We start from the raw sequence: 72,089 nt of genomic DNA, 5'->3' as shown, positions 1-72,089 counted from the left end.
ACCTTTATCTTTCAGTATAAAGATCTTTTACCTCCTTGGTTAAAGTTGTGCCTTAGAAATTTATTACTTTAATGCTATTTTAAATGAGATTGTTTTCTGCTTTTTTAAATCAGGTAGTTTGATGTTAGTGTATGAAACCATAACTGATATTTGTATGTTAATTTTATATTTTACTAACATATGGAGTGCATTTATTAGCTTAGACAGATTTTGGCTTACTGTTTATAGTTTTCTGTATATAGCATCATGTCATCTACAAACAGCAACATTTTTTCTTGTCTTCAACTTGAATAACTTTTAAAACAATTTTACTTGAGAAATTTTGTCGTGTACTTTCAGTGCTGTGTTAAAATAAAAGCATTGACAGTGGGTACAATATAGCCTTGCATTGGTGCCTGTGAATCTGAAGAAGTAAACACCTTTTCAAGTTTTTATAATCTGGTTCCAAGAGGTAAAGATCTTCTCTTGTTGGTTCCCCCAGGGGATGGGATGCCCTCAGGGTTTGTAGTGAATAGGGGTTGTAGCTGGGTCACAAGGCTGCTGGGTCTGCCTTCAGTTGTCTTGTTACCAGGGTCTTGGGTGATTGTGATCCCTGTCTTATTCCTGGGCAGACTGGATTTCCTTCAGAACTTGGGTCTGTAGGGCAGAAACAAGAACAGATGTCTGCAGTTAAGTCTATATATGGTGGGTCTTATTATCACGGTGTGGATGAGTGTGTGGCTCCCACTGAGCACCTGGGCAGGTTTTCCCAGGTCACTGTGTGGCTTGCTAAATGGACAGGACCAGCCATGAGCTGTGACAAAGGAAGCTAGAACTGAGTCACTGAACTCTTTCAGGGACCACAGTAAAGTCCAAGGTCTGCAGTCCTTGGGTGTCTCCTCTAAGGTCTCTGGACAGACAGGACTACTCTCAGACTGTGCCTGAGTTTCAAATGGTTATAGAGTCTGTTCAGTATTCTCAGTGGGATCGAGTTGGGTAGACCATTTCTTGCTGTGTAGCCAAAACCAGGAGTCCTGTAGTTTGCCACCTGAATGAGGGCCTGCCTTCTAAAATGGCTGCTTCTCAATCTTGAGCTTTAGCAGGGTTTCACAACTTCCCCCCGGATCCCAAAGCTTTCTTAAAGGTACGCTTTTTGTTTGACATGGGGCCTTGCTATATTTCCAGGCTGATCTGGAACTTCTGGCCTGAAACAACCTTCCTGTATCATTTAGCTGTGATTACAGGTGTGAGCCATGCTCACTCTCTCATAAAGACACTTTTATCAGGGATAACCTACACTTTTTTTGTGGCTATGGGATCCTATACAAGCCAGGCACCATCTATTCCAATAGTGTACTGATGTCAGTTTCCTGTATGCTTTGTTTCTGTTTTATATTTCAGAGTTGTAATTTTATATTCAGACATTCAGAACAATATACCAGAATTTACATGTGATGTCTAAAGTAAATCAGATAATCAGTAGGCACCTGTATTTACCAAACAGTCACTTGTAAATTTTTTACTGCAGGCAAAAAGGAATCATAGGATTTCCACTCACTTTCTTCAGTCTACATCTAAATGATAATATGATTTATTTCCAAATACTTATTTTATATATCAGTGACTCTCACTTTATTTTACAAAACATACATAGTTTTTTTCTATTTAGAAATGTAACACTATTATATGCTTCTAAAGGTTAAATTACAACTATTATTTTGTGTAAGAATAGCATCAATATATTAAAACATACTAAAAATTACCTTTCATGCCTTTTAAATGCTTACTCATTAAAATATTTTTATTAGAACCTTTTATTTATGGTATAGTGCAGTTTCTATGAAAATTTACTGCCATACACTCCATATCAATGATTTAAAATACCTGCTTTCCATGAGTGCACATGGTTGATAGTTTTAGTTATTTGGACAAATACTTTTTTTTTTTGAGACGGAGTCTGGCTCTGTCACCTGGGCTGGAGTGCAGTGGCCGGATCTCAGCTCACTGCAAGCTCCGCCTCCCGGGTTTACGCCATTCTCCTGCCTCAGCCTCCCGAGTAGCTGGGACTACAGGCGCCCGCCACCTCGCCCGGCTAGTTTTTTGTATTTTTAGTAGAGACGGGGTTTCACCGTGTTAGCCAAGATGGTCTCGATCTCCTGACCTCATGATCCGCCTGACTCGGCCTCCCAAAGTGCTGGGATTACAGGCTTGAGCCACCGCGCCCGGCCCAAATACTTTTTAAGTGGTACATCAATGTTGCATTCCGATTTTATGCGTAAATATTTATCTTATTAAAATTGGGAAGTTTCATTTTTTTGTATAGAATTCTGACATCAGTTTATTGTGTTTTTTGTTTTATGTGTTATAATTTTAGACAATGTGCAACTTTGAATGTACATTTTGTCAGTATGAGTTTTAATTAAAAGATGAATCAGCCATATGTCTATCATAGTTAAGTTATATGTATGTGATTTTAACTATAAATATGACTTTAATTTTATTATGGCTTATCTCCGATATTTGTTTTCTTGGTTGACTTATCCTGTCCAGGTGACTGGTAGTCATTTAAGCTATTTTTCACTTATTTTCACCATGTGTTTAATGAATATATATTTTTTAGTACGTGAGAAACACTTTTATGATTTGAAGGTAATTTTTGGAAAGATTTATTTCTGTATGGCTTTTTAGTTATCCTTTGAAAAAAGTTTAATTGTCTTGAAAATACAAAACATAAAATTTACCCTTTTAATTGTGCTTAAGTGTACACTTTATGGCCAGGTATAGTGGCTCATGACTGTAATCCTAGTACTTTGGGAGGGTGAGGCAGGAGCATTGCCTGAACCCAGGAGTTTGAGACCAGCCTGAGCAACATATGGAGACCCGATATCTACAACAAATTAGAAAACTTAGCTGGGTATGGTAGCATGTGCCTCTAATTTCAGATACCTGGGAGGCTGAGGTGGGAGGATCACTTGAGCCTGAGATTGGAGATGGCAGTAAGCTGTGGTCACATCACTCATCACTGCACTCTATCCCGGGCAACAGATTGAGACCCAGTCTTAAAAAAGTGTAAATTTCAGTCATGATAAGTATATTGTTACGCAAAAGGCCTCTAGAACTTTTACATCTTACAAAACTAAAACTCAGTACATGTTAAGTAACAACTGCCCATTTTACCCTCTCTCCAGCCCTGGACAAACACCCTTCCACTTTCTATTTCTGAGTTTGACTACTAAAGATATCTCATATAAGTGAAATCAGATAGTATGAATGACTTTGTTACTGGCTTATTTCAGTTGATAGAATATTTTCAAAGTTTATTTTGAAATGTGACAAGATATCCTTTAATAATATTCCATTGTGTGTATATGGCAATTTTAAAAATGTGTTTGTCCAGTGACATAAAGATTGTTTCTGCCTTTGGTTTTTGTGAATAATGATACAACAAACATGGATGTTCAAATGTTTTCCAGGTCAGGTGTTGAATATTTTGTCTTTTTTTTTTTTTTTTAACTTTTTGTGGAGAACGGGGTCTCACTGTATTACCCAGGCAGGTCTCGAACTCCTGGGCTCAAGCTATCCTCCCGCCTCTGCCTCCCTGAGAGCTGGGATTACAGGCGTGAGCCACCGCGCCCGGCGGTGTTGAATATTTTGGATATAGATTCATAAGTGGGATTGCTGGATTATATGATGCTTTCCTTTTAAATATTTTGAAGAGCATTCATAATATTTTTAGCTACATTATTTTTCACGTGGGTTTTAATTTCTTCACATCCTCAACAAACTTGATATTTATTTTTAAATTTGTAATGGCCAGTCTAATGTTTGTGAGGTGATTTTGTTTTGCATTTATCTATAAATTAGTAATTTTAAGCATCCTTTCAAATACTTTTTGCCATTTTATGTATTTTTTGGAGAAATGTCAGTTCAGTCTTTTGTCTATTTTTAAATCAAGTTATTCAACTTTTGTTGATTTTTAAGAATGATTTATGCTAGTATTAACTCCCATCACATGTGGTTTGCAAATATTTTCACCCATTTCTTAAGTGACATTGTTACTCCACCAAATGTTTTCTTTGATGTGCAGAAATTTTGAAATTTAATGTAATTCAGTTTTTCTGTTCTGCGTTGCTCATGAATTTGATGTCATATCCAAGAAATCAGTACCAAGACCAATGTTATATCTTACCCCTATTTTTCTTCTAAGAGTTACGTTTTTTATATATTTTAAGTTTAGCTATTTTGTTAAAAACTTATTTTGTATATGGTACAAGGAAAGAATCCAACTTAAGTTTTTCAGTGTAGATATTGTTTTCAGCATCATTTATCTATCTTTGTTTCAGTAGCACATTGCTTTTCTTCTTGTAGCTTCATTCTTGTAGTTTCATTCCATTTTGGTCAGAAGACATACATTGTATGATTTTGATCTTCTTAAGTTTAATAAGACTTGTTCTGTGCCTTACCAGAATGCACCAAGTTGCAATGAAGAATATGGTGTATTCTGTTGCTTTTGACTGGAGAGTTCTGTACTTGTCTGTTATGTCTAATTGGTTTGTGGTAGGGTTGGATGTTTGTCCTCTCCACATCTTGGTTGAAATGTGATCCCCAGTGTTAGAGGTGGGGTCTGGTGTGAGGTGTTTGTGTCATGGGAGAGAATCCCTCATGAATGAACTGGCACCATCCCCTTGGTGATGAGTGAGTTCTCACTCTTTTAGTTCCCTTGAGAGCTAGTTGTTTAAGGGCATTTGGCACATCTGCCTTGCACATGCTCCCTCTTTCACCATGTGAAATGTTTGGTCCTCCTTTGCCTTTTGTCATGATTCTAAGGTTACTGAGACCCTCACCAAAAGCAGATGCTGTCACCATGCTTCTTTTATAGTCTGCAGAACTGTGAGTCTAATAAACCTCTTTATAAATTACTCCATCTCAGGTATTCATTCATAGTAATGCAAAATGGACTAATAGAATCTATAATGTTATCCAGGTTTTCTTTTGTTTATCTTCTACCTGATCAGCATTTCTCTCCTTTAGTTATATTTTCTGATCAAATTTAAAATAAATTTCTACAAAACAATGTAACATTGGGATTTTGATAGAGATTATTTTAAATTTGTTCACCACTGTGGGTTATACTGACATGCTAACAAAATTAAATTATTGGACCCTTGAGCAAGAATATGTTGTAGAGTGTGTTTAGTTTTATACTTTCTATTCTGGTTTTTCTATTCATTACTGAAAATGGGATCTTGGTGTCTGCAGTTACTATGTTGTTGTACATTTCTTTCTTCCTATCTGTCAATATTTGCTTCATATATTTGGGAGCCTGATTTTATAGTTACATATACATATAGATAGTTGTAACAGTTACAAATTCCTAGTAAGTAGACTCACTTTACCATTATATAATATCAGTCTTTGCCTCTTGTTCTGGTTTTTGACTTAAAGTGTGTTTTCTCTAATATAATTAGGATCACATGACCCATTCGTGGTTACTATTTGCGTGGATTTTTAAAATTCTGCTTCCAGCCTGTTTGACTGTTTAAAGTGAGTCTCTTGTAGATTGTGTATTTTATAATAGTGTTTGTTTAGCCATTGTATTTCTTTAAGTAGCTTAAACTGTTTTTATTGAAACAATTTCTTAAAGAAATGAATGTACTACTACTATTTTGGTTCTTACTGTTTTCTTTTTTTCTTGTAGATAGGTTTTCCCTCATCTCCTGTTTGACTGCCTTCATTTTTGTTCTGTTGTTTTTTAGTGACATGTTTTGATTATTTTCTCATTTTATTTTGCATACTTTCTATGAATATTTTCTTTGTGAGCACCTTAAATAATGGAGATTACATAAAACATCTTAATGTTATAACAATATATTTTGATCTCATAACAACTTCAATCAAATATGAAAACTGTAGCTCTTTACATCCTTTAGTTTGTTATTAAATTCACAAGTTATTTTTATTGTATATCTAGTAACAGATTTATACAAATTTATATATTTTTTCAAATTCTATAGCAGAATTTTAGTTGTATGCACCATCATTACAATAGTAAACAATTCTATATCTGTTTATATATTTACATTTAATGAAGAGCTCTATATTTTGAATATGGTTTTATGATATTGTGCGGCATCATTTTGATTTTCAACATAGTGGATTATTTCTAGCATTTTTTAAGGGCAAGGTCTCATTATGTTGCCCAGACTGGTCACAAACTCCTGGCCTCAAGCAATCCTCCTGTATTGTCCTTCCAAATTTCTGGGATTATAGTCATGAGCTGCTAGGCGTGGCACAGTTTTGCATTTCTTGTGGGAGTGTACTAGCCGTGATGAACACCCTTACTTTTTGTTTATTTTGGAAAGTTTATTTTTCTCTTATTTTTGAAGTAACTTTCTAGATAAGGTATTCTTGGTTGATAGTGTTTTTATTTTCATCACATTCAAATATGAGAAATTCTTGGCCCCTTTCTTCTTCAAATAACCTTTGTACTATTTTTTCTTTCCTATGTTACCCTTCTAGGAGTTCTTTCATGAATATATTTTTCTACTTGCTGGTATCTGATAAGTTTCAAATTTCATGTTTTAATTTTGTTTTGAAATTTTGTATTTCTGTGTTTTGTGTGTTACAGTATGCTTCTTGACATCAGGTAATTCTTTTAGTTTTTATTTTGTAATTTTTTTTGAGATGGAGTCTCACTCTGTCACCCAGGCTGCAGTGCTGTGATGTGATCTCAGCTCAATGCAAAATATGCCTCCTGGGTTCAAGTGATTCTCCTGAGGAGCTGGGATTTCAGGTGTGCACCACTGTGCCTGGCTAATTTTTTTTTTTTCTTTTTGAAAGGGAGTTTCGATCTTGTTGCCCAGGCTAGCATGCAATGGTGTGATCTTGGCTCACCACAACCTCTGCCTCCCAGATTTAAGTGATTCTCCTGCCTCAGCCTCCTGAGTAGCTGGGATTACAGGCACCTGCCACCACACCTGGCTAATTTTGTATTTTTAGTAGAGACAGGTTGGTCTCGAACACCTGACCTCAAATGATCAGCCTGCCTTGGTCTCCCAAAGTGCTAGGATTACAGACGTGAGTCACGATGCCTGGCCAGTTTTTATATTTTTAGTAGAGATGGCATTTCACCGCTTTGGCCAGGCTGGTCTTGAACTCCTGACCTCAGGGGATCCTCCCATCTAGGCTTCCCAAAGTTCTGGGATTATAGGCATGAGCCATCGTGCCTGGCCATTTTATATTATCATTTTGTAAGGCAATATTCAGCTCTACACACTTAAGACAGTGTGGGGCAAAAGTCAGATATGAGTCAGCCATATGTCTGTTCCCAATATAATTATCTCTGTGTTTATTTGCTTGTATAAATATTCCTCCTGTATTGTTTATGACTTTTATATTCTGTTGTTTGGTTGTCAGTGGTTGTTTTATGCTGCTCAGATGAGTAGTCATAGAAATTATCTTCATTTCAATATCTATTGGTCAACTTACATTATTTTTGTGTAGGGGAAACACTTGTGATTTGAAGATAATTTTTTAAAAGCATCATAGCTCTGTATCTCCTTTAGGTATCATTATTTATTTTTAATTATCAAAAACACATAACTTGAAATTTACAATCTGAAACATTTTTAAACATTCAGTTAATCATGCCAAGTATATTCATATTGTTATGAAACATATCTCTAGAATGTTTTCATCTTGCAAAACTAAATCTCAATACACGGTAAAGTACTACCAGTTTCCCTCACTGCCTGGTCCTCTGCAGATACTACTGCTTTTTCTGTGTCTAAGTCCTTTAGATATCTCATATAAATGGATTAATACAGTCTCCGTCTTTTTGTGGCTGTCTTATTTCCTTTTGCATAATGCTATCAAGATGTATCTTTGTTTTAGCTGTTAGAATATTTTCTACTTTTTAAAAACTGAGTAATATCCCATTATTTTTATATTCCATATTATATTTATCCATTCATTTGCTGAGGGAACTTTGGGTTGCTCTCATTTATTGGCATTCATTAATAAATAACACTTCACGTGACTGTATATGTGACAGTTTATATTTGTGCTGTATTATATTTTATTGGTCTAGTTATTCATTCACCTTTATGCCCATACTAAACTGTTTTAATTACTATAGCTTTATAATGTCTTTTGAAATCAAGAACTGTGATACCTGCAACACAGTTCCTGCTTTAAAAGATGGTTGGTCACTTCAGTGTGCCTTGAAATACTTTATGACTTTTTGGTTGCTGTCTCTATTTCTGCAAAAATGAAATTAGAATTTTAGAAGGAATTGCATTGAACCTGTAGATCACATTGGGCAGTGTGGGCATTTTCACAATATTAATTATACCAACTTTTGAAGAAGAGAATGCTTAAATGAGTGTTTCCATGTATTTGTGAATTTTTCACTTTTCTTCTAGTTATTGGTTTACACTTTCAGTCCACTTTGGTTATACATCTGTAAATTTTCAATTAAAAAAATTTTTGACTTCTTTTGTGGCCTAACAAGTTCTCTGTTCAAGACAATTTTTTTGAGTTGTTGAGAAGGGCATGTAACCCGATGTCATTGAGGTATGATTTCTATACTCCATAAGGCATAATTTTCTTAAACTGCTCTAGAGTCCTCTGCCCTCCTATCAATTTTTATTCATATTTTATTATTTATTACTGAAAGTGAGATATTGAAATATTCTTTTACCTATCTATTGCTTCAATTCTGTTAATATTTGCTTTATATGTAACCATAATGTGAGAAAGACACACACCCACCACCCCACACAAATATATGCATACACACGTTTGTCATAGGTTCCCAGTGAATGAACCCCTGTCTTATTGCCTAATGTCCTTTTTTGTCTCTTGTGACTTTTAACCTAAAGTATATTTTATAAAATATGATAATTTTTGACTTAAGGTATACTTCATGTAATATAATCTTGACCTCTCCTTTTTTTTTTTTTTTTTTTGAGGTGGAGTCTCGCTCTGTCGCCCGGACTGGAGTGCAGTGGCCAGATCTCAGCTCACTGCAAGCTCCGCCTCCCGGGTTTACGCCATTCTCCTGCCTCAGCCTCCCGAGTAGCTGGGACTACAGGCGCCTGCCACCTCGCCCAGCTAGTTTTTGTATTTTTAGTAGAGACGGGGTTTCACCGTGTTAGCCAGGATGGTCTCGATCTCCTGACCTCGTGATCCGCCCGTCTCGGCCTCCCAAAGTGCTGGGATTACAGGCTTGAGCCACCGCACCCGGCCTGACCTCTCCTGATCTCATTTGGTCAGTATTTACAGAGGATAACTACTTCCATCCTGCCAGTTTTAGTCGCTTTTCACCGTTAGATATAAAGTGACTCTTGCAGACAAACAAAATTGATTTTTGCTTCTAAATAATAATAATAATAATTATTATTATATTCAAGCAATTCTTCTGCCTCAGCCTCCCTAATAGCTGGGACTACAGACACATACCACCACACTCAGCTAATTTTTGTATTTTTCATAGAGACGGGGTTTCACCATGTTGGCCAGGATGGGATCAATCTCTTGACCTCGTGATCTGCCTGTCTCAGCTTCCCAAAGTGCTGGGATTATAGGTGTGAGCCATCATGCCAGGCCTCTAAATAATTTTCATAAATCTTTTCATTTGGTGTATGCCTTTTGATTTGGAACTTTATTTAGTTACTATTTAAACAAATTTATGAAAAGGAAATACTTACTATTGCCATTTTATTGTTTTGGTTTCTTTTGCTTTGTGTTCTCTCTTTCTGCTTTCCTTTGTGTCTTTTTGATATTCATGTTGATATGTTTTCACTGCTTTATTATTTTCTTTTGTGTATTTATATAGGCATTTTCTCTGTGGATACCTTGGTGATTATATAAAACCGAAAGATACAACAGAATATTTTAATCTGGTAAAAACGTAACTTGAGTTGCATACAAAAATTTTTCCTTATTATATTTGTCCTCAACTTTATGTTACAGATATCAATTTTATCTTATGTTAAATACACACTGACAGATATTTATGATTTTTATGCTTTTATCTTTAACATTTTAGAGAATAATTAAAACTGTTTACAACATCATTATGCTAATGCTACAGAATTTTATTTTTGTGGATGTGCACATATTTTCTAGATCATTATGTATTTTTATGTAATTATGTGTTGTTTTCTAGCATCATTTTTTTAAATGAAAGTGATTCCTTTCATTAGTTCTTATGAGGCAGGTATAGTGCTGATATACTTTGCAGCATTTGGTTTTCTAGGAAGGTTATTATATTTTTCATTTTGTAGGACAGTTTTGAAAGTTATCTTAGCATTGCTTGAAAGCTTTTTTTTTTTCAGCAGTTTGACCCTATGTCACAATTCCCTTCTGGTCTGCAGGGTTTTCATGGACAAATTCAATGGTCATAGGAGCACACTTACAAATGACACATCACTTTTCTCTTGCTCTCAATAGTCTCAGCTTGTCTGACTTTTAAAATCTTCTCTTGTATATGTGTCTTGTTATGAATTTCTTTGTGTGTACTCTAGTTGGAGTTGGTTGAGCTTCTTGATTTTTTCCATCCCTTTTTGTTACATTTGAGAATTTCCCAGTCATTATTTCTTCTTGTAATTTTCACCTCCACAATTTGTTTCTTTGCTCTTTTAACTTTTTGTTGATAATCTCATTTCCCTGATTTTTGAGCATTATTCAGGTTATTTTGAATTTTTAAAATTATTTTACACATCTCCATGTTTTATGGTTGCTTTCTGTAATTTTTAATTTTTTTATTGGACCACATTGTCCTGATATTTTGTACACATTGTATTCCTTGGTTGAGATTTTTTACAATAAGAAAAAGCTACATGTCACAATCTTTATAATGTGGTTTTATCCTGACAGAGTCTGAAACCTATTGTCTGTGCTAGACATCCTGAGAGCCTCTCAAATCTGTGCTTAGGATATGTCTGGAATGGTGTGATTATTTTTCAGTTAAATTCCGTGTTTCTTCTTAAAAGGCTGTAATCATTTCCTACACATTTGAACTGTCTGGCAGTGCAGTCTTTCTGTTGCTGTAACAATCATTTACCACTGATCGCAGCATACCCAAGCTGTCTTTCCAGTTTATCCCACCATTCTTTTCAGTAGCCTATTTCACAGGAGACCGAAACCCATCTTTGGAAACATCCCCCCTAAGCCAGAAGTAAGCATACATTTGTGAAAATCATCTTCCTCTTTTGAGGAAGTGACCAGGAGTTAGCAGTTTACTCCTGAAGGCACCATGCTGTATTGCAAAGGAGGAAAGGGTGCCTTGGGTAAATGTAACAAACTCCTTCCCCTTCTATGTGGCTTTTTGCATTGTCCTCAGTTGGGAGCCTGGAAACATTTCACTCATTTATAGAGTTCCCAAACAGGCATTTTGGTCAGTATGTTGTTGTTACATATATATGTCTGTGAAGCTATTAGGGCCTATGGTATTTTGTTTTGCCACCTTGCTAACGTACTTGATATAATTTTATATGTTAGAATTATATAGTATATTTATCAAAGTCTAGTTTTGGGGTAATTTGTTATTTTTATGTTTTGCAGCTATGTATTCTCAATACACCAAAGAGCTTTGGCCAGAGAAAGGCCCAAAATATTCATTGCAAGAAGCACTACTGAGAAGATATAGAATATGTGGTCATGGGAATTTACAATGTAGGAAAGGCTGTAGAAGTGTGAGGAAGGGGCAGAAAGGATGTGATAACAGACTTAACCAATCTTTGTCAACTACACATAGTAAAATATTTCAACGTAATAAATGTGTGAAAGTCTTTAGTAAATTGTCAGATTTAAATAGACATAAGATAAGACATACTGGAGAGAAACCTTTCAAATGTAAAGAGTGTGGCAAATTTTTTCACATGTTCTCACTCCTAACTCAACATCAGAGGATCCACACTAGAGAGAATCCCTACAAATGTGAAGAATATGGCAAAGCCTTTAACTCACCCTCAAACCTTATTAAACATGAGAGAATTCATACTGGAGAGAAACCCTACAAATGTGATGAATGTGGCAAAGGTTTTTTACAGTCTGCAAGCCTTATTATACACAAGAGAATTCATACTGGAGAGACACCCTACAAATGTGATGAGTGTGGCAAAGCCTTTAAGTGCATCTCAGTCCTGACAAAACATAAGAGAATTCATACTGGAGAGAAGCCCTACAAATGTGAGGATTGTGGCAAAGCCTTTAAATGGTTCTCAACTTTTAGTAGCCATAAGAGAATTCATACTGGAGAGAAACCTTACATTTGTAAAGAATGTGGCAAAGCCTTTAAAGAGGCCTCATACCTTAGTGGACATAAGAAAATTCATACTGGAGAGAAACCCTACAAATGTGAAGAATGTGGCAAAGCTTTTATGTGGGTTTCATGCCTTACTAGACATAAGAGGACTCATACTGGAGAGAAACCCTATAATTGTGATGAATGTGGCAAAGCCTTTAAATACTCCTCAAACCTTAATGAACATAAGAAAACTCATACTGGAGAGAAAGCCTACAAATGTGGAGAATGTGGGAAAGCCTTTAAGTATCGCTCAACCCTTAGTAAACATAAGAGAATTCATTGTGGAGGGAAACCCTACAAATGTGACGAATGTAGCAAAGCATTTAAGTCCACCTCAGACCTGACAAAACATAAGATAATTCATACTGGAGAGAAAGCCTACAAATGTGAGGATTGTGGCAAAGCCTTTAAACGGTTCTCAATCCTTACTAGACATAAGAGAATTCATACTGGAGAGAAACTTTACATTTGTAAAGGGTGTGGCAAAGCCTTTAAACAGGCCTCAGACCTTAGTGGACATAAGAAAATTCATACTGGAGAGAAACCCCACAAATGTGAAGAGTGTGGCAAAGCCTTTAAGTGGTTGTCATGCCTTACTAGACATAAGAGGAGCCATACTGAAGAGAAACCCTGTACTTGTGACGAATGTGGCAAAGCCTTTAAATACTCTTCAAACCTCAATGAACATAAGAAAATTCATACTGTAGAGAAACCCTACAAATGTGAAGAATGTGGGAAAGCCTTTAAGTGTCACTCATCTGTTACTGATCATAAGAGAATTCATACTGGAGAGAAACCCTACAAATGCAAAGAATGTGACAAAATCTTTAACTGGGCCTCCAGCCTTCTAAAGCATAAGAGAATTCATACTGGAAGGATATCTTACAAATGTGAAGAATGTGGCAAAGCCTTTACGTCTTGCTCAAGCCTTTCTAATCATAAGATACTTCATACTTGAAAGAAAGTCTAGAAACCTGAAAAATGTGACAGAGTTTTATCCAGAACTCAAACGCTTCTAAATATAAATCATAATGGAGAGAAACCCTAAAAATGTGAAGAATGTTACAAAGCCTTTAAATGTTTGTCACACATTACTGTACACTGTACATAGCAGCATTGATACTGGAGAGTGCCTCTACCAATACAAAGAAAGGGGTATTACATTTAGTCAATGTTCACAGCTTATACTATATGAAAGCAATTATAGTTTGGAAATATTGTAAAAATACAAAGAATGTGACAAAACGTTTCTGTATAAATTCTACACAACTTTAAATACTTCATAATTAATTAAAGCATTATACATGTAATTAAGACATTTTAGAAAACATAAGCCTTTAACGTGAACAAGAGTATTGATTCTGAAGATAAATATTAAAACTGTAAAGACAGTGTAATCACCTCACTTTGATCACAGATATTTTTGTACACATATTTTATGCCAGAGGAAAACCCTGAAGACGCTTCTAAAACTTTATTAAACATCAGAGAATTTGTATCCAAGAGAAACACTACAAATATATTGAATGTGGAAGAACATTTTTTTCTTTGTCATTTATTATTTTTGTTTGGACAACATATATACATATGTACAAAATACCTACTGTCAGAATCCTCTTTTATAACTTCATTTGATTTATAAAAACGGGACAGCAAAATAACTTAGGTCACTAATACTGTACAAAAATAAAACTGATTAAACAATTCTGAAGATCAGCATCTTACAGTATTACAGATCATCTGTTGTGAAAGAACATCTCAGTCTATCCAGAGTACTGTGCTAAATCTATCTGCAAACTGACAAACTAATCAGTTTCCGTAATACCAGATTCCACATAGAATTCTCAAAAGAAGCATGATGTGGCGCTAAACTTTAGACTTTGAAACTTTAAGCCAGGGTATCATTACACAATGGTGAAAGGCTGTTTTATTGCCTAACCAAGGAGTGGAGATATATTAACTCTAAAACTATTAAATTTTCCAGAATATGACAACTACTTACAGTATTAGATAAAACAACTTTTCTTTCTTTTTAAACACCTGCAGTAGTCTTTCATAAATTCAGCTAGGTTAAAAAAGTAAAGAAAAATTACTATCCTGCATTTGGATTTTCATAAGTTCTATCCATGGTCTTTTTAATATAAAAAGTAATTGTTTCATAGTTTTAGTGTTCAATGAACTCAGTAGTCCTATTTGAACCGTATCTTTATATAGTAAATCTAATTTGAATGCTGTTTCCTGTTCTGTGATGTTTTAAAACAGGATTTAATTACGAAGAATAAAAAGTCCTGAGTTCATATGTTACATAACTATAACATATAAGAGCATATCAAATGTGTGTTTGTCAGTAACTTGAAAAGGCAAGTAACAACGTTTTGGGGAAACAAATTGTGCATTTTTAAAAAACAAGTTGATGCATTTATATCCATCTAAGTGCTTGACAAAGCCACATATAGATTTACTCCTGAAACTATATAGACTGTCTTTCACTGACTTTGCTTTGTTTTCTTTCATTTCTTTGAGGGAATGATGACTTTTTACAAGTTCAACCCCAAACTCTTCACTCACTAAAAGGCAGCATGCAGAATTTCATAAGCAGAACCATTCCGTGAGCTGAGTAAGAAATAGGCAGCCTAACCTATTTCGTATGAAAGAACAGATGCCCTTAAAACTTATTTTGGACCCCAAAATTAAAATTTGGTTTAAAATAAGTGTTTCTAAAATCTGAAACAGAGGTAGAAAGTGTTCTTTAGTGGAAACACATTTGTTTAAAAACCACAGCTTAGATGAAATCAGACAGACAAAATGTCTGCATTTCGGCATTTGACAGAATCAGAGTGTTGAATATAGAAAAGAAAACAAAGCTAAAATTATTACATAAATTGTTTTTATGTAATTTTAAAAGGAGATTAATGTTGAAGAGGTGTATTCACATTCAAAGTGTACTTTTTCCATTGAACTGTAGAATTTTCCATTGAATTTTAGAATTTTTGAAAAGCAAATGTTGATCCAATTCAACTTTTAAATACCTTCATGCTTTTCCTTGATACCTGGCCCTTGTTCATGTAATAGCACTGAGTCAACAACTGTTGCTGCATCAGAGCTATGAGGGTTTTTTTTGTATTAGATGGGCACCATTCATAAATTATTCCATGGATGAGTGAGGACAGTGAAATGCAAGATCTGTGATGAAAATCTAAGTGGAGAAGTTCTTTTTGGTTGAGTTAAGCCTTGTAAGAGATGCATGAGGTGGATGTTTAGAGTAATATTCATCTGCATTTTAATGAAAAGGAAACATTTTAAATGTTTGTAGTAAATAGTTTTACCAATTGCAGTTTTGTGTAATAAAATGAAGTTAGTGTTGTAACACTTTTTTTTGAGATTATGTGTGACCTTAATTTGTTTTAAATTCAAATTGTGTTTAATGTATTAAGACTATAATGCATGTAATGAAGTGTTATCTTGCCACCAACATTAAATTGTCCTCTTACTCAAGGATATAAAAGATGGTAACAATATATTATTTGGTAACATAGTGAAATGACATATCCAGTAATCCCTGTTGCCAGTGACTTTACACATAACTTGAGAACTTTGCTCCCATAGATTGTATTTTCATTTTTATTTAAAGTTATTTAAAGTTATGTTTAATTTTTGTGAGTATGTAGATGTATATGTTTATGAGCATATATGGAATATTTTGATACAGTCGTTACATGTATAGTGATCTCATTAGAGTAAAGGAGATAGCTATTATCTCAAGCATGTACCCTTTGTGTTACAAATAATCCAATTATACTTCTTATTTTTAACATGTACAACTAAATTTTTAAGGATTACATGATTATTATGATCACAATGAAAACTTATAGGAGTTCAAATAAAATCTATATATTTTTGAGTCCTGAATGACTATTAACAAAATTTTGTCCTGTATTTTTATTTGAACATGTGTCCTCTTTCCCTACAAACATATAACATATACAGATTTTTAGCTTTGATTTACATAGATTTAAATGTACAAAGCCCTTACTCTAAAGATAATCTTTAGATGTTAGGGAATTATGAGGCAAGTAATTGGGTTCATGTGCATGTGTGTGTACCTATTTTGAGAAGAAAAGAATATTGAAAGAAAACAATTTTTGTAGGGTTGGTAATTTTCTAGAAAACTAATAGTGTGATTTGGCCATGTGTCCCCACCCAAATCTCGTGTCGAATTGTAATCCCAAGTGTTGGAGGAGAGACCTGGTGGGAGGTGATTGAATCATGGGGACCTACATTCACCTTGCTGTTCTCATGATAGTGAGTGAGTTCTCATGAGATCTTTTTAAAAAGAGTGTGGCACTCTCACCTTGTCTTTCTCTTTTTCCTTCTCTGGCCATGTAAGTTGTGCCTCCTTCCCCTTTGCCTTCTGCCATGATTGTAAGTTTCCTGAGGCCTCCCCAGCCATGTGTTCTGTACAGCCTGGGGAACTATGAGTCCATTAAACCTCTTTTCTTTATAAATTACTCAATCTCAGGTAGTATTTTATAGCAATATAAAAGTGGACTAGTACAACTAGCAACTTCACAGATTCTGAAAACAAATCTGTATTCTCTGATTTCTATTGAACTTATTTTTGTAAAATATTATGGCTCATGATTCAGAATCTCCCCATGCAAATTTTCTGTCTTTATTTGCCTGCCACTCATGCTAGAATCATAATTGTTTTGTTTCTTATAATATTTTTGCTTCATGAAGTATTCTTTATATGAACTGGTCAGGGATTATAAAAATAATTTTTATGAAATTTAGAAGTGCACAGAAAATAATTTTCAGAGCAAGTAATTCCACATTGATTATATTATTTTTCACTGTCTTATGAGCTACATGTGGGCCATGAAGATTTCCATTAAAAACAAACATTAAAATATAAAATGTGGCCTAAAAGTATCAAAAGAAGAGAAGGAGAACCTCACAACAAAGCCCATATTAGAGCTGGGTGTAGCCCAGCAGTTGTTGCTGGACTTTCCTGTGGGTGAAAGAAGCTTAGGGTGGGGCCCTCTACTGTTGTTCACTGCTGATGGGTGCAGGAAGAGCTGCTTGGTGTCTCAGGACTTTTGCCTACCTGGTCTTGGCTCTGCTAAGAGTTTCCTTCCAGTGGGGAAGTTGTGCCCCCAGCCCATGTCCACCCCTCATGGGGAGCCATGCTCAGTGTCTGGGGATGAGGACCGTCAGTCCACTAACTGGGGGTTCACCTGGCCTCTGCACATGGCTGCCTCCCAGGCCCAGGCCCCCAACCACTGGCAACCTTTGACCAGTCATTCTCAGCCAAATCCCCACATCATGGTGTGCCCATGTCACAGGGCTCAGGAGTCCCCCAGGACACAATTGTTCACCCATAGAATCCTGCCTCAAAGTCTCAGGTTCTCATGTAAGGCAGGATGGTGAGGGGGGAACCATGCCTTTGACTTGTCCTGCATCTGAACTGGGCACAGTTCTTTCTGCTCCATGTATGTTACCTCATCAAATAGCAGCCCCATGCTGGATGTAGGCACAGGGAGGTTAAGCAACTTGCCCAAGGTCACACAGCCAGGAAATTGACCAGTTAGGATTTGAACCTGGGCTGCCTGGCTCTGGAAACCTAAGGTCCCTGAGAACTCTGTTATGGTATAGGTGTGGCACCTTCCAGGCCCCCAGCTCTCACTCCGTCAGGCCCTGCTTGCCTCTCAAACACCCCTAAGACCAGATCACAGGGTTGACTCCAGGCATTGAACCAACCCGTGGTCAGTGCACCCTACAGGCTGGGTCCACTGGTTTCTGCCCTGGGCTCGGGACTTAGCCAGCTGCATGTGGCTGCTTGGAAGGCTCTGGCAACTGAAACCCTCCAGTTCCAGTGCACTCATCATCACCCTCAACCTGATTGTTCCTGTGACCTTGTTCAGCTTGATTCAGATGACGCCATCTAACACAAGGTAGCTCCCCATGCTGATCAGCCCCGAGAGGCCCTCCCCTGCTCCTCACCTCCACCATTGGCCTCTCTCCCGCAATATCTTCAAGTTCTCAAGGTTGCAAACTTTTCTGCCTCTTCCCAGTCCTAGCCACTAGATGGCGCGTCCCAGCACTTGTCTGTAAGAACATCCCTCACCTTCTCTCTGACAGATTCTTGGGCTCATGTCCTCTCCAAGGACCCTTCCTTGCAGCATTTCTGGAAGCAGCATTTGAACTACAAGCTTGCTATAGACACAGGACAACAGGCAACCTCTCACTTCTCACCAACTCACTGATTTCTGCCTCACAATCAGCCATTTTCAGTTGTTGCAGATTTTTATCTGTATTTAACTTGAGATTTTAAAAGTACATAATTATATCTTACATAAACATATGTAGTGCCTTACATTTAAAGCTTTTCTATTGCATTTGTGCTGTTGGAGAATAGAGTTGTAACCTTAACACACATACTTGGCAGCCTAGTTACTTCACAACAGAGTTTATGCTGTTATGAATGCATAAATAATGTTCACACCCCAGCCATGTGCAGAACTGTGGTTTCATTTTCTCTTAAGTAACCTTTTTTTGCCTGCATTAACAATTGTTTTGTTATTTTATTTGCAACAATTTCTAGGCAGCTGCCACTCTTTAAGTTCTACCTATTGTAAACAGGTAAAATTTCTCTGAAAATGGGCTTCTGGGTTCTGTTTGTTTCATTGGCTTATTTTTCTTGGATGCATCTTTGTGTTTTCTTCACTGTGTTCTGGTTGCTCTCTAGTTCTTATGCTAACCAGAACACGTTGGGAAGTGAGATGGACAGCTATTAATCATTCCACTGAGAAACAGGCAGGAATCAGGACTGTCAACCTACCTGTAGGCCACAGGGCAGTCAGTGGCTGTCTTGGGACTTGCTTTTACCATCAACCAGGGGATTCTTGGGCCTTGCTTGGGTTTGCATTTCCTGTCCTGGTTTTTCCTTTGGTCTGTGTCCTTTATTTCCTAGAGCACATCCTCTTGTAGCTTTCTGAGAAATGGTTCATGGGAGTTAAATTTTGAAACATTTTTATCTTTGAAATTGTCTGTGTGCAACAAACACTACTGATGGCGTGTTTGAACGCTGGTGCCTAGATTGGAAATTATTTCTCCTCAGCGTTTTGAAGGTGTTGGTTCATTGTCATCAATATTCTGGTTGCTGTTACGTGTAAAGCCATTTTTATTCCTGGTCCTGTGTATATGATCTGCTTTGTTTTCCTCACTGGAAGCTTCTGAATGCATCTCTTTTCCTCAGTGTTATGACACATTATGGTGCTATGTCCTGGTGTGGGTTAATCCTCATTACTTGGGCTGAGTATGTCTGTACTCTTTCTCAGTTTTCTTTGCTCTCCCTTTTTGGTCAGCTGCAGGACTCCTGCATCCATCTTCCAATTTTATCCCATTTTCCATCTCTCAGAGGAGGCTGAGCAGTGCATTTGGAGAGAGTGTGGGCTCCTGGGTTGGATTCCAGTTCTGACAGTCACTCTGTGTAGGACCTTTGGAAGATTATTTCAACTGCTTTTGCCTCAGTTTTCTCATCTATAAAAGGAGATTCATAGACAGAAATAGAGTTATTTGAGATTAAATGGAATTGATTCATCATAATGATGATGAAGATGATGATGATGATTTTAAATGGGTCTCCTTTAAAGTAGTCTCCTAATAGGCATTTGGGTATTACCAAGAACCCAAAAGAGAGAGGCTCTGGAGGGGGGCAGCTTGGCTCTGTCCTCACATGTCACTGCCAGCAGCTGGGCCCATACACAATGCCCACCTGGAGGTTCCTGTTCCTGCAGCAGCAGCCCAGGCTGGTCCCCACTTCCCAGTCACCTAGCCATCCCCCTGTGATGCATCTCCCTTCCTGAGCAGCTGTGTTTGGCAGAGACTTACTCGTGGGCATGCTTCTGTCTGGGTGCTTTGGTTGGAATCACATACCCATGTATGTTATGGTAGGTGAAAAACAGGGTCAGAGGCTAAGCTCTAGTCCTAGGGTTGCTGAATGACTTTGGATAGGTAACTTCCCAGCTGGCCTCAGTTTCCCACTCATAACAGGAGAAGCCTGGCCTTGTTGACCCCAAAGCGTCTCTCACCTCCACATCTTGGATTAGGTACACTTGAGACCATGTTCCCGGCCAACGGAACCTCTGTAACCAGTGGCCCCTCCAAGTTTTGACATTCCCATCCCCTGCACCACATTCCTTCATTATGAGCTTCTATCCCCAAGCTGACCACAAATTTTAATTGGAGACAAATCTAATATATTTCTCCCCTTAGTCCCACCATAACCCAGTCCAGAGGCATCCTGGACACAGGCTGTCATGGCTTCTGATGTGTTTGGCTCCTCTCTCGAACTTGGCAGGGCACCATCCTTGAAAGCCCTCACCTTATTGTCTTTGAAATAATCTGTATTAGTCCATTTTCACAGTGCTGTAAAGAACTTCTGGAGACTGGGAAACTGATAAGGACAAGAGTTTTAGTTGAGTCACAGTTCTACATGGCTGGGGAGGCCTCGGGAGACTTACACTCATGGCAGAAAGGGAAGCAGGTGTGTCTTCCATGGCAGCAGGTGGGAGAGAGTGAGTGTGTGTAGGAGGAACTGTGAAACACTTATAAAACCATCAGATCTCAAGAGAACTCACTCACTATCATGAAAACAGCATGGGGGAAAGTGCGACCATTATCTGATCACATCCCACCAGGTCCTGCCCTTGACACATGGAGTTCTGGGGATTACAATTCAATATGAGATTTGGGTGGCGACATAGAGCCAAATCGTATCACAGCCCAAAGATGTGGGCGCTCATGCTGGCTGTTGCCAATTAAAACATGCAAGGGCACTGGCCCTCCTGGCTTGGCCCAGCCGGCCTCCCTCCGTGGCTCTGAGGGACCACTGAGCCTGGAGTTCAGAATTGGATCGATCACAAGTGCTGGGTTGGTCATGGAGCAGAGTGTGTTGACCTGTTGGGCACCTTCTTGGGAACACTGGCCTCCAGGGGCCAGCAGGAGGCAGTGACCCAGGTCCTGGCAGGAGGAGCCCCAACAGTATGCAGCTCTATCACCAGTGAATGTCTGTCACCAGCAGGAGCTCGCTGGCCTTGATGCAGTCTTCAAGGGCCTCACTTTGTCCAGGATGTCCACCTCCACAACCCTGAGGACATCAGTGATGGGAACCACTTATTTCGATTTGGTGGCACAATGCCAACCTCAGGGAAAAGTCTAATCATGTGGGGAGGGCTTGAGAATAAAATACACATCATGTGTACATGCAAGTGTGTGATACCTGCACAGTGTCTACAGGAAGCTTCGAGAATAACAGTATGTCCTGAGGGCTTGTGGTGGTTGCCACACCCTCTTTAGCCCTTCTACCCCACAGGGTGCTATGCAGCATCTCATGGCTGATGCTGGGCTGGGCTGGGCTTCTGGGCAGAGACCACCCATTACACAGGCACCTTGGGCTTCCCCACACTGTCTGGAGTTCCTGCAACCTTACTTTAAAAGATAAAATGACTCATTAAATAAAGAAATAAATGCTTGTTACTTAAAAAAAATCAATGCACCTTTTCATGAATAAATCCACACATCAGGACACTGTTCTTTGTCAAGCACATGTACCCTTTGGTTGCCAATTACCCCTGTACAGAGAGGTAAGCTGCGTGGGATTTGTTGCCAGCACAGGGGCACCAAAAATTCACCACCAAGCTTGTCCAGTTCCCTCTTCAATCCTGTCTTTCAGGAGATAGGGTCCCTCCTCCCTACTGACTTCAGAGGACATCTGGCTGCTGGGGCCCTCTGCTGAGGGGTGCTGTGGGGCCGTGGGACTCTGCTTCAGTGCCTGAGGCCCACCTCCTTGCTCACTAGTATGACAGCCTCCAGGGGAATTTCCACTCACAACCAGAAGAGGAGTCCCCCAGGCGGTCTTTCTAGGGAGTCCCCCTCAGATGCCCTGTCCTCCACTACCCCCTGGAGTAGAGACCCCAGGATGCTGGTTGTTCCTGGACAGGCTTCCCTCTGTCCTGCCCCAGGCTGGCTGCCTGCCCTGGATGGCATCCTAGGGAGCAGGGCCAGGTCAGAGTACCCAGGACTGCACACCCTGTCCCCAGCAACAAGAACAGCTGAGGGGCTCAGAGAGCTGGGGGGCTGACAGCTGAGCACATCAGTGTGTATTACTATGTGTGCGGGTCTGTGTGTGTTTTAGTATTGGCATGCATGTCAGTGTATGTTAGTGTGTGCGCACAGTTCTATGTGTGTTAGTGTGGGCATGCATCAGTGTATGTTAGTGTGTGCACACAGTTCTGTGTGTTAGTGTGTGCCTGTGGTACTGTGTGTATGTTAGTGTGTGCACTGTTTGGATGGACGGAGGCAAGATGGTGCACTTCCGGGTTCTTCATCCCCCCCCAACTTTTCCCGCGCGCGAAAATGCAGCCGGCGACCCGGGAAGGTGCAGACCAACTAGGCATGCGCCAGGTGATGTCAATCCGAAGAGACCAAGATTTACCTGGTCGCACCTGCGGAACGCCCCCGACACGCCCGTGCCGCGCCTATCACCCTCCCACTCCTAGAAAAGCCGCTCCGGACGAATGCCACACACGGACTTCCCAGCTTCCCCACTGCGGTCGGGACTGTCGGAACTCCGTCCGAGAGCTACACGGGTGACTCTGTGGGCCTCATTTGCCGGAGGCCGACAGACCTCTCCCACCCACCTTCTTCCCCTGAAGCTAGGTGACCAAAATAAACTTGCAGTTTTGCTCCTACACTTGCCTAGTCGCTGGTTCTTTTGTGCCTGCTCTGGTGGTCTTAGAAAAACAAGTCATGCACATGGTTCTGTATGTTAGTGTGGGAATGCATCAGTATGTGTGTTAGTGTTTGCACATATGTGTCAGTCCATGTGGCATTTGGGATTTCCTGTGGGACCCCTCCTGGCACAGACTGGCTTTGGAGCTCTGCCCAGTGCTCCTTGCTGTGGCTTCTGTCAGAAGGAATATGAGTAAAAGCCATCACCAGAAGATGCCTGAAATCATAATCTGGCCCGACCAAAAATGTAATGGCCACATAAAAGGCTTTTTAATTTTTCTCTTAAGATTTGGCAAGTATTTTGTTAGTAAAATGTGCTCATGCATTTCTGTAAACATACAGATAGGATTGGTCTTCCAAGGCCTTCTAGTCATGGGCTCTTAGCTCCTATAGGCAGTGGGTCAGGGCTGGCCTGGGCTGTGGGGAGGCCCCAGGAGCCTTGTTGAGTCAGCTCCTCATATACCCTGCTCTTGCAGGACTGCTGCTTGTGTGCTGTGCTCCCACTGGCATGGCGCACATGGTCAAAGCTTCCTAGTAGATGCCACCCCTCACCCCCAAGGAGCCCCATGAAGGGCAGCTGGTCTCACATTAGGGAGTCTTTGTCCAGAGGGAGGGGAGTACCTAGTGTGCTGAGTGCTCCTACATTGCCCAGGAGGAGAAATCACATTGATGGGGCTTGGAGGGGGCAGATTTCAGCCCTGCCCATCACATCACACACACTAGGGATCCTTCTGTATCCCAGAAAGAAGCACCTAGGTACTCACCCCCACTGTGTCACCAGCCCCAGCCCCCTGATCCCCAGCCCTGCCCTGTCACACTTTCAGATCTTCAGACACACACTCTCCAGCCTCACTGCAGGTTGGGATGGAGTGGGCCCCCCTTTCCTCCCTCCCCAGAGTCCTCATAGATGAGGCTGGATGGCCCCGGACAGGCCACCACATAGTCACCATGAATGGGACAACTAGAAGGATAGGGGACACAGAATTCACGTTGTGTGGCTGGCGGGCTGGAGCTCATTTTCCCAGGAAAGGTCTGTTTTGCAAATCAGGGAGGGTGGACTGAATCCAAACCCGAGCACTGTACCTCAGCATGGTGGGCAGCAAGCCACAGCTCCAGGCCTCACACAGTCATCCCACTGCATCAGGCTCACTGTGGGCTGTCCTGCTGCTGAGGGGCCAGCATGACCAAGGGATAGTGACAGAGCCCCTCACTCACCCCATCCTAAGTCTCTAACCACAGAGAAATCCCCCTCTCTGCGGTGTTAGAATTTTTTAAAAATTGAATTCATTAAGAATTTTCCAGGCCGGGCGCGGTGGCTCAAGCCTGTAATCCCAGCACTTTGGGAGGCCGAGACGGGCGGATCACGAGGTCAGGAGATTGAGACCAGCCTGGCTAACATGGTGAAACCCCGTCTCTACTAAAAATACAAAAAACTAGCCGGGCGAGGTGGCGGGCGCCTGTAGTCCCAGCTACACGGGAGGCTGAGGCAGGAGAATGGCGTGAACCGGGAGGCGGAGCTTGCAGTGAGCTGAGAGCGGCCACTGCACTCCAGCCCGGGCGACAGAGCAAGACTCCGTCTCAAAAAAAAAAAAAAAAAAAAAAAAAAAGAATTTTCCTGCACATACAACAGAAAGGCCCCCAAACAACCAAAGTGAAATAAAGTTAAACAAGCAAAAACCATGACCACCACCCTAAAATATAGTCTTGTGGAGTCCGTCAAGCACCTGGTGCCCCATCGCCATACATTTTTGTAATATTTTCAAAGTTAAGCTGTTTTCTACTCTTTGTCTTAAAGGGGGCCCTCAAATTGTACACAATGAAGGCCCACAAACCCTGGCCCTGCCCTGGTGAGGGGAATTCTCACTTGTCTTAGGTCCCTATGGCATGATTTAAGTAATCTGTTTCCTTGACCAGGAGCAGGGAGAAATCAGAGGAACAGGGAAAGGTTCAGTTCCCGGGTGAGGCTGCAGCCTCAGTACCCTGGGTCCCCTGGCTGCAGGTCCCTCATCCTTGGAAATTAAAGTGGCATTCTGAGTAGAAAAGACACTGCCTGGTCTTCCCCCACCCACAGAGTCAGGAGAGGGTGACAAGGGTGCAGGGCCCTGGCCTCTGTTCCAGAGACCTGGTTTAATTGGTCAGGGGCACTGCTCACAGCCTCTGAGCAGCACCAGGCGGTGTGGGCGCCAGGGAGTGGCAGCTTCTGTTTCTGATAGAGGCCTGGGAACCAAGATTGAATGGATTAGTTAAGACGGTGTAAAAAAAATTCATCTGTGACCTACGATTTATGGCCTCTGCTCCCTCTGGTCTTTTGGCAGTGAGGGCTGCCCAGGAAATGGGACTGGACAGTTGCCTGCCCTCCTGTGTTGGACAGTGGGTGGCAAACAGCTAGAGAAGTCCAGGCCTGCAGCTTGCCCTTATATGAAAACAAGCACATTGCAAGACAGGATTATCACAGAGCCCTTAACATAAAATGTTTACAAAATTAAGCTCATGTAGGGTCATCTATCAAGTTTCAAACACTTCCAAGGATTGAATTTATAAAGATAATGTGTTCTGATCATGTAGAATTAAGTTAAAAATTAAAACAAACAGATAACCAGAATAAAAATATTTCAAGGTTGGGAATTAAGAAAACTTTTTTAAAATAAAATATATGTCAAAGAAAAGAGGCACACTGGAAATAAAAATCTTTTAAATTTAATGACAATAAAAATATATTATACCAATATGTGTAATATGAAGTCAGACGCTTTTGAAGTAGACTTAGGCTACAAATGCATGATAAAGAAAAGAAGAAAGCCTGAAACTCACTTATCTGCAGTTATCTCAAGAAGTTAATTTGAAAACCTCAAAGTAAGAAGTCATAAAGATAAGAAATTGATTAAATAAAAAACAATCCTATAACTGTTAAAAAAAAAAAATAACCGGGGTAGGTGATTTTGGTCTCAGGGTTTTTAAGCAGTCCCCCAGTTACAGCGGATTATCAGGAACCACAGAAAAACAAAGGACACGACGCGACGCAGCCCAAGCAGAGCCACAGAGACAGGCGATCCAGAAGGTGGGGCGAGTCGAAAACGAAAGCGATGCAGTGTAAGACCCACATTGCTTTCAGGAGACATCACTTACACACACAGAGACACACAAACACACACACACACGGCCACATACACATGGAAACATACATCACTTGCAACTTTCCCATAGTATCACACAGCCCAGCAGCTTCTGAGACTGCGCGGTACTGCTCTGCCACGAAGCCCTACCAGGGAGAGCAGCCCCAGAAAACAGGTGGGCTGTACCTAGAAATGACAGGGGGAAACCCTCAAGGAGACTCACCCCCACACGGTCTAGGCAGGTCTGACGCCTCCCGCAGGTCCTTTAGGATCCTCAGGGATTTCGCGCTGTTATTTCTGAAGCTCCGCTTGAGATTTCTTCAGGCTGACTCGCCACTGCCATCTGCTAGGATTGTGGGACTATCACGTGGATCCTTCAATGAAGACAGGCGAGAGTCCAATGCGGACTCACGTGCACAAACATCTCCTCTGCCAAGCCACGGATACTTGTCGCCAGGCAGCAGTGGCAGTCACTGTGACGGGAGCCTTCCCTCACCACACGCACATGGGGCCCAGAAACTGGCGCATGTGCATTCGCGAGGCAGCCTCGGGAGCTGAACTGTCAGGGCTGTCAGCCTGCCTAAGCAGCGGAAAATGGGACCGGCCGAGCCAGCCTGGTCTCTGGGAAAAGGCTGCCTGCGACAACCACTGCGGGACCCTAAAAGTCTTGACCATAGGGCCTCCTCCGGCCATCTCCATGGCCGGGTCCTGCTACAGGGAGAGGAGTTTCAAGAATGTGAGGTGGGCGCTGGAAACCACTATTCGGAATCCGTTGCCGAAAGAGGCTGTGTGCAGGAAGTGGGTCCCAGGGGGATGGGAATACAGTCTGGTGAGTTGATGAGGGGTCTCTGGGTGACGGAATCATCCCTGATACCCCTTAGGCCGGTGTCACTGACAGATAGCCGGGCCCTTGAGCTCATTGCCTCCCTTTATCCTGGATCTCCCAGACGCTCGTGCTTCTCAGCACAACTTTTTTTGGGAATGGCAGGAACCACGACAAAAACAAGGCCAATCTGGTACCGGGTTTTTGAAGTGGAAATGATAACCCAAAAGAGCAAATGAAGATGAGAGAGTGTCTCAGAGGCCGTCTGGGGTGATTGCAAGCCTGAAGAGCATGTCCAGGAGTGCTGGTGGGGGTCACCGTGGACCACCCATGGAAGATAAGGAAAATCAATGCTCCTAAGAGAACCAGAGGGCCTGTGCTGGAGTCCAAGCCACATTCAAAGATTCCTGCCAGAAGACCCAAGAGCCTCCTGCAACATGAAAACAACCCCAGCCCCTACAACTAGACCACTACCCACAACCAGGAGTGCAGCCAGCCACTCCAATGTCCCTTTTGTTCCCTAAAATCTCTGGCAGCCAAAGTTCCATGCGGAGAGTTAGGAGTCAACTAAAAGCATAATTACTAAGTCACAACAATTGTGGACAGCAAAAAGTTTTAGGATAGCCACTATTAATAAGCCAAAATTAAATAGAAATTTTTATTACTTCTGTTCCATACAAGAATTTTACAGGACAATTATAATTATGTATAATGTACACTAAGAAATATTACATTAAGTTTCCCATAACTTTGGAATATATAGTAATAACATTTTTACAAATATAGCACAAAAATTCTAACACCATTTCATATTTGACAATGCTTCCTCTATGATTTATACATTATATAAATTAAATATGTCATTTTTGGACTTTAGGAAAACTAATATCTAAAAGTTGAATCAGGTAAGAAAAAGAGACAATTTATAATATGATTATGGAAAGTCTGTCAAATATCAAAAGTTTAAATCATTTTATATTATAAAATAGAATTCTAGGTTACCATAAGTCATCCATTTAGCCAAAATGATAAATCAAAACGTTTTAAAGGCAAAAACCTATACTCATTAATAGAGGGAAAACTTAGCTTTCTAAACAATCTGTTTCTTTTCTTTTCCTTATTTTTCTTATAGCTTATTCAAAAGGCAAACAGAAACTTTTCCTCATTACTTAATATCACATGAAAATCTTGTTCTAGAGAGAGAGCCAAATTTCACCTTTGCATCAGGGTACTATTAATGTCAAACTCAATTCTCAATATAGCTTTACAGACAAATGTACCCAATTTTAATGTTTGACCATGAGGTAAGAGTCTCATTAAACTTTCCTATAACTCTTTACAATTTTCTGTTAAAGAGCAGATCAACGCTCCAAGAAAACCATGCTGTGCTTTTATTTTAATGTTCAATTTATGAAAAATTTGAATACTTTTTTAACATTAGCCAATATGCACACACATAGAATTTCTTTTACAATATTAAATGTTTTACAAACCTTGCACAACTTGCTCAAACCTTTGGCTTAAAATAATCCTGTAACACTCTAAACAAACCTGCCCCCACCAAATTTGCCATATTATCTTTTGCCAAAATACCTTGGATGTAAAACTGTTTCTTAAGTAGCCTCAATTACATGGAACAATGCTAACTCTTAGCAACTTTTAGTTTTGGCGAAAAACTTGGCAAATGTAAACCAAATATGAAATTATAAGACCCCCCCCCCACCATCTGAATGAACTCCTCCTCTCAGCCAAGAACATTTCAGAGTTAATCAGAAAATCTAGTTCTGGCATTGTGGAAGAGGGGATTAGACATGCCTCATTATATACCTCCAGCATTAACATTAACACAAACATTAAGTCTGATAAGAAACATTTACAATCTATTTCCTCTGAAGCCTGCTACCTGGAGGCTTCTTCTGCACAATAAAACCTTGGTCTCCACAACCCTTCATCTTGACTCAGCCACTCCTTTCTACTGCTGATAACTCTTCTAACCAACTACCAATCATAATATGTTTGAATCTGGCAAGTGTGGTTGCTCACACCTGTAATGCCAGCACTTTAGGATGCCAAGGAAGGTGGATCCCTTGAGCTCAGGAGTTCCAGACCAGTCTGGGCAACGTGGTGAAACCCAGCCTCCACCGAAAAAAAAAATACGAAAAACTTAGCCAGGCATGGTGGTCCTTAGCCAGGCGTCTGTGGTCCTAGCTACTTGAGACACTGAAGAGGTAGGATCACCGGAGCTCAGTGGGCAGAGGTTGCAGTGAGCCAAGACCACACCACTGCACTCCAGCCTGGGTGACACAGTGAGACCCCATATCAAAAATAAATAAATTAATTAAAAGGGGTATATTTCAATCTCCCTATGACCTGGAAGCCCTCACTTAAGTTGTCTTGCCCACTCAGATCAAACCAATGTAAATCTTACATGTATTGACTGATGCAGGATGTCTCCCAAAAATGCACAAAAACAAGCTGTGCCCCGACCACCTCGGGCACATATCATCAGGACTCCCCTGAGGCTGTGTGACAGGCATGACTTTAACCTTGGCAAAATAAACTTTTTAAATTGACTGAGCCCTGTCTCAGATATTTTGGGTTCACAATTAGTAACCACAGGGATTGTGAGTGGAGGTGCCCCTGATCTTTGACAAATCTCCTGTCAGTGCTTGATACCAACTTGATCTATCCTTATGGCTCAAACCAATGAGACAATTTGCTGAGACCTGGGGTTCCCCTCCCTCAAGAGAATCCCTAATATCCCCAAATTTGGTTGACATCTAAAGTTTATTTTCCTGTACAACTTCTTTTATGGAGTTTCGGTTGATTCCGACAGTGAAGGCAAGTTGTCCTGCTTCCATACGGATAAAAGGCAGGTAACTCCTTTCTGGAGTTTTAGCTCACCTCCAATAGAAAAGGTGAGTTTGAGTTTCTTCTTGCTTCTAAAATGGCAGAGAGCAGTCTTCAGCCAGGGCCCCATTGCTAGGTAAGTAGCTGAGTTGGGTTTCATTTGTTTTGTAAATTCTCCTTAATGACTAAAGGGTGCAACTGACAACCAGCTGGTCTTAATTTCCTCTTTCCATTAGAGCATTCTGTGATCATATTGTTGGCTTTCGTTGTTATTATTCCAGTCTTTCTCCCAACTGATTCGACCAACTCTACCGGCCTCTGAATTGTCTAAAATTCCTCACAGCTGCAAAAAGAAAGAAAAAGCCCTGCACTTGGTTTCTGTGTTTGCTTCTTGTCTTACTTTTCTTTCCCCTATTCCTCCTTCTCCTTTTCAATCTTTGGTACCAAGAAAAATATCTATAGCAGGCTTCTAATCACTTGAACCCCTCAAGATGCCACTCACCCTTTTTTGAAATGCTCTGTTTTCTTTGTGGAGTTTCAAGAGCCACGGGCACATTCTTCTTACGTCTAAATCTCTGTTTTCAGGTATCCCATTATCTTACCATTTTATTTTGGGGGGTACTAGAGATTACTTTTTATTGAGAGGATTTGACCTTAGCAAGTGTGATGGCAGATGAGAGTTAAAAAGTTAGGGGTGACTTAGGACTGTATACAGGAAGTGGTCTTAGCTGTGTGTGTGTGTGTGTGTGTGTACTATTAATAGTCTAAAAGCAGACTTAAAGCAGGCAGAAAAAAAGCAGAGAAATAGAGAACTTATTAGTTGCAGGTTGACCTTTGAGCTCTGAATTTTCCTTGATGTAATTTGCTTGTCAGTTTAAAACGTGCATAAGATCATACCTGATGTGTAACAATCTGGAGTGTTAGAAAACCTGTCGTGCCCTTCCATTTACACAACCACTTGTAAATGAGGCCCCATAAATCCTAACGGGGTGCCCAAGAGAGGTTGCTCTCCTTGTCTTTCTTTATTCTTAATTTGTTTTCCACAGTTTTTCATAAAAGGAGGAACATATAATATATATTATATATATATGTATAATATTATATATATTAATATATATATAATATTATATATTTCATATATATATATTATACAAAAAACTTAGCCAGGCATGGTGGCAGACATCTGTGGTCCTAGCTACTTGAAACACTGAAAAGGTATATACATATATACAAAATATATATATATATATTTTCCCTTGGAAGTTGTTTGTTTAGGATCCTAATTCTAGTTCAGAGGTGCATTCTAAAGAGTCTTCTTCATTGCCTTTTCTCTTCCAATTAATCTTAATTGGCTTGTCTATCCATTTGGGTGAGAAACTGGACTGTTAATTTTATAGATAAATGGGAGACTGAGTTTCCTCAGGTCCAAAGAGAAAAGGCATATTGATTCTCTCCGCTGAATGGTATCTTTGGGTGGTGAAGGGCTGATTGGGAGTGTCTAGGGTGTTGATGCCCTGCAATGCTGCCGTGGCACTAAGGGAACTCTCAACAATCTGATTTTAAAAGTTTCATCCAGGAAACACATATAGGAGCTGGTCACTCCACACTGTGAGCTCTTTTTTGCAGGTGACAGACCTTCAGAGAGAGAAGCTGAGGCACGTAAGAGGGCAGAAATCACTCGGTGGTGAGACACTGTGGAATCCCATCCACAATCAGTACATTTTGATCCACTCCACTAAATCCTAGGCCACAGCCCAGTTCCTCCTTTTAAGAAAAAATGTGGAATACAAATTATCTAAGAATAAAGAAAGACAAGGAGAACAACCTCTCTTGGGCACCTCGTTTGGATTTATGGGGCCTCTACTTACAAGTGGTTGTGTAAATGGAAGGGCACGTCAGGTTTTCTAAAACTCCAGATTGCTACACATCAGGTATGATCTTATGCACGTTTTAAACTGACAAGCAAATTACATCAAGGAAAATTCAGAGCCCAAAGGTCGACCTGCAACTATTAAGTTCTCTATTTCTCTGCTTTTTTTCTGCCCGCTTTAAGTCTGCTTATAGGCTATTAATAGTCTGCTTTAAGACTTCACTTTAGACTACTAACAGTCTAAGAGTTTACTATCAAAGGAAACTACTCGGATAAAAATCTAGTTTTCATCCAACTTTTTCTGTTATTGTTTTTGCTAACCAATGAGCTTGTATTAACATCTCATTGCTAGAGTTCTGAAGTAAAAACTATAGGCTACTAATCTTTGTATGAGTGTGTATGTGTGTGTTTATGTGTATGTGCACTTTTTTTTGTATTTCCGGCCACAAAGTACCAAACTTGGCTTAAACTTAAAGAGTACTCATAAATTTAATAAGAAGCCCAAATACTTTTCAAGTTCACAAGACTTAAGTAAACTAGCTTCAAAATTATTGGTAAATCAATATTAGAAATGTCAAGAATTGGCAGCATACATTTTTGTATTTATTGATTAAGCCATTTCATAGTTATCCCTGTGAAATACTATATAAGATGTCAAAATTTGGCATAAGGGTTATAAAACTATAAACCCAGCCAAATCTGAATGATCTTTGCTTGTGTAATTTTAAAATACATAAGACATTAATATCATTATTGCTGAAAAGTCAAATCTTCAATATTTTGCAAACATATAAACATACATTTAATCTTTTTCTTTTTTCCTATTTTTTTGGTTTATTTTGAGACCGAGTCTCTCTCTGTTGCCCAGGCTGGAGTACAGTGGCATGAACTCAACTAACTGCAACCCCTGCCTCCCAGGTTCAAGTGATTCTCATTCTTCAGCCTCCCAAGTAGCTGAGATTACAGGTGTGTGCCACCACAGCTGGCTAATTTTTGTATGTTTAGTAGAGACAGGGTTTCACCATGTTGGCCAGACTGGTCTCAAACTTCAGGCCTCAAGTGACTGACCTGCCTCAGCCTCCCAAAGTGCTGGGATTACAGGATTGAGCCACCACAACTGCCTATATTTAATCTTAAGGTTCTTACTTAAGTAATTACCTGAAATTCACAGGCTATAAAATGGTTGAGGAAAAATAACTTTAAACGGTGACTAACAGTTTTATGAATAATCTAGGTAAACTATTAAAATAACAATGTGATAGGTTTGGTTGTGTCCCCACCCAAATCTCATCTTGAATCTCCATGTGTTGTGGGAGGGAACAACTGGGATGTAACTGAACCACGTAGGCAGGTCTTTCCCCTGCTATTCTCGTGATAGTAAGTCTCACGAGATGTGATGATTATTATAAGGGGCAATTTTTCTACACAAGCCCTTTTTGCCTGTTGCCATCAGTGTAACATGTGACTTGCTGCTCTTGCCTTCTGTCATGATTGTGAAGCCTCCCAAGCCATGTGGAACTGTAAGTTTAATAACCCTCTTTCTTTTGTAAATTGCCCAGTCTCGGGTATGTCTTTATCGGCAGTGTGAAAACGCACTAATACACTAGGTAAATGAAATGGAATAAATATTTAGAAACAAATTTGTCATAATTTAGGATCTAAACTTATGTTAAATATTTTATTAAATGTCTGAAATTTCTAGGTATTTTCTAATTTAAATGTACATGTATTAATAAATCATTCTTGTCTTACTAATGTAAAGTAACATTCTTGTTACTAATGTGTTCTTAGTAACAAATTTTGGTCTAATTCAAAACTTCTTTAAATGTTTTATATAAATCAAGGTTAAAAAGGAACCAGGAAATGACAGCAATGTTTAAAAAAAAGTTAAAAAAAATAAGGATTTTTTTTTTTGTAAGAAAGCTTAACCAAAAGTAAATTTATATGAGAGTCTTGGATGATAAATTTTTTTCCTAAAACGACGGGATTGTTCAAGAAAGATAAATATGTCTTTTTCAAGCCAGAAAATCCAAGCATTTTCTGAATGGCTTAAATCATATCAAGGTTAGTAAAACACAGAAAAAAAAAGAATTTTTTAAAATATGTGATTAATTGACTATAATTAAGAAAAAATAGGCCAGGCGCGTGGCTCAAGCCTGTAATCCCAGTACTTTGAGAGGCCGAGGTGGGTGGATCACGAGGTCAGGAGATTGAAACCATCCTAGCTAACACAGTGAAACCCGTCTCTACTAAAAATACAAAACAATTAGCTGGGTGTGGTGGCGGGTGCTAATTGGGAGCCTGAGGCAGCTAATTGGGAGCCTGAGGCAGAAGAATGGCATGAGCCCAGGAGGTGGAGCTTGCAGTGAGCGGAGATGGAGATGGTGCCACTGCACTTCAGCCTGGGCGACAGAGCGAGACTCCATCTCAAAAATAGAAATAAATAAATAAATAAACAAACAAACAAATAGAAAAAATATAATAAAGTTCTTCTAGAAATTGAACACTGATATTAAAAATACACTTACATGAAACTAATTGGATAAAACACAATTTCTTTAAAAATATTAATACAAGTAGTTTTTAATTTTTAAATTCTATAATCTATTTCTTTTTGAAATTATTCAAATTGCTATCTTAGAAGCTGTACCCAGCTGCTTCGTCTTCCCTCGTTTAAGAAGGCCTTGGATGGTAACTCTCCTCTTTAGCATTTGCTATAGCTTTTTAATTGATAGTCTAAAGTAAATGAGATAATTTCTGAAAACAGGAAAATGAAATATCTTTTGGGTCTCATGCACTTGTTTATATGCGTCACTGTGAAGTGATATTTCACTATTAAACTGCATGAAAGAGCACGAATCAATCAACCTAAAGGAAGGGCCAATCAGACTGATAGAAGCTAGCTCAGATGCTTTTTAATTCATAGGACTTCAGTAATCTTTGGTAAGATTAATCTGGTAAATTTAATCTTAAAATTCTCTTCAATAGTTTAAAATCTTAAAGCCAATGTTAAATTAAAATCTCAGTTTTTTACCCTAGGAATTTCGGTTATTCAAAGTTAAAAGAGCAGGAGTGTAAAATGTGTTTTTGGTGAAGCTTATAAAACACAAATGTGGATTTTGCTAAAGAAAATGTCACTTTTTCCTAGTTAGAAAACTATTTGAGTCACTTTAAAATACTATATATTATTTATATGTAATACATATACATGTATATACACATATAAAATTAAATGGATAAAAGAAAAAAATTAAACACTAGGGTACACCTGTGGTGACCAAGAAGATCCTCAATGTGGCTTAAAGGCAAAACCAAGTAACTATTAAACCATAGGATATAATGTAAATAAATTGTTCCATATTGTAGGTTAGTATCATATTCTTGAGCTTTACTATAATGAACTGTAAACATAACTACTTTAAGAACAAAATCCTTAATTGTAAATGCTGCAGAATAAAAGCACTTGTTTGGGTTGATGCAGGACCCGCAGGTCACTATTAAACAATCACTGATTGTGATGCAAGTGCACAGGAGGTTATGCCTGCAACCAATCTAGTGGACCGGGTAAACACCACTGTAAGGTCTATTCACTCTGAGAAGGGGACTACCCAACTCTCCCTACAAAATATCAAATGGAGCACCCCAGATGAAGCAGTTAATATGCTTCATATGCAAGCCCTGTGGGACTGGCTTTTATGATGTCTGGGATATTTCCCCACCAAATATGACTATTTCTTAGGAATTCCCAGTGTAAAAAACTGCAATTTTAATTCCACATTGGCTTGAAGATTTTAAACTATTGAAGAGAATTTTAAGATTAAATTTACCAGGTTAATCTTACCAAAGATTACTGAAGTCATGTGAATTAAAAAGCATCCGAGCTAGCTTCTATCAGTCTGATTGGCCATTTCTTTAGGTCAATTGATTCATGCTCTTCTTGTAGAACAGAAGATGGCTTCCTGTTCTGATAGCTGATGACTTGGCTGACACTCACCCCTTACCCCAGCACCTGGACCAATTTCCTTATATGGTGCTCTCACTATTTTCTTTTTTTCTTTTGTTTGAGACAGAGTATTGCTATGTCACCCAGGCTAGAGTGCAGTAGTGCGATCTCGGTTCACTGCAACCTCCGCCTCCCGGGTTCAAGTGATTCTCCTGCCTCAGCCTCATAAGTAGCTGAGATTACAGGTGTGTGCCACTATGCCCAGCTAATTTTTGTATTTTTAGTAGAAACAGGATTTCGTCATCTTGGCCAGGCTGGTCTCGAACTCCTAATCTCATGATTCACCCACCTCAGCCTCCCAAAGTGCTGGGATCACAGGCATGAGTCACCGCACCCGGTCACCTATTTTCAATGTCTCTTTTGGTTACCTTTCAAAATGTTCAACAATTAGACATATACTTCATTTATTTATTTTCATTTTTTTCTATTTTTAGGTTTAAGGGATATATGTGCAGGCCTGTTACATGGGTAAATTGCATGTCACTGGGGTTTGGTGTACAAATGAGATCGTCACCCAGGTGGTGACCACAGTACCCAATAATTTTCTGACCCATAGCCTCATGCCACCCTCCCCACTCAAGCAGGCCCCAGTGTCTACTGTTCCCATCTCTGTGTCCATGTGTACTCAATGTTTAGCTCCCACTTATAAGTGAGAACCTGGGGTATTTGGTTCCCTGATGCTGCATTAATTCATTTAGGATAATGGCCTCCAGCTGCATCCAATGTGCTGGAAAGGACATGGTTTTTCTTCTATGGCTATGTAATATTCCATGGTATATATGTACCACATTTTCTTTATCCAGTCCACTGCTGATGGACATCATATATGCAACTTCAAACTATACTACTAGGCTACAGTAACCAAAATAGCATAGTAGTGTTACAAAAACAGACACACAGACCAATGGAACAGGTTAGAGAACACAGAAATAAAGTCACACACCTACGACCACCTCGTCATCAACAAAGTCAACAAAAATGAGCAATGGGGAAAGGACTCCCTATTCAATAAATGATTCTGGGATAACTGGCTAGCCATATGCAGAAGATTGAGTCTGGGCCCCCTACCTTTCACCATATACAAAAATTAACTCAACATGGATTAAAGATTTAAATATAAGACCTCAAACTATAAAAATCCTGGAAGACAACCTAGGAAATACTCTTCTCAACATCAGCCTTGGCAAGGAATTTTTGGCTAAGTTTCCAAAAAACCAACTGTAGCAAAAACAAAAAAAGACAAGTGGTACCTAATTAAACTAAAAGCTGGGAGGCTGAATCGGGTGGATCACAAGGTCAGGAATTCAAGACCGGCCTGACCAACATGGTGAAACTCCATCTCTAATAAAAATACAAAACTTAGCTGGGCATGGTGGCACACACCTGTAATCCCAGCTACTCAGGAGGCTGAGGTAGAAGAATCGCTTGAACCCAAGAGGCAGAGGTTGCAGTGAGCCCAGATCACACCACTGCACTCCAGTCTGGGTGACAGAGTGAGACTCCGTCTCTAAATAAATAAATAAATAAATAGTAAAATAAAAGTTAAAACACAGCAAGACAAACTATCAACAGAGCAAACAGACAACCTACAGAATGGGAGAAGATACAAATGATGTATCCAACAAAGGCCTAATATCCAGAATCTATAGACAACTTAAACAAATGCAGCTTAAACAGAACCCTTACTATGTAGCAGGTTCTGTATGCATAAGCCTCTCTTGGTTCTTATTTTGGTGGCCTCTGTTTACTTACACAAAGAGAAAGAACTGCTATTCCCATAAATCATGGCTTTGAAAATGGCCACAGTTCCCTGGGTGTGCTTGCTCATGCCTGTAATCCCAGCACTTTGGGAGGCCGAGGTGGGCGGATCACGAGGTCAGGAGATCAAGGGCAACCTGACCAACACGGTGAAACCCTATCTCTACTAAAAATACAAATAATTAGCCAGGAGTGGTGGCATGCACCTGTAATCCCAGCTACTCAGGAGGCTGAGGCAGGAGAACTGCCTGGACCCGGGAGGCGGAGGTTGCAATGAGTCTGATCATGCCACTGCACTCCAGCCTGAGTGACACAGCAAGACTCCATCTCAAAAAGAAAAAAAGAAAAAAAGAAAAGAAAATGGTAACAAAGTTATAACAGTTGGATGATCTTTGCATTTATGTTAGTGTGGTGGTGACAGTATATGGGGCAGCAACATTTTGTTGTAGGCAAAGGTGTTAAATTTGATTGTGGAAGAAAGGTGTATGTTATGGATGAGATGTCAAAAGACAGAAGATAGGTGGCATTTGTTCGTTTTTCTGGCCACTCAGTACCTTTTGAATTTTTTTGAAACAGGGGCTCACTCTGTTTGTTGTCCAGGATTGAGTGCAGCGGTGCTGTCACAGCTCACTGCAGCCTCAGAGTCTTGGGCTCAAGTGATCCTCCCACCTCATCCTCTCAAAATGTTGGCATCACAGGCATGAGTCATACTCCCTGTCCATTTTGAACATTTTTGCCAGATCTAGGAAATTTCTTCAGTTCCTTGGGCTCTTTTGAAGTAGGGCATGTGACTAAGTCTTGTGTCTAAGCTTCACCAATGAAACTCATATCAAGATATTTCAAAATTGATCAACTTAAGGTTTCAAATGGAATTCGTTTTGTGGGCAAGGGTGGAGGTGGAGGTTCCAGCTTTCACAGGCAAGAGTAGTTGCTCATGTACATGTATCAGGTGCAGAGAGCACATTCGTGTGTCAACAGTGGCAATTCCCATAGTTCTTGTGCCAGCAGGAGAGGCAGGTGACTTACTCACTATACCTGTCCTGTGGCATAATTTTGGGTGTAGTTCCTAGAAGCCTAACTGTGAGCCTGGATTTCTGTCCCTCCCAATCATTCTGTGAGCTACCTACCTTTTTGGCTTAATTATGCAGAGGCTGGGACTGCTGCTGTCAACTGAAAGCCTTGAATGTTCAAGTATTAAACAATAAAACAGGCCAGGCCTGGTGGCTCATGCCTGTAACCCCAGTGCTTCACAAGGCTGGGGCAGGTGGATCGCTTCAGCCCAGGAGTTTGAAACCAGCCCGGGCAACATGGTAGAACCCAGTCTCTACAAAGAAATACAAAAATTAGCCGGGCATGGTGATGTGCGTGTGTAATCCCATCCACTTTGGAATCTGGGGAGGGAGGATCATCTAAGCCCGGGGAGGTCAAAGCTGCAGTATCATGAATGCACCACTGCACTGCAGCCTGAGTGACAGTGTAACCATCTCAAAAAAAAAAAAAAAAAAAATCAAATAGTAAAAATCATATATCTCCTCCCTTTAACCCCCCACCCTCCAGCTTTTGGTGTTTTACAGGTATTTCATTATTGGATGATGATATTCACTTGAGTGACTAGTAGGGTAGGATACAAATACAATTGGTATCTTAATTGAATTGGGGGAGTTGTTTCATTAAAACTGCATAAAACTGGCTGGGTGCCATGGCTCATGCCTGCACCCAACACTTTGGAAAGTCAAGGCAGGCCTCCACTTGAGGCCTGGAGTTTGAGACCAGCCTGGCCAACATGGTGAAACTCCGTGTCTAATGAAAATACAAAAATTAGCTGAGTGTCATGGCCAGCCTGGCCAAGATGGTGAATCCCCATCTCTACTAAAAATACAAAAATCAGCCAGGCGTGGTGGCACGCACCTGTAGTCCCAGCTACTTGGGAGGCTGAGGCAGGAGAACCGCTTGAACCTGGAAGAAGGAGGTTGCAGTAAGCCAAGATCGTGCCACTGCACTCCAGTCTGGGCAACAGAGTGAGACTCTGTCTCAGAAAAAAAAAAAAAAAGAGTATGGGAGAGAAAAAAAAAGGCCAAGAAATTAGGAAATTCCTGTGAAGGTCACAACCTAAGCCCTCTGGTGCATGATAGGGTCGGGGGAAGGGTGTTAATCATAAGATTACAGAGAACTTCCCCTCTGCAATACCTTACCTCTGTCTCGACAGAGCTACAGTATAAAAATTGGATTCCAACTGAGAGAGCTGAAAGACAGTCTCCATTTAAGAAAGAACTGTTAAGGAAACCCCAACACAAAAGAGAAGACATGAATAAAGACTAGAAGAATTGAAGCTGCAACACCGACAGCACACAATGAACACGGCCTAACTCCTAGGCAGATGAACCTCAAACTTTATACTGAATGTGTATTCAACTCAGTTCCTATTATGGGATACATCATGTCCAGCTTTTTCTAACAAAAATTACAAGGCATGCTGAAAATAAAACAAAACATCTTCCAAAAAAACAAAGCAAGCATTGAAACCAGACCCAGATAAGGCAGAGGTTTTGGAATTATCAAGCTGTGAATTTAAAATAACTGTGATGACTGTGCTAAGGGTTTAATGTAAAAAGTGGACAACTTGCCACAAAATTGGCAACACCAGATGGGTGATATGAGCATAGATATGGAAATTCTAAGAAAGAATCAAAAAGAAATGCTAGAAATCAAAGCTACTGTATTAGACATAAAGAATGCCTTTAGTGGTCTCACCGGTAGACTAGGAAAATCAAGGAAAGAATCAGTAACCCTGAAGCTGAGTCAACAGAAACTTCACAACTTGAAATGAAAAGAGAGGGGAAAAAAGTGAAACCAAATATCCAAGAACTCTGGGACGATTACAAGGTGTAATATATATGTAAAGAGAATACCAGAAGAGGAAGACAGAAATGACCAACAGAACTATTTGAAAATTCATCACTTAAAAATTTTCTAAATAAATGTCAGACCCAAACCACAAGTCCCAGAAGCTCAGAGAACACTAATGAAGTATGAAAAAAACCTACCCCTAGGCATATTATATTCAAACTACAGAAAACAAAAGACAAAGAGAGATTCTTGAAAGAAGCCAGAGAGGGAAACCACCTCACCTAAAAAGGAACAAGGAGAACAATGACAATGTATAATATTTCTCTTCAGCAATCACGCAAACAAAGAGTAAAACGTTTAAGTTGTTAAAACAAAAAACAAAACAAAAACCCCACACAGCTAGAATTTTGTATCCAGTGAAATTATCCTTCAAAAGTAAGGGAAAAACAAAGACTTTCAGAGACAAAAACTGACTGCATTTACCACCAATAGACCTACATTTCAAGAAATGTTAGAAGAAGGTGTTCAGAGGGAAGGAAAATGACATAAGTCAGAAATACCAAATCATGGCCGGGTATGATGGCTCATGCCTGTAATCCCAGCACTTTGGGAGGCTGAGGTCAGGAGTTCGTGACTAGCCTGGCCAACATAGTGAAATCCTATCTCTACTAAAAACAAAAAATTAGCCAGGAGTGGTGGCACACACTAGTAATCCTAGCTATTCGGGAGGCTGAGGCAGGAGAACTGCTTGAACCCAGGAGGCAGTGTTTGCAGTGGGCTGAGATAGCACCATTGCACTCCAGCGTGGGTGACAAGAGCAAGACTCAGTCTCAAAGAAAAAAAAAGAAATTACAAATCTTTGTAAAGAAGGGAAGAGAAGGGAAAGTCATTTGTGGAGGAATAAAGGTAAGACTTTTTTAAAAACCAAAAGTATTATATTGAATTATTAATCAGGAATAAACTAACTTTTCCTATGTCTATTCAATGTTCTACTGACAAAATGATTAGAAAAGAAGCATTGAAAGTGTCTCTATTTGCAATGTTTCTAAGGTTCTACTTGCTTCTTACAGAGTATTTTTTTTTTTTTACAGACAGGTTCTTGCTTTAAAAAAGATAGCCTCAAACTCCTGGGCTCAAGCAATCCTCCCACCTCAGCCTCCCAAGTAGCTGGGACTACAGGTGTGTGCCACCATGCCTGGCTAATTTTATTTCTTGTAGAGACAGGGTCTCACTATGTTGCCTAGGCTTGTTTTGAACTCCTGGTCTCAAGTGATTCTCCCTCCTCAGCCTCTAAAAGTGCTGGGATTATAGGAGTGAGCCACCATGGCTGGCTTGTTTATACAGTAATTCTAAGCCATATACAATACAGTGAATACAATGAGTGAATCCACCAAGGTCACAAGATGAAGGCTAAGACATAAGAAACAATTGGTCAGGCAAGGTGGCTCATGCCTGTAATCCCAACATTTTGGGAGGCCAACGTGGGCAGATCACCTGAGGCCGGGAGTCTGAGACCAGCCTTACCAACATGGAGAAACTCCATCTCTGCTAAAACTATAACATTAGCTGGGCTTGGCGGTGTGTATGCCCGTAATTCCAGCTACTCGGGAGGCTGAGGCAAAAGAATCACTTGAACTTGGGAGGCAGAGGTGGCGGTGAGCCGAGATCAAGTCATTGCACTCCAGCTTGGGCAACAAGAGTAACACTCTGTCTCAAAAAACAAACACACATACACACACACACACACAAATTCTGTTTTTCTATGTCAGCAACAAACATTTTAAAATAAAGTTTAAACAAAACAATTCCATATATAATAGCCTCAAAACATAAAATATTTAAGAATAAATCTTACAACAGATGTGCAAGACCAGTCTATGGCCAACTGAGGCACATAACTGAAAGACGACCTACATAAATATGAAGACAGATAAAACAGTCAGGGCACAGTGTTTCACACCCATAATCCAAACACTCTGGGAGACTGAGGATGGAGGCTTGAACCCAGGAGTTCAAGACTAGCCTGGGCAACATGGCCAAATCCCCTATCTACTAAAGATACAAAAAATTAGCCAGGTGTAGTGGCAAGCGCCTGTACTCCCAGATATTCAGGAGGCTGAGGTGGGAGGATGGTTTGAGCCTGGGAGGCAGAAGTTGCAGTGAGACAAGCTCTCACCACTGTACTCCAGCCTGGGTGATAGAACCAGACCCTGTCTCAAAAAAAAAAAAAAAAGATAAAACATATTTATGAATCTGAAGATTGAACATTGTTACATTTCAATTATTTCCAAATCTGTCCAAGCATAGTAAGAGCAGGCTTTGAAATATAAACTTAAGAATATCCAAAGCCTTCTAGATAAGAAGAGTCGAACTGAGAGGCCAAGGCGGGAGGATCACCTGAGCTCAGCAGTTCAAGACCAGCCTGAACAAAATAATGAGACCCCCACCTCTACAAAAAAATTTTAAAACTAGTAGGGTAGGGTGGTGCATGCCGGTAGTCCCAGCTACTCAGATGGGTGAGGTGGAAGGATCACTTAAGCTCAGCAGGTCAAGGCTGCAGTGAGCTGTGATCATGCCGCTGTACTCCAGCCTGTGAAACAGTGAGACCCTCTCTCAAAACATAAAAAGAACAGAGTTGTAGAGGACATACACAACTTGGGTTTAGAACTTAGGAGTTAGCCTTTAGCTAGATAATGTGGTATTGGCACAGGCAGTCACTGATGAGCTTTAACGTGCCTAAGAATCACCTAGAGTTCTTGTCAAACACAAACTGCTGCACCCTGCCCTAGAGTCTCTCAGTTAGTAAGTCTGAAGAGGAGGCAGAGAATCTGCTTTTCTAAAAGATTTCTTAACTTTGATTTTGGAATAATTGCATACATACATAAATACAATTTTTTTACAATCATTAATTCTTCTATATTGGTAAACAAATTTATTAGCCCTAATACTGTGTGTGTGTGTGTGTGTGTGTGTGTGTGTGTGTGTTCCTTGGCAGTGGTGCAATCTCAGCTCACTCCAACTTCCACCTCCTGGGTTCAAGTGCTCAGCCTCTTGGGTAGCTGGGACCACAGGTGCATGCCACTACACCCAGCTAAGTTTTGTATTTTGGGTGGAGACAATGTTTCACCATGTTCCTCAGGCTGGTCTCCAACTCCTGGCCTCAAGTGACCCACCTACCTCGGCCTCTCAAAGTGCTGGGATTACAGGCATGAACCACAATGCCCAGCCTTTTTTTCTTTTCTAAGATAGTGTCTCAAACCATTGCCCAGGCTGGAGCACAGTGGCGCAATCACAGCTCACTGCTGCCCTGACTACACAGGCTCAAGTCATCCTCTCACCTCCTCATTAGTAGCTGGGACCACAGACTCATGCCAACACTCCCAGCTACTTTTTTTTCTTTTTTGGTAGAGAGCGGGCCTCATTATGTTGCCCAGGCTGGTCTTGAATTCCTAGGCTCAAGTCATCCTACCTCATCTTCCCAAATTACTAAGATTAAAAGCATGAGCCACTATGCTTGGCCCCAGGTATTTTCTATAGTCAAGATCCTATCATTGCCTAACAGAGGTACTGTTTGTTCTTCCTTTCCCATCTTCATGCCTTTTATTTCATTTTCTTGCTTAATTGCCTGGGAACAACCTCCACTACAAAGCTAAATAGAGATGTAAAGAGTGGACATCTTGTTTCTCATCTTTGGAGAAAAGCTTTAAGCCTTTTCCCATTAACTATGTTAGCTCTGGGCTTTTGTACATGGGCTTAAGGTTTGTAGCAGGTTAAGAAAACCGCTTTCTATTCCTATTTTATTGTTTTCATCCTGTTGCATTTTCAGGAAATGTCTTTTCTGCATCTATTAGAATGATCATGAAGTAGTCGTCCGTAATTATAGGAACAGAATATGCTCCCTTAATTGATTTTCCTTTATTGAGCTAACCTTGCACTCTTGAGATAAGTCCCACTTGGTTACAATGTATACTCCCTTTTATATGTTGCTGCATTTGGTTTGCTAGTTGTTTCCACACCTATGTGCACAAGAAACATTCGTTTATATGTTTTTGAGTTTGTCTCATTTTGCTATCATTGAAATACTGCTCTTCAAGAGTACCTTCAGAAATGTTCCCTCATCGGTTACTTTTGGAAAACTTTGTGAAACACTGGTGTCAATTCTTAGACAAACGTTTGGTAGACTCAACCATGAAAACCACCTAAGCCCAACCTTTTTGTTTTGTTTTGTTTGAAACAGGTTCTCGCTGTCACCCAGGCTAGAGAGCAGTGGTGTGATCATAGTTCACTGCACAATACCATGCCTGGCAAATTTTCTAAAAATTTTTTGTAGAGAAGGGTCTTGCTATGTTGCCCAAGCTGGTCTTGAACTCCTGATCTCAGGCAGTCCTCCTGCCTTGGTCTCCCAAAGCACTGAGATTACAGGCAAGAGCTACTGCACCTGGCCTCCACCTATTTTTATAGGAAGTTTTTGGGTTATTGATTTTATCTCTTTATGAGTAAAGAGAGGAGAGGTGAGTAAGTGTGGGGAGACAGAAAGAGAGAGAGAGAGAGAAAGGAAGAGTTTTTTTTTCTTTATTTCTTTATTTTTTTCATTGGGGGATGTGTTGCAGGATGGAGAATTGCTCCGTTGCCCAGGCTAGAGTGCAGTGGTGCAATCTCAGCTCACTGAAACCTCCACCTCCCAGGTTCAAGTGATTCTCTTCCTCAGTCTCCTGACTAGCTGGGACTACAGGCGTGCACCATCATGCCTGGCTAATTTTTGTATTTTTAGTAGACACAGGGTTTCATCATGTTGATCAGGCTGGTCTCAAACTCCTGACCTTGTGATCCACCTGCCTCAGCCTCCCAAAGTGCAGGGATTACAGGCGTGAGCCACCGCACCTAGCCAAGATTTTTTTCTTTTTCAGATTTTCTATTTCTTCTTAAGTAAAATTGGTAGTTTGTATTTATTTGAAGTTCAACATTTGTCTAAGTTTTCTAATTTGTCCGCATTCAGTTATTCTTAACTTTTCCTTTTAATTCTTTTATTTCTGTAAGTTCAATAGATATGTTCCTCTTCATTCATGATTTTACTAATTTCGATCTTCTTTTATTATTTTGGTTAGTATATCTAAAAGTTTATCAATTTTCTGTATTTTGACTTGTTGAATTTTTATATTCTCCTTTTATATTCTATTTCATTTATCTCTATTCTAATGTTTATCATTTCCTTAGTTCTAGTGATTTTAGGTTTACTTTGCTCTTTCCTTGTTTTTAAGAAAGTTGAGTTTTAGAAAGTTAGGTTACTGATTTGAGATCTTTACTCTTTCTCAGTGTGGTCATTTATGGCTATAAATTCTGTCTTAGCACTGTTTTAGCTATATGCCATAAATTTTAGTATGTTTTGTTTATCCTATACAAAGTATTCTCTAATTTTCCTTTTCATTTCTTCTCTGTCCCTCTGAATGTTTAGGCTTGTGTTGTTTACTTTCCACCTATTTAAAAAAATCCCAAGTATCTCTCTGTTACTGTTTTTTTTTTTCTTTTTCTTTTTTTTTTTTGAGATGGAGTTCCATTCTTCTTATCCAGGCTGGAGTGCAATGGCATGATCTCAGCTCACTACAACTTCCGTCTCCCAGGTTCAAGTGATTCTCCTACCTCAGCCTCCCAAGTAGCTGGGATTACAGGCATGTGCCACCATGCCTGGCTAAATTTTTTGTATTTTTAGTAGAGACGGGGTTTTACCATGTTCGCCAGGCTGGTCTCAAACTCCTGACCTCAGGTGATCTGCCAGGCTCAGCCTTCCAAAGTGCTGGGATTACAGGCCTGAGCCACCATGCCCTGCCACTGTTATTGTTTTTGAGGATGAAAAAAATCCCTTTTTTTTTTTATTTCATGGAACATTTTACAGGAACAGTTTTTGAAGTTCAGACAAATTGTGATTTACAGAAAATTCAAGGGGAAAACTGAGAGACATGAGGTAATCCCTGGGATGAACAACAGCTTTTAATATTTCTACTTATTCAAAATTTTTTCTGGTGAGTTTTTTTTTAATTATAGCAGGGACACTTAAGATGGTATCTAGCCACTTACATTTTTAAGTATACAACACTTAATTTTTTGACTACTGGGAAAATGTGGTACAGCAGGTCTCAAGAGCTTATTTATCTTGATTAAAGAAACCTTGTGCCCATTGAATAGTGTCTCCCCATCTCCTGTACACCCAGCCACTTGCAATCACCATTGTACTTTCTGTCTATGAATCTGACTGCTCTAGCCACCTCTATACATGCAATCATATAGTACAGTATGGCTGACATTCTGCTATTTTCTATATGTCTTACATCTCCTTTATTCCTCTGTTCTTCTATTACTGCATAATTTGCTATTAAATAGATATTTTCCAGGATAGCTTTTTAATTCCCTTGTTGATTTTTTACGCAATATATATTTTTTCAGTTATTTTCTTACTGAATTCCCTGGGAATTAAGTAACATCATAATTTGCTACAACTTTAAACTGGATTAATACCAATTCAATTACAACACTACACAGAACTGTGCTCTATACCTCCATTCACCTCTCAACCATGGTAATGTGAATACAACAAAACAAGATAATAGGGCACACTGAAATCACAAACTTAGAAATAATACCCAGAACTACAACACCTTGCCCAAGGTTGAGAAAAACTAATCTGAGATATAAATGTCCAAAAAAGAGACGCAAGTTCAAACCCCATCCAAGAGAGTATAAGAAAAAAGAAAATAGTGAATGACAGACATAGAGACAATTCAAATACACATCAAACGAATGCCTCAATACAGAAAAAAAGTATACCACACTACTTAAAAATATGCTACAAAACAATAAAATACTTTGAGATGTGATAGAACAGAATTCAGAATTACAAAAACTAAAAACTGAAGTGTTAGACTTGAAGACTACAATGAAAATGAAAACATTAATTTCAGAATAACAAAGTCAAAAGGAAGAAGAATTCAACCCATGAGTCTTCAGGAGTATTTTTAAAAACAAAAGGAAAGAAATATGCCAAAAGGACATGAAAGTCAATAACTGATCCATTTTATTGGTTTAATCTGGATTTTGCATATGTGTAAACTTTAATTAAAAGGTTTGTATCTTTTAAAAATTAATAAAAGTTCTACATCATCAGTTAATGGCAACTAATTACATTTCACAGACAATCCTAATTCTTAACAATGAAACAAAAAAATCATATAGGACTTGATTCTTCCTAACATATTGACATCTTAGCCTATAAATCACCCCTCACTAACTCTGCTCTGCTCTAACAGCTGCTCCTCAAACACACAAACCCTATTCCCCATTTAGGGCCTGTGCACGTGTTGTTCACTCTTGTTGGAATGCCCTTCCCCAAACAGTCCAATGACCTAAGGCCTCTACATCTCTGAACAAATGTTATCTACAGAGAAAAGAATCCCTGAACACCCTACATGTGTGAAGGTACCTATTCGTGTTTACTGACCTTTGTATTTCATGCCTGATGTGATTTATCTGTTTGTTTTCATGTGAATTTTATGTCTTCCTTAACATACTCAAATCTCATAATGACAGAAACATTACTCAGTATTACCACACTGACTGTGTCAAGCATGGCCCCAGGCAGAGAGTATTCAGTTATTTGCCGTATATACAAACAAATGTATTTTAGGGAATTGGGCCATATATATGAATCTATGTGCAATTGTGGATTGCAATATGTGGATTTTAATCCAAAATCCATGTAAAATGATGGCATCCTAGAAGGACAGTGCTTGTTCCTCAACTGGGAGGGAAAGAGAAGAAAAATAACACGGTGAGTAGGTACTGAAGGAAACACACAGTTCACTGGCTGTCTCACACTGAAATACCCATTTCTTCTCCACATCACAAGCCTCCTCACTGGGAAAGGAACTTTATGACCCATGAAAGTGTTAAATGGTGCTGCCATTCCTGACTCAATAAAGCTCAAGTCACTTCAATAAACACAAGGGAAACAGATTTAAGCCAGGCCTGGTGGCTCACGCCTATGAGCCAGCACTCTGGGAGGCTGAGGTGGGTGGACTGCTTGAGCCTAGGAATTTTGAGACCAACCTGGGCAACATAATGAGACCCCCATCTCTAAACAAAAGAAAGAAAGAAGAGAAAGAGTGAGAGAAGAAAGAAGGAAGGAAGGAAGGAAGGAAGGAAGGAAGGCAGGCTAGTTTCTTGAAAGGCAGCCCTGAAAATCACAATGGAAAAAGCACACATCCTACAGATGATAAACACATCCAGTGAGACCAAGTTACCATAGTTCTTCACCATCACCTCCTGGTACAAGGTCTTCTGAAACAGGTCAAGGTATTTCCACTCCTGATGGGAGAAGTCTAGGGCCACATCCCCGAACATTAGGAATTCCTGAAACAGCAAACCCACATATTACTGGGGAAATTAAAGAAAAGACTTAGAAAATGAAAGACTGCATTGCAGCAGAAGGGCAATATAACCAGTGCATAGATTAGAAATCTGTGCTATCAGGGAGGAGAATTCAGCAGAATGTCTACGTATTTTTGAAGAAGACTACAACACAGAAAAAAACTTTCTGCCTGCTTTGGGACACTTCTTAAATATCTGACCCTTTTGAAAATGACAAAATTAATAAAGTTCTTCTGTTAAATCCTTATTACATATGTAATAACCAAGAGGTATCTGCCTCATAAATTCTCAATGAATGTGTGCTAATTGAGAATATTTTCACTTGGAAGGAATTTAAAAATTTAATCATGAGACATTTTATCTAAAATATGGTATACGGTCTCAATTTTAGAAAACTATTCATAAGGCCAGGTGCGGTGACTCAAGCCTGTAATCCCAGCACTTTGGGAGGCCGAGGTGGGTGGATCACGAGGTCAGAAGATCGAGACCATCCTGGCTAACATGGTGAAACCCCGTCTCTACTAAAAAAATACAAAAAACTAGCTGGGGGAGGTGGCGGGTGCCTGTAGTCCCAGCTACTCAGGAGGCTGAGGCAGAAGAATGGCGTGAACCCGGGAGAGGGAGCTTGCAGTGAACCAAGATAGCGCCACTGCACTCCAGCCTGAGCAACAGAGCGAGACTCCATCTCAAAAAAAAAAAAAAGAAAAAAAAGAAAACTATTCATAAAATTAATAATGTCTTTAAGCATCACGTACTTCAGTATGTCAAATCTTACCATCAGCATTTTTCTTTCTTTTGACAAAACAAAAGGATTCTTGGGCACATAACATCATTATTTTATGGTATTTATTTTTCAGGGTTTTCTATCCAAATCCATGACCTCTGTGTTCATAAGTTTCAATCCAACAGACTAATTCACACAAAGCATGTGATTTTACCCTACACGAAGGTTTAGATCCTTCAATGCCATTTTTCACTTTACCTAGCTGAAAAACTCAGGTATCTGGAAAATTTCAAAGGCTTCTCATGAATGGTCAAATGGAACCACTGCCTTGGCCTCAACAAATGACAAAACTGACCTGAAATGTGTATATCTGTACATCAAAGAACTTGACTGCTTTCCCACATATCACTGCCCAAAACAGAAAAATGGGCACCTAGAGGACATTGAGTAATTTGGTCAATAATGACAGGAGTGCTAGTGAATTTACAGTGGCCCACAGAGGGAGGATGCCAGGTGATATGGCACATATTTGACAGGAAGAGCGAGAACTGAGGAACTGGTTAACTGAGCACTCTCTCATGGTAAAGATCTTTAGGGAAGATGATGACCAGACTTACATGGCCTAAAAAATAACATATACACATCAACATGAAGAGAAGTATTGACTTACACAGGTCATTGTTTTAGACAAGCAAGAGCCAATCAGTGCTCAGGATTTCTCTACCAGAGAAGTAGATTTGGGAGAACCCAGACCCGAAAGAAGAGAAGATCTTGAGATCTTTAGTGCTCCCCACAGGACTTCAGTGTCCCCCAGAGGACTCAGGGTAACAGTATTGTCCTGCGCTGCCATTCTAGATTCCAAACCGTCTCCCATCACATACAATTTGGGAAGTTTAGAATTCTGGAATAGCTAATTTCTTCCCCAAATTCCCAGATTTCTCACCTATACAGAGTCACAGAACAGAAACATGTCATCACTGAAGCCAGATCCAGAGAATTCAGTAGGAAATGTTCTGGCCAATGCACTATTATGGTGAGGCAGATGTGGACCTAAGATGAGGGAGCTCTGTCCTGCACTGAGCAGATGCACCTACTTCCCTTCCCATCTTCAAGGCCAAAGACAGAGCACATGATCCACACCAGAATCTCTTTTTAGTCTTGAGACTGGGCAAAATTGGTCAAGATAGAGGAGTTGGATGGCAAGTGCTCAGTATTGTGACCCTAGCAAAGATTCCTATTTTTTTCCAATACAGTTTTATTTCGGATCTTGACAGAAGGGTTTATTTTGTTTCTAAACCTGGCAGTTTGGTCAGGATATCCTCCAGATGGCTGCGAATTTCCTCATGCAAATTCCTAGGTAAATATAGAATAGACTATCACTGTCCTAGAATGCAAAGGAGTCATTAAATGTGAAGTTCATAAAAGTATTTAAGGACATGGACAATATTCTAAATTAATGTCAATGGAAAAAATCAGACTGACAGATACACTTATTTTTGTAAGATATATAACTACACATTCATACAGAGAGAAGAATGACAAACAGATAATCATCAAACAGGAGACAGAAAAAGTCTGGAAATTATATGACCGTGTTATAACAGTGTTTACAGTTTTTGTTTGGTTTTAATTTTGCTTATTATACATATATCACTGTCAGCCAGGCACAGTGGCTCCTACCTGTAATCCCAGCACTTTGAGAGCCCAAAGTAGGAGGATTGCTTGAATAAAGGATTTTGAGACCATCCTGAGCAACATAGTGACAGCCCATCTCTAAATTTAAAAAAATTGAAACAACTAAATAAATTGCTGTATATTCCATTTTCAGTCAATACATGAAACAAATGAAACAACTAAGTAAAGCTAAAGGAGAAGTAAAATAAGCCTCTGCTTAGCAACTTCTCCATAATCAGAGGTTAATAATCAGCATTTCTTAGATTTTAAATTGGATGTTGGTTTTTCCTTATTAACATTTCCTTCATAATTTTGTAACCATGGACATAGTAACTTGAAATATGTATATTTGTTTGAAGTTACTTCAGGTGTTTCTTTCAAAATTTAAGGTGAGGATTTCAAAAAAAAACTCTTTTTTACTCTAAATTTAAACTCATTTTACTGAATGGCTTATCTTCTGTGGGTTCCTTTGGATCCCAAAACCTCAACTCATTTTATCACTTGTTCTCAGGGGTGCTGGAACTGTGTCTCCAACAGTATGGGGAATTGGCCCTGAGTCATCTCCTCTATGAATTGATGATGGTCTCAATATAGTTTTATTTCAGATCTTGACAGAAGGGTTTATTTTGTTTCTAAACCTGACAGGTTGGTCAGGATTTCCTCCAGACAGCGGCTGAATTTCCCTCTGCAATTAATTTTGTTTTCCATCCAATATCATTAGAGTGACAACTACAAGGTATAAAAGATAGACTACAAAATCTGTTTATCACCATGCAGATCCCATAGTCTCAGTAAAATTTGTCCACAGCCTGACTATCGCTATAGTCAGACTGATGTCTGTTTTATGTGACATCACCAGGTAGGTCACCTAAATCTCTTCAAGTAGGTTCTATCACACACTGCCTTAAACTTACTCCTATTTAGATGTGACCTTCCTTGATAGATTATGAATATTTTAAAGGAAGCAACTCTTCTCTTCTGTGATCGTCCCACCCTCAATACTACAATTTGCAGGTATGGCAGAGCAGAAGCACTTAATAGAAGAGTCTGATTCTTTTTTTTCTGAGAGATGGGGTCTCACTATGTTACACAGGTTAGTCTTGAATTCCTGGGCTCAAGGGATCCTTCCACATAGGCCTCCCAAAGTGCTAGGATTACAGGCATGAGACACCATGCCCAGCCCCACAAAACTAAACTTGCTTCTAGGAACTTTTTTATTTTTTTTTTAGACGAGTCTCGCTCTTACCCCCATGGTGGGGTGCAGTGACACAATCTCGGCTCACTGCAAGCTCCATCTCCTGGGTTCAAGCAATTCTCTGCCTCAGTCTCCTGAGTAGCTGCGATTACAGACATGTGCCACCACACCCGGCTAATTTTGTATTTTTAGTAGAGATGGGGTTTCTCCATGTTGGTCAGGCTGATCTCGAACTCTGGACCTCAGGTGATCCACCTACCTCGGCCTCCTAAAGTGCTGGGAATACAGGTGTGAGGCACCGCGCCCAACCTTATGCCATTAATAAGATTGATGTTAAATTATATAATCGATGAAAAATACTATCAAGGATGAATTACTCAGTAAAGAAGACAGGCTTAGGCCAGGTGTGGTGGTTCAGGTTTTTAATCCCAACACTTTGGAAGGTTGAGGCAGGAGGATTGCTTGAACCCAGGGGGTTGAGGCTGCAGTAAGCAGTGTTCACACCACTGTACTGCAGCCTAGGCAACAGAGCAAGACCTTGTCTCCTAAAAAAAAAAAGGTATAAAAATATATGCATAAATTAAGTGGTATCCTGGTAAAATTAAGGAAACAGGCTGTCTTGTCGACCTCTAAGGAAGTGATACTGAGCTCTGCATTGTGAGATGTTAACAGCTTGGTGCCTCTGTTTCCCCATCTCACTACACATCAGTTCTGAAGATTAATCAAGATAATCCATAGAAACAAGTACATGATAGCTAGCATAATAATGTCTCATCACTGAAGATAAAAATGTCCACCTGTCCATTAATCTACTATTATAAAAGGAACTTAATTCTGTTGTTTCTTGTTTTACTTACAGTTTGTGCTTTGTAGGTTTCTCTTTCTTGTAATTCCAATTTTACAAATTTCAAGGCTCACCTGTGAGAAAATATTGATCTTCCAAAAAAAAAAAAAAAACTTTAGCTTTAAAAACAACAGCAAAAAAGATTTTCAGATAGGTAAGGAGAAAATGCCCCTTTCCTTACTCCCTGGAGGTTACAGAAAACAAGGAAAACACCCTACAGCCTCATATATATGTTCAATGCACAGGATCCAATACAGTGCTAAATTAATGATAGTGAACCTTATTTTCCTGCAAAAATGGGCATTTATGTAAATACTTGTAAATATTACAAAACCTATGTTTTACAGTATTTAAGCTATCTTTGGAAGTATTATTCATACTTGCAAGACACCAGGAAATCATATATTACTGCTCTCTTTCCCTGGAGTAATCTTGCATCTCTAAATTATTCATTCTTTTTTTTCTTTTTTTTGAGACAGGGTCTCACTTTGTGGCTGAAGCTGGAGTGCAGCAGTGCAAATACAGTTTACTGCAGTCTGTGCCTCCTCCTGGGCTCAAGTGATCCGCCCACCTCAGCCCCCCAAGTTGCTGGGACTATAGGCAAGCACTCCCATGCCCAGCTAATTTTTGTATTTTTTATAGAGACAGGGTTTTACCATGTTTCCCAGGCTGTTCTCAAACTCCTGGGCTCAAGCTATCCACTCACCTCAGTCTCCCAAAGAGCTGGGATTTTACAGACATGAGCCCAGCATAAAATATTAACTCTGGGAGGATATCTTACTTCCTAATTTGTGCCCTCTTGAGTGTTAGATGACGTTTTCAATATCTAAAAGGTGTAAATACGTGACTGTTTTTCACCTCAGGTGGTCCCTGGTACTTCCCTCTCCTCCTAAGATGCACAGATATATGGAAACCCACGTCAAAAGACAAAGTTACAATAAATTGACCTATAGATCTCATGAGCTTTTATTTGGGATTCACAAATGAGGCAGCCTCCATTGTAAAAAACAGAATGAGAGCCCTTCTGCAACACAGTGGATTTTGTGTAAGATACAAACAAATAACAGAACTAGAGAAAAAAGAACTGAGGCCTGGTGACACATGTCTGTAGTCCCAGCTGCATGGGAGGCTGAGGTGAGAGGAACACTTAAAAAAATTTTTTTAATAAAAATAAAAATAAGGATTGGTGAACATCAAGTTATTTAGACTGGAATCTCCTGTTTTCAGGAAAAACAGGTTTGTTTTGAGATTTATCTGCCCCCTTAAAATTTCAGTGTGATAATGTGGCATTTAGCATGAGATAATGTGGCATTTAGCATTTAGCATTTAGCATGTGATAATGTGGCATTTAGCATTTTGGTTTGGTCTGGTCTGTTGAAGCCTAGTGCAGAAGCTCAGTCCAAAGCAATATCATACCATAATTTTGGTTTAACAGCAACAATTAAGGTAAATTCCATTTTCAACCTAACAGTTGGAGTCTTTGTGTCTCTATCAATTCTCTTCTGCAAAGACAAAACTACACACAAATGCTCATACATGAAAATCAGAAACACATACACCAACATTTTTTAAGTGATTTTCTCTGGACAGGGAGGACTTGGGGTTATTCTGTCTTCTTCGTAACTTCCTTAGGTAATGACATTTTTGCAATGAGCCTGCCTTAATTCCATCATTACAAATAGAATAGCAATACATTTCAAAGTATTAAACTTTCAAAACTATCATTATGGGACCAGGGTACATTTTTGTCGTTAAAAGAAACCTAAACACTAGGCCTAGAATTAAAAAAAATCAATGTGACAGAACCATGTAACATTGTGTTTTCTTGAATCAACTTTACCTGCGCCACTTCTACATAATTAGAAACATTTCAGTGCAAGCTCCGCCTCCCGGGTTCACGCCATTCTCCCGCCTCAGCCTCCCAGCAGCTGGGACTACAGGCGCCTGCCACCACGCCCGGCTAATTTTTTTGTATTTTTAGTAGAGACGGGGTTTCATCCGGGGCCACTGCGCCCGGCCATGCTGTGCTTCCAATACCTATCACGATGATCCCGAATCAAGCATCCTTTGCATGCTTTAACAAGTGTGACTGGGCCGGCGGGGTGGCTCAAGCCTGTAATCCCAGCACTTTGGGAGGCCAAGGCGGGCAGATCACGAGGTCAGGAGATCCAGACCATCCTGGCTAACACGGTGAAACCCCGTCTCTACTAAAAATACAAGGAAATTAGCCGGGCGTGGTGGCGGGCGCCTATAGTCCCAGCTACTCAGGAGGCTGAGGCAGGAGAATGGCGTGAACCTGGGGGAGGGAGCTTGCAGTGAGCCGAGATCGCGCCACGGCACTCCAGCCTGGGACACACAGCAAGACTCCGTCTCAAAAAAAAAAAAAAAAAAAAAACAAGTGTGACTGAACATTTTTTTCTTTAACAGAGTCTATCACATCGTTTTTAGGGCAATTTCTGCTCTAAGCTTCCCAGCCTATCTGTTTCTTCTCACTGGGAACCTTCATCTAAGGCTCAGTATCTGATTTCCCGCTTCCATCATTTCTCTGTGGCAGTCATACTAGGCTCAGAGGAGACAGGGAAACTGAGACTCTGGACCCACGGGTCAGTGACACCACAGAGCTACAGCAAAGCAGGCTTTGCAAAGGACACTCACTCTATGTCCCAGCCACACAAGAAACTCACCCTTCTCAGTCCCCACGTCACAAAGGAGAGGTTGCCTACCTGTCTCCCTAGAGATCAGCCCCCTCCTCCGCAGCTCTAACACCCCACGGCCTGAGGAGGCGGGAGAAAAGCTCAGCCCACGCCCAAGGCCTCCACTCTCTGAGTGTCTCCTGCAGCTCCACTCTCATCGCCACGGTCGCAGGGTCCCACGCAGGTTGCGGGCTGAGGCTGCAGAAGCTCCCGCAGAGACCCGCGCCGCCTTCTTCCTCAGGTGGGCCCAGGTCAGGGGCAGCGCAGAGGTCGGGAAGACAGAGCCAGAGGTCCGGGAGATAGAACCAGAGGTCCAAGATTTCTCCGTCGCCCGTGGAATATGTAGTCCAAGACAGAACAGTCAGGACCACAGGCACCTGTAAGAAGTGAAGTCCGGAGTCCTAAAAGCCTACAAGAAATACGCGGGTGACCAGGAGGACCTCTCACCCAGCCCACCGCCGGAGCCCGAGAGACTCCCTGGAGTGGCCTCCTGACCTCGGAGTATGCATGTGCATATCCGCCAACGGCTCCGCCAGTGACCTGAGGCCAAGGGTGGAGTCAGTGCATTCTCAGGGCCAGTAGGAGGTGAATCTGGGTGGAACCTGACCCGGGAAACGTCCGAAGAAATAAATATTTTCATCGTTTTTCTTTTGGCATAGGCTTTTGTGTGTGTGTGTGTGTGTGTGTGTGTGTGTGTGTGAGACGGTGTCTCACTTTGTTCCCCAGGCTGGAGTGTAATGGCGCGATCTCGGCTCACTGCAACCTCTGCCTCCCGGATTCAAATGGTTCTCGTGCTTCAGCCTTCCGAGTAGCTGGGATTACAGGCACCGGCCACCACGCAGGGCTAATTTTTGTATTTTTAGTAGAGATGGGGTTTAACCATGTTGGCCAGGCTGCTCTCGAACTGTTGACCTCAGGTGATCCGCCCACCTTGGCTTCCCAAAGTGTTGAGATTACAGGCGTTAACCAGCGTGCCCGGCCTGGAATAGGCTTCTTTTTTTTTTTTTTTTTTTTTTGAGGAGTCTCCCCCTGTCGACAGGCTGGAGTGCAGTGGCGAGATCTCGGCTCATTGCAACCTGGGACTCTGGTTCAAGCCATTCTCTTGCCTCAGCCTCCAGAGTAGCTGGGACTATACAGGCGCCCGCCACCACGCCCAGGTAATTTTTTTATTTTTAGTAGAGACGTGGTTACACTATGTTGACCAGGATAGTCTCCATCTCTTGGCCTCGTCATCTGCCCGCCTCGGCCTCCCAAAGTGCTGGGAATGCAGGCCTGAGCCACCGTCCCCGCACCGCCGCCCCCCCCCCCCCCCCCCCCCCGCCCCGCCTGGAATAGGCTACTTAAAAGTAACAAAGGGAAGAAAGATTTTTAAAATTTAGAACCTTGATATGGTAATTAATTGTTTATCTTGGTAGTTATCTATAAGCGTCCTATATATCTAAATGGTTAAAAAAAATGAGTTTAAAAAAAACAACTTTTTTTCATCCCAGGCTGGAGTGCAGTGGCACAATCTCAGCTCACTGCAACCCCCACCTCCTGGGCTCAAGCGATTATCCTGCGTCAGCCTCCCAAGTAGCTGGGACTACAGGGGCACCACCATGCCTGGCTAATTTTGTTTTGTTGTTGTGGCTGTTGTTGTTGATGTTGTGTTTTGAGACGAAGTTTCGCTGTTGTTGAACAGGTTGGAATGCAATGGCGAGATCTTGGCTAACCGCAATGTCCACCTCCTGGGTTGAAATGATTCTCCTAACTCAGCCTCCCAAGTAGCTGGGAATGCAGGCATGTGCCACCACGTCTGACTAATTTTGTGTTTTTAGTAGAGATGGGGTTTCTCCATGTTGGTCAGGCTGGTCTGGAACTACCCACCTGAGGTGATCCGCCCACCTCGGCCTCCCAAAGTGCTAGGATTACAGGAGTGAGCCACCGCGCCCGGCCGCCCAACACATTTTTGTACGTTTAGTAGGTAAGGGGTTTTGCCATGTTAGCCAGGCTGATCTCCAACCCCTGACCTCAGGTGATCCCCCGCCTCAGCCTCCCAAAGTGTTGAGATTACAGGTGTCAGCCACCGTGCCGGACTAAATAAACCAAAAAATTTAGATAAATGAATTTGGAGGAAATCTTTATAACAGATAAAATGGACAGATAATTCTAACTTACTCTCTCTCTGGCTTAATAAAATATTAGTCAATACCCTAAGAAGAAAGGAACAAAGCCTAAAAATTCGCCATTCACAAATACAAATAGTCAACAAACAAACTCAAAACCTATAACTTGTTGACCACTTATTTCTCCTCTGAAATCGGCTCTTGAATGTGTTGAACATGGATTGACTTGGGATTAGGAAATTTTAAAAATATTTTTTAAAGTTTCACTTTTTGGAATTTAAAATTAATCCAAATTATGTAATATACAACATTTGGAATTTACCAATCAACACTCTCTATCATTTTATTTTTACTCTTCAAATAATTTCTTGTTCAAGATTTTAAAATGCTTTTAAAATTAATAGATTCTGCAGGCTGGGCAATGTGGGAAGACTGTCTCTACAAAAAATAAAAATAAATTATTTTAAATATATGTAAAATATACATTTATGTAAATATATATATTTTAAGTATATAAAATATGTTTTTAAAATTTTATTTTTTTGCCAGATCATGTGGTAAGTGTATGTTTAGTCTGGCAGGAACTTGCAAAACTGCCTTCCACAGTGGCCGTACCGTTTTGCATTCCCAGCAGCAATAGATGAGAGTTCCTGTCGCTCCATTTCTTCACCAGCATTTGGTGGTGTCAGTGTTTGCATTCAAGCCAGTCTAATAGATGTGTAATGGTATCTCATCATTGTTTTAATTTGAATTCCCTAGTGACATATGGTGTTGAGCATCTTTTCAGATGTCTAAGAAATGTGCCAGACATGGTGGTACACGCCTGTGGTCCCAGCTACTCAGGAGGCTGAGGCAGGAGGATTACTTGAGCCCTGGGGGTTGGGGCTGCAGTGAGCTATGATTGCACCACTGCACTACAGGCTGAGTGACAGAGCTAAACCCTGTCTCAAAAAGATAAATAAGCCCAGGCACAGTGGCTCACACCTGTAATCTGAGCACTTTGGGAGGCCAAGGCGGGTGGACCATGAGGTCAGCCGATTAAGACCATCCTGCCTAACATGGTGAAACCCCATCTCTACTAAAAATACAAAAAATTAGCCGGGCACATACCCAAATGGTGAAGGGGTGGCCTGCCCCTCCATACATGTGGGCGTTTCTTGTTGGGTGGAATGAGAGACTTGAGAAAACAAATGAGACACAGAGACAAAGTCTAGAGAAAGAAAAAGTGGGCCCAGGGGACGGGTGCTCAGCATACAGAGGACCCGAGCCATCACCGATCTCCGAGTTCCCTCAGTATTTATTGATCATTATCTTTACCATCTCAAAAAAAGGGAAGTGGCCAGACAATAGGATCATAGTAGGGAGAAGGTCAGCAGAAAGAAATATGGATAAAGATCTCTGTGACATGAATAAGTTTAAGGAAAAGTGCTGTGCCTTGATATGCATATGCAAACATCTCCATAAACCTTTTTAGTGCATAAAGAGCAGCATTGCCACTACCACATCCCACCTTCAGCCCTAAGGCATTTTCTCCTAGCTCAGTAAATAGAACCGGTTTTACAAGGAGAGGTTCCATGCCCAGGGACAGGCAGAAGATAGATGCCTTTCTCTATCTCAACTGCCCAGAGGCCTTCTTTCCTCTTATACTAATCCTCCTCAGCACAGACCCTTCACGAGTGTCAGGCTGGGGAACGATCAGGTCTTTCCCTTCCCACGAGGCCATATTTCAGACTATCACATGGGGAGAAACCTTGGACAATACCTAGCTTTCCTAGGCAGAAGTCCCTGTGACCTTACGCAGTGTATGTGTCCCTGGGTAATTGAGATTAAGAGAATGGTGATGACTTTTAACAAGCATGCTGCCTTCAGCCACTTGTTTAACAAAGCACATCCTGCAGAGCCCCAAATCCATTAAACTTGAGTCACCACAGCACATGTCTCTTGCAAGGACAGGGTTGGGGGTAGGGTCATAGATTAACAGTATCTCAAATACAGAACAAAATGGAGTCTCATATGTCTACTTCTTTCTATATAGACACAGTAACAGTCTGATCTCTCTTTCTTTTCCCCACAAATGACTTGAAAACTTATATTCACTAAAATCCTGCATGTGAATGTTTACAGCAGCTTGGTGTAAACATGGTGTGACCACAGGCATTGTGGCAGATGCCTGTAATCCCAGCTACTTGGGAGACTGAGGCAGGAGAATGGCTTGAAACCGGGAGGTGGAGGTTGCAATGAGCTGAGATCACACCATTGCACTCCAGCCTGGGCGACAGAGTGAGACTCCATCTCCAAAAAATAAATAATAAATAAATAATTGACTTAATTTTTAGAACAGTTGTGGGTGTACAGAAAAATAGAGCAGAAGGCATATTGAGCTCTAATATCCCCCTCACACCACAGTACACACACTTCCTGTATTATCATCTTGTTAGTGTGGTACATTTGTTAGGCTTGATGAGCCCATATTGATATCATTCAGTACATGGCTTATATTAAGATTCACTCTTTGTGTTCTACAATTTATGGGCTTTGACAAATGCTTAAGAACATATGTCCACCATTATAGGGTCACACAGAAAAGTTTCACTGCCCTAAAAATCTTTTGTGCTCCACCTATTCATCCTTCCCTCTGATCAAGCCTCTGGCAACCGCTGAACTTTTTATAATACCATCTGCCTAGTTTTGCCTTTTCTAATATTCCATATAATTGGAACTCTACACTATGTGGCCTTTTTGCATTGGCTTCTTTCACTTAGAAATATGTGTTTAAGATTCCTCCATGTCTTTTCATGCCTTGGTAGTTCATTTCTTTTTATTTCTGAAGAATATTCAATTGTATGAATGTTTCAGAGTTAGTTTATCCATTACCCTATTATAGGATATCTTGGTTACTTCCAATCTTTGTTGGTTATGTGTAAGCTGCTGTAAACATTCATGTGCAGGATTTGAGTGGATTTAAGTTTTCAGCTCATTTGGGTATATACCAAAGAATGCAATTGCCAGATTGTATGGTAAACCTATGTTTAGTTTTGCAGGAATTTGCAAAACTGCCTTCCAACGTGACTGTACCTTTTGCATTCCCAGCAGCGATCAATGAGAGTTCCTGATGCTCCATATCCTCACCAGCATTTGGTGGTGTCAGCATTTGAATTTGAGCCAGTCTAATAGATGTGTAGTGGTAACTCATTGTTGTTTTAATTTGAATTCCCTAGTGACATATGGTGTTGAGCATCTTTTCAGATGCTTATTGTGGCTACCATTATAGCAAAGGGCAGATACAGGAGATGGACTGCAGGGAAACAGCTTGCTATGATGATTGGAAGCCACAGGCAAAGATGATCTCAGGGTTAACTGGGCATCAACTATGCCTTCTCCTGTCAGATAAAATGTGGTCTACCTGAGTTTGACTGGAAACACAGAATATCTGGTTGTCCATAAATATTTCTTAGTGAGGCTTGAGGTTTATGTATGTTTTGAGCAAAAGGCAATATCACCCCAATATATAAGTAATTGGGATACAACAGGTAATGACTGTCAGAGATGTTGAGAGTCCACACTGAATGGATGGTGTCACTGGCTGCCCATGTCTTTCTCATTATGGACTTTCACTTTTCATTTGCCACATGAAAGGCCACTGAGATAGGCTACATCTCATTTTTCTCTTGACGATGTCTATTACTGAGAAATTTTTGTATTCTGGGCTATGTTGGGTTCATAATATGACTATACATATCATGTGTGTGCTTGTTCCTTCCCTAAAATGCTCAGTTCAGCTGCGGCTCTAGAGGTAGATACTACTAGGTTTCCATTTTAGAGAGTTGAAGATCTGAGGTCTGGAGAGGTTAGTTTGTAGAAAGTTATGTTTAATAAGTAGCAAGACCATGTGGCCAGGTCAGATAAGCTGCCTTCAGATTTTACTCTTGAACTTCTACTGGATAATATCTTTTCATTATAGAAAATAAAAGAGTGAACTTAGATTTTTTTTTCAAAATCATTGACTGTAGTTCTTTCAAGATATGACGAAAAGCAATAATTGTCTCATTTTACATTACCTTTAATTATTGCTCACCAGAAATTGATTATCCATTCAGCAACCTTTTATATTCCTCTCAGCTTTATTATACCTGGGCAGGCTTCACTGTGAATAAGAGGTCCAAGATTCAGAAATATCTTTAACTTGCAATGCTTGGTCACAGGTATCCAACTGAAAAATATTTTGCTCATTAGCCATATGGACTCATAAGGTAAACTACAGGCAGAGACACAAAATGTGGAAAAAAGAAAGGGCTATCAGAAGCCCTGTGTCTCCTTACATTTTCTATTCATTTGCATCTAGAATCATGAGGAATTTGAGCAAATGGGAAATGCAAAGTCCTAATCAAAGCATACCCACATTTCAGTTATCTGCATTATTGTACATTTAAATTTATAATACATACATAGGTTATACAATTCAATAGGTATAAAAATGTTAAGTAACCTTTTTTCTCATGCACCCCATTCAGTAGATCACTTTAAAGTCAACATTTAATGTTATTGTGCATACTTTCATCAATTATTTTCTTTATCTTTTTTTGGAGATGGAGTGTCTCGGCCTGTCACCCAGGGTGGAGTGCAATGGCGAGGTCTCAGCTCACTGCCACATCCGCCTTCTGGCCTTTTTTCTTTGTTTAATGGAGATAGGGGCTAACTATGTTGCCAAGACTGTAGGCTGTCCTTCAACTCCTGGGCTCAAGCAATCCTCCTGCCTCAGCCTCCCAAAGTGCTGGAAGTACAGGTGTGAGCCACCACTCCTGGCCCAAGTGTTTTCTTTTCATTTTTTGTTTGTTTGTTTGTTTTTTAGACTTGGGGTTTCACCATGCTAGCTAGGTTGCATTTGAACCTCTGACCTCATGATTCTCCCGTCTTGGCCTCCCAAAGTGCTGAAATTACAGGCGTGACCCACCACTTCCAGGGGTGGATATCTGCCATCTTCTCCTTGCTTCTCTTTGTAATTTTATTATGTATTTTCTTTCTTTTCTTTTTCTTTTTCTTTTTTTTTTTTTTGGAGATGGAACCTTGCTGTTTCACCCATGCTGGAATGCAGTGGCGTGATCTTGGCTCACTGCAGCCTCAGCCTCCTGTATAGCTGGGATTACAGCATGGGTTACATGCCACCATGACGGGATAATTGTTGTATTTTTAGTAGAGACGGGGTTTTGCATGTTGGCCAGGCTAGTGTTGAACTCCTGACCTCAGTGTCTGTTCTTATTATGTGTTTTTAATATGCCTAAAGTAAAGTCTGATTTTGCCTGGTTTTTCTTTTACATAATTGGAGCAATAGTCTGTATCCTGCTGCATCTGCCTTCTTTTATTCAATACTAAGTTTTTAAGATTCACACTTAGCATTGTGTCTGCATTCTATTAGAACAGTACACCGGCCAGGCACAGTGGCTCATGCCTATAATCCCAGCATTTTGGGAAGCTGAGGCAGGCAGATCACATGATGTCAGGAGTTCCTGACCAGCCTAGCCAACATGGAGAAACCCCACCTCTACTAAAAATACAAAAATTAGCCAGTCATGGTGGCACGCACCTGTAGTCCCGGTTACTCAGGAGGCTGAGGCAGGAGAATCGCTTGAACTCGTGAGGTGGAGGTTGCAGTGAGCCGAGATTAGGCCACTGCACTCCAGCCTGGGCAACAAAGCGAGAATCTGTCTTAAAAAAAAAAAAAATTAGGCAGGTGTGGTGGTGTGTGCCTGTAATCCCAGGTACTTGGGAGACTGAGGCAGGATCATCCCTTGAACCTTGGAGGTGGAGGTTGCAGTGAGCTGAGATCACGCCCTCTACTCCAGCCTGGGCAACAGAGTGAGACTCAGTCTCAAAAAAAAAAACATGCTGGGCACGGTGGCTCACACCTGTAATCCCAGTACTTTGGGAGGCCAAGGCAGGTGGATCACCTGAGGTCAAGAGTTTGAGACCAGCCTTACCAACATGGTGAAACCCGTCTCTACTAAAAATACAAAAATTTGCCAGGAGTGGCGGCATGTACCTGTAACCCCAGCTACTCAGGAAGCTAAGACAGGAGAAATGCTTGAACTCGGGAGGCATAGGTTGCAGTAAGCTGAGATCATGCCACTGCACTCCAATCTGAGCAACTAAGCAATATTATATATATTATATCTCGAAAAATATATATTAAAAAATACAGTACACTAGTGTGTATCTCTTCGTTATTGATGGACATGTGGGTTGTGTTCATTTTTGTCAGTTACAAATGATACTGTTGTGAATACTTTTGTTTTTCTATTTGGTTACCATTAGTGTGTAACATACCTTCCATTTTACTAGGTATTACTGCTTTCATCCCGGTGTTAACACACCAACCGACAGTCTTCCAAGGTCTGACAATTCCCAAATCTTCACATTCTTGTTGACACTTAATTTTGTCAAAATTTTAATTTGAGTCTTTTGGTGGGTATGTGCCAATGATTGTGATATGAATTTACTGGGCATTTTCTTCTCTGTAACAGGCGCTGTCAAGCTATATGTGTGGTGTGGCAGGGGTAGGAGCCCCTAGAGGTAGCATGGACTCTGAAATCCTTCATCATCCTATGTAAAAAAGTTTGTGGGGCAGTAACTTTTTTTTTTTTTTGAGACAGAGTTTTTCTCTTGTTGCCCAGACTGAAGTACAATGGCATGACCTCATCTCACTGCAACATTTGCCTCCCAGGTTCAAGTGATTCTCCTGTCTCAGCCTCCCAAGTAGCTGGCATTGCAGGCATGCACTACCACACCTGGCTAATTTTTTGTATTTAGTAAAGATGGGGTTTCACCATGTTCATCAGACTGTTCTTCAACTCCTGACCTCAGGTGATCCACCCACCTCAGCTTCCCAAAGTGCTGGGATTACAGGCATGCACTATTGCATCCTGACATTTCCTGTGTACAGTGGTGTAGCCAGGGTGCAAAACCACTCTTAATGATTATATCATCTAAATATTATATCTTCTTGCTTCCCTTTGAGATATGCTCATTCCTCCATACAACTAAATAATCTCAATTACTCTTGAGGGGGCATAAAATCCTCACTGTCTAATCATGGGTCCTTTCAAATTATTTGTTGGCTTGTGTTTAAAATATGAAAAAGAGAATGTAGATTTTGTTTTCTTCTTACTGCTTAACCTGAACAAAATGTCATATATACCTCCTGGCCTGTTGCCAAACCAAGAAGAGTCACTTAAATAATGAACAAGACAGGAGGGAAACCATATTGATAATTAGGGAAACCATATTGATAATTTATCATTACACTATCATCACACACATGGAACTCATCAATGATGCTTACGAAAAAATTGGATCATTTGTGGAAAAGTGTCAAGAGAATATTGGAGATGTCTCAACTGAAGAGAAAATGCTACAGAAAATAATTACAAAAAAAATAGTGTTAAGACATGAACACAAATTCAGAGATTCAGGACCCCAAAGGGCTAAGATAAGGGGAAAAGAGTTATCAATATTTTCTTATTCATTATGGAGAGCAGGATGAATTCTTAAAAGGTCAAGTAATTGTGAGTCTGATATATCTGTTGATAATTTGCATTTCTAATGTTGTAAATGATTGTGAATTTACAGTTGTTATTTCTATTTCCTTTAGACTTATGACCATAAGTTTGATCGACAAACTATGTGTGTTCATCATATTATGTGTTAAAATCTCACTCTGTCATCCAGGCTGGAAGTGCAGTAGCGTGATCACATGTCACTGCAGCCTCAAAATTTCCAGGCTCAGGTGATCCTCCTGCCTCAGCATCCCAAGTAGTGGGGACTATAGGCTCGAGCCACCATGCCTGGCTAATTTTTGTATTTTTTTTTTTTAGAGATGAGGTTTTGATATGTTGCTCAGGCTGGTCTCAAACTCCTGGACTCAAGCAATCTGCCCACCTTGGTCTCCCAAAGTGCTGAAATGACAGGCATTCACCACTGCCCCTGGTCTGTTTTCATTTTTTTAATTGACTGATTCATTCACACACATAATTATCAAGTCAAATCTCACTATTTCTTTAGCATTTCCCTTCAGTTTAGCTTAGAAAACCCATTCCTAAGTTAATATTTTAAAACATATACAATTAGTCAGTTGTGGTGGCACATGCCTGTAATCCCAGCTACTCGGGAGACTGAGGCAGGAGAATCACTTGAACCCGGGAGACAGAGGTTGCAGTGAGTTGAGATCCTGCCACTGCACTCCAGCCTGGGCGATAAGTGAGACTCCATCTCAATAAACAAAAGCAAAAACAAAAACCAAGGTTTTCTCCAGATCATTTTTACATTTAATTATTCAGTCTGTTTTGACTATATGTCAAAACAGAATTCAGTAAATATAACTTCACTCCTACACACTATTAGTCAATGTACCTAACACAATTTATTAAATAAACCAGTTCTTTCCCAACAGCATCAAAAGTAGCTACATTTCCTAATGTAAATTAATATAGGCATTATGGAAAATAATATGAAGATCCATCAGAGAAACTAAAAATAGAATTACTGTATATTCCAGCAATCCCACCTGTGAGTGTATAGCTAAAGGGATTGAAATCAGTGTACAACATAACTGCACTCCCATATTCACTGCAGCATTCTTCATAACAGCTAAGATATGGGAGTAACCTAGGAAGCCAGCATTGGATGAATGGATAAAGAAAATGTGATACACACACACACACACACACACACACACGTAGATATATGAATACTAGTCAGTCTTTATTTTATTTATTTATTTTTTAATTTTATTTTGATACATAGTTTTGCTCTTGTTGCCTAGACTGGAGTGCAATGGCACAATCTCAGCTCACCACAACCTCCATCTCCCTGGTTCAAGTGATTCTCTTTCCTCAGTCTCCTGAGTAGCTGGGATTACAGAAATGCACCACCAAACCTGGCTAATTTTGTATTTTTAGTAGAGACGGGGTTTCTCCATGTTGGTCAGGCTGGTCTTGAACTCCCAACCTCAGGTGATCCGCCTGCCTCAGCCTCCCTAAGTGCTAGGATTACAGGCATGAGCCACTGTGCCCAACCTTACTATTTACCCTGTCTTTTTTTTTCTTCTTCCTTTGAGGTGGAGTTTCCCTCTTGTTGCCCAGGTTGCAGTGTAATGGTGCCATCTCCATCACTGCAACCTCTGCCTTCCAGGTTCAAATGACTTTCCTGCCTCAGCCTCCCAAGTAGCTGGAATTACAGGTGCCCGCCGTCACACCCAGCTAATTTTTGTATTTTTAGTAGAGAGGGGCTTTCACAATATTGCCCGTGCTGGTCTTGAACTCCTGAGCTTGAGTGATCCCCTTGTTTCAGCCTCTGAAAGTGCTGGGATTATAGGCATGAGCGCAGCACCCAGCCAAAAACACAGGGAGGTGTATTAATAGTCTGAAACATTGCAAAATACTGCTGAGAATACAGTTCACTAATATCATCATCATAGAGCACAAAATATATTCTGATATTATTAAGAATATCATAGCTCTGAGTAACACATACATAGAGCACTCATTCTATTAGAAATTAAATTATACTAATATTATTGACAATTACTTTTATAGCTGTCACTGTAAACTCAAAGACAAGAAATAAATTCATCATCAGAAAACATAAAACAAGTACTTAGCCTTATTGCTGAGAAGTCTATAGTTGTCTTTTACTGAATGGCACCTCAGTTCTTGGGATAAAGTTTGAAACAGCAACTAGAAGGATTGCTTTAACTTGAAAATGTTTTTATTTTTACAGTTGTCATGTGATAAAAGCTATTCTCACATAGCCAAGCTGTTGGACAGAGGCCAGGTTTTGTGAAAGTTTTTCATCAAGTGTTTCATGGTGACCTCACTGCAACCCCAAACAACGGCAAATACTTCATAAGCCCCTGTAAATGGTGATTCAGCTGATAAATTAATAAAATTCTCTTTCTTTAAGCCAGGTGTGGTGGCTCACACCTGTAATCCCAGCACTTTGGGAGGCCGAGGCAAGCGGATCACGAGGTCAGGAGGTTGAGACCATCCTGGCTAACACGGTGAAATCCTGTCTCTACTAAAAATACAAAAAATTAGCCAGGCATGGTGGCACGCGTCTGTAATCCCAGATGCTTTGGCGGCTGAGGCAGGAGAATTGCTTGAACCCGGGAGGCAGAGGTTGCAGGGAGCCAAGATTGCACAACTGCACTCCAGCCTGGGTGACACAGCCAGACTCCGTCTCAAAAAAATAAATAAAATAACAATAAAAAATAAAATAAAATTCTCCTTTTTTAAAGTCCTAAGCCAGAAAATATATAACATTGTTAATAGGAATGAATGGACATGGATGGATCACCCAAAGATTCTACTATTCCAGGGTCATCTTCAAAGAGAAAATATCAATTTCTTTGTGTTTCTTCCTTACCTAGGTCAAGAGTTACCAATACCAAGACACCCAACTCCACAGAGGTTGGACCTAGAGCAGCAGGAGGTGGTATATAAGTCACAGATACTAGAGGAAATTGAGAGAAGGAGCAGAAAAGTGATTCATCTGTATCAGGTGTGGTCTGCAAGTTGTAAGATGTAGAATGTAGCTGTTGGATAGAGTAACAGAATTAGAAAAATCTAATATTCATTCAAGTTTATTTTATGAACTAACCAAAAAGTCATACATGGATATTGACAGTAGGTGGAAAGATCAGAGGAGAAATAGCACTTTTGGCACATAGTTATTGGGATTGAGGCAGAATTCATTTTAGCTTTAATTTTAAAATAGATTTAATTAATTTTATTTTAATTAATTATTGTAAAGCTTTTAATTTAAAGAAGGCTTTAATTTTTATTGTGGCAAAATATAAGCAACATAAAATTTGCCATTTTAACCATTTTTAAGTGCATAGTTCAATGTCACTAAATACAGTCACCTGATTGTACAACCATGCATCATCTCTAGAGCTTTTTCCTTTTTAATTTCTGAAACTGAAACTCTGTACCCATTAAACAATATCCCATCATTACTCTCTCCTCCAAGTACCTGGGAACCATCATTCTACTTTTGGTTTCTATGAATATGACACTCTAGATGCCTCATATAAGTGGAGTCATGCAGTATTAGTTTTTCGTATCCAGTTTCTTTGACTTAGCATTATGTCAAGGTTCATCCATGTTGTAGCATGTGTCAGAATGTCCCTTCTTAAGGCTAAGTAATATCCCACTGTATGTCTGTACCACATTTTGTTTATCTATTTCTCTGTCAATGACTGCTTCCACCTTTTGGCTATCATGAATAATGTTGCTATGCACATAACTTTGCAAATATTTGTTGAAGTCCCTGCTTTCAAGTCTTGTGGGTTTAAACCCAGAAGTTGGCTTGCTGACTCATACGGTAATTCTAGGTTCCATTTTTATTTATTTATTTATTTTTGAGATGGAGTCTCTCTCTGTTGCCCGGGCTAGAGTGAAGTGGCATGATCTCGGCTCACTGTGACCTCCGCCTCTCAGGTTCAGGCGATTCTGCTACCTCAGCCTCCTGAGTAGCTAGGATTACAGGCACACACCTCAACGCCTGGCTAATTTTTGTATTTTGAGTAAAGACAGGATTTCACTTTGTTGAAAAGGCTGTTCTCAAAATCCTGACCTTGTGATCTGCCCGCCTCAGCCTCCCAAAGTGCTGGGATTACAGGCATGAGCCTCCGCACCCAGCCTAGGTTCCTTATTTTTTAAAAAAATTTAGGAACCACTGTACTCTTTTCCACCATGACTATAGCAATGTAGAGTCCGCTAGCAATGCACAAGAGTTCCGATTGGCTACATCCTCATCAACACTTACTATTTCCTGGATTTTTGATGATTGCCATCTGAATGGGTATGAAGTGGTATCTTATTGTGGTGTTGATTTGCATTTCCTTAGTAATCAGTGATGTTGAGCATCTTTCATGTGTTTCATGGCCATTTGTATATCTTCTTTGGGAAAATGTCTATATAAGTCTTTGCCTATTTTTTTAGTTGGGTTGTTTATTTATTGCTGAGCTATAGGAATGTTTTATATATTCTGGATATTGATCCATTATCAAAGATATCATTTGAAATATTTTTTTCCATTCTGCAGGTTGCCTTTGATTACACAAAAATTTTAAATTTTGATGAAGTCCAATTTACTTTCAAGTAAATTGGTGTTTGTTTGCTTTTTGTTGTAATCATACAGCCAACCTTCATGCTCTTCTCCCTTCCCATGCTTTATTATTGCCCTCTCCAGAGGGTTTGACTCTGATTAAAGAAAAACAGACACCAGTTGAATTTTTATGGAATAGAGGAACTGTGGGAAAGAAACAGGTGGAAGAGTCCTGGGATTAAAAGCCAGGGTCAGGAGAAGACAGGTCAGAGGATGGGCTTTACTTTCAAGTCTCCTGAGTAGCTGGGACTGCACACATGTGCCTCCACACCAGCTTCCATTTATCTTTAAACAAGGATTTGGCCCCTTTTTGAAATTTATTTGTGTTAAGGTATGTACCCTAAGTTATATGGCAGGCTCATTTTAGACGGTTGGACAATTTGATTTCTGGACCACCATTTGCCATTTGTGATCTGCTCTCCTACGAAATCAAGTGTTGCCCATGCTTTTGGTGTCAGAAAACTTTTAGTTTATAATTTTAAGTATATCATGTCTCCTGCCTCATATGTACCACTCTACAATGTCCCTTTTATGTACTCAACTTCTTTCAGAGGTAAATGTATTTTGAAGCGGAGAACAAAGATAATTGCAAAATTGGCCTGGAGAACTAAGGTAATTATGAAAGTTCCAGGTACAAAGAGAGAGGGTTCAATATGTCAGCAGTTCTTTACCAATCCATCCTAGAAGTCTTCTTTTAGGATTGCCTAAATAATGCATGGAATGCGTGCAAGACACACAAGTGTTCCAGAAGCGTATAAACAAAGTACAGAGAAGAGGATAAGATAAAATAAGATGAACTAAGATTATTAGGAAAACCTTGTTCCGAAGATTCCCTACAGAGGCAAAAGGGACAGTTTCACTTTGCTGAGGGAAATAGGGCTGTAAGAACCCTCGTGGGGAAGACGCCCACTTACCCTGACACAGAGAGAAGGTGTAAAATAACTTAATGGGAGAGCATTAGGCTGAGATAGCTCCTATGGCCTGGGTTCCTACATAGAGAAAATGAACCAAGCTTAACCTGTCACAAGTGGCCAGCTGAGTATTAGCTTTGTGATGAGAGACCTTCCACCGGGATAGTTCAAATAATGCAATAGCCCAAATTTTTGCCAATCAAATAGTTTCTCTAGTCTGCTTCTACATTCACCCTATAAAACCTTCCCTACAAACGCCTCTAGTGGATCCTCCAATCACTTCCAGTTTGGAGCTGCCTGATCCATGAAACTCTGTTTGCTCAAATGCCCTCTTTAAAATTCTAATATGCTAAGTTGATCTATTTTTTCTTTTTAAAAATTGAGATGGGATCTTCCTATGTTGCCCAGGCTAGTCTTGAACTCCTGAGCTCAAGGAATCCTGCCACTTCCGCCTCCCGAGTAGCTGAGACTATAGACATGTGCCTCCACACCACGCTTACATTTATCTTTAAACAAGGGTTTGACCCTTTTTGAAATTTATTTGTGTTAAGGCATGTACCCTAAGTGATATGGCAGGCTCATCAGTCTCTGGATCACTATTTGCCATTTGTGACCTGTTGTCCTAAGAAATTCAAGTGTAATTCAAGTTAGATCACCCTCTGCTGATCAGGGGAGATTGCTCTGGGTACAAGTTCAAGACAGGCATTCACACTTTTCTACCAACTCCTCTGGAGACTCAACAGGACAAATCTTGCCTTCTGGAGGCTTAGGACAGAAAAAGGCCTCCACCTGGGGCTGCATCACTGAATTTCTTCCCAGGCCTATGCCCTCCCTATATGAAGACACTGATGCTGGGTAGACACTCATCAAAGACATGTGTCCCCTAGCATCTGGTCCCTTCACTGCATATCTCCTGGTCATTTCTGCTGACCCTGTGCTGACCTTGGAGAAGCGAAACCTGCTCCCAAGGCGCCTAGACTTTGTGCTGTTTCACAATCACACAGTTTCATCTG

At 40.3% G+C, this 72,089-nt stretch overlaps 1 long non-coding RNA gene across 1 annotated transcript; it reads right to left on the bottom strand.

Moving 5' to 3' along the window:
- Positions 1-29,358: 29,358 nt before the first annotated feature.
- Positions 29,359-50,246, bottom strand: LOC117083356. The gene is made up of 3 exons (XR_004437059.1): positions 50,163-50,246; positions 48,642-48,750; positions 29,359-30,215 (listed from the first exon to the last, which is right to left on the bottom strand). It is a non-coding gene; the product is annotated as an uncharacterized LOC117083356 (long non-coding RNA).
- Positions 50,247-72,089: the final 21,843 nt, after the last annotated feature.

Source organism: Trachypithecus francoisi, unplaced genomic scaffold (genome assembly GCF_009764315.1).
Source record: "Trachypithecus francoisi isolate TF-2019V2 unplaced genomic scaffold, Tfra_2.0 Contig00328, whole genome shotgun sequence".
NCBI lineage: Eukaryota > Metazoa > Chordata > Mammalia > Primates > Cercopithecidae > Trachypithecus > Trachypithecus francoisi.
The sequence above is the reverse complement of the archived record's forward strand: the minus strand, read 5'-3'. Positions and strand labels throughout refer to the sequence as shown.